This window comes from Capricornis sumatraensis, chromosome 1, assembly GCF_032405125.1.
Source record: "Capricornis sumatraensis isolate serow.1 chromosome 1, serow.2, whole genome shotgun sequence".
Classification (NCBI taxonomy): Eukaryota; Metazoa; Chordata; class Mammalia; order Artiodactyla; family Bovidae; genus Capricornis; species Capricornis sumatraensis.
The window spans coordinates 35,802,456-35,872,239 of NC_091069.1; the positions used below are offsets into that span (position 1 = coordinate 35,802,456).

The following is a 69,784-nucleotide window of genomic DNA, read 5'->3' on the forward strand; positions in this document are numbered from 1 at the left end:
TACTTCCTTTCCAGCCCAGTGAGGATGCAGCTTCTCCACGGAGGGTCTCTGTGCCTAGTCAGATAGCACTGAGGCTCTCCCCATGTGCCCATCCCTACCCGGGACCAGGAAGGATTGGATTCTCCAGGTGTTGCAACAAGCATTGCCTGGGCAGTATAGAATCACCGTGAAAATAGCTGGAGACTCATCTAGTTTGAGCCTCTTACACGGTAGACGTGTCGTCTCTTCCTTGTGAGGGGTGCCTGTTTCACCTGGGTCTGTCTTGGAGTAATGGAGGGCTGGTCCTGGTAACTTTAAAGATAGCACGCATTTGCACGTTTGTGCGTGTGTGTTTACATGTAGGGTAGGGGAGGGAGAGAAAGAGCTAATACTCGACATTAGTGATTACCTATCGGCAATGGTACTAAATTATATTTATACATGACTTCACTGAATCCTAACAAAATCCTTTGTTAGAACACTTTTTCAGATGAAGAAATCAAAGCTCAGAGGAATTAAATAACTTGCCCAGATTCATTCAAGAGGGCCAGGGCAAGGTCCCAGCCTCCCTGTGTCAACCTCAAAGCAGAGTTCCAGGAATCCCAAGTGGGTGTTCAGGGCAGCCTGGGGTGGGGGTGGGTGGGAGGGCTGCTTACCCCCAAGGCCCCTCTCCAGTGGGTATTTCAGCGGGGACATACTTTGGGTTCAAACTCTAGGTTTGGTGATTCAGTCATCTTTCCCTTCTCCTCTCTCTTCTCTCCCTGACATGGCACCATCATTCCCATCAAACACATCTGAGCAGGTGAGCTCTCTGACTTTCTGGAACCCACGTCCCAGGCTTGGGGGCCAACCCCATCCCAGTCCCCCTGTGCTGACCCTTCCTCCCTCCTCAGAGCCTTGCCTTCCTGCCTGAGGACTGTTCATTTGAGGACCAGGCTCTGCCCAGCTCCCTCTGGAGCAAGGTGGACCCTGTGGGTTGTGCGAGGCACAGGACGCTGGGGACTTTGTCCTTGGGGCTGAAGACATTCTTTCCCGGGACAATACCTGTTTGTTCCCTTTCTACTTGAAACCTGAGTCCCCTTCAGTCACTTTTCTTCGTTCCTGTGACACTGGTCACCATGGAACCTCTTTAGCTATAGTTTTAGTGGAAGGAGTGGACACCGGTCAGTTACCTCAGGTCACTGCATTTCCTGAGTGGGGACTCTGAGACTGAGGGTGGAGGAGCCAGCCACCTTGGGGGATTCAGAGCATCAAGGGGTGAGGAGCGAACCCTGGTCCCCAGAACCCCTTCACTGTAGCCCTTTAGGTCAGAGACTGGTTTTCCCATCAGGGGACAGTCACTCCTTGATGCCCAGGACAGTGATGGGTCAAACGGGGGTTCAGTGGATTGTGCCTCAGAGGTCAGCACTAAGTACTGTCCATGCCAAACCCCAAAGCTTTGGTGTCATCTGCAGTGGAATATCTGACTGTGGTTTTTATAGTTTGGGCATAGATCTTTAAGTTTCCACCAGGCCTTGGGGAGGCGCCACCCACTGTCCTGACAGAAGACATGGTTGTCCGTACACAGGTGTAGACACCTCCCACTGGCAGGCACTGCGGAGGCCAGTAAGTAGACCCTGAGGGCCTGAGGGGTCAAGGGTGTGAATGTAGGAGAGGGGAGGCCTGAAAGGGACTCTGCTGAGTTGCCCGGGCAAGCCATGGAGTGTACTCCGCGTTCCCTTCCACACTGTTGGTGTCCCTCGGGGCGTGGAGGGACATGGGCCATCCTGGTCTGCCGGGGAGGTAGTGGGGAGAGGGATGGAGGCAGTCTTGCTCAGAAGGTGCCGTTGAACCTTACATGTCTGGATCCTCAGGAAGCTCTAAATCTTCTCTTTAGCTTCATAGACATGATTACTATGGGGAGACTGAGACAGCATATCCACTTTGATAGCCTAAGGTCAGAGTCAGGGCTGGGGTCTTCTTATACAGGGAGTCTGAACTACAGCCTGTGTGAACATCAGAATCACTCAGGAGTTAAGGGAAGAAAAAGACCAGACAAAGCCCAGTGGCCATTCCCTGGAAGAGTCTGCTTCTGTGGAGGGCTGGGTGCCGCCTTGAAATCTGTCGTTCTAATTGTTCCCAGGAGATTTTGATCTGCAGCAGAAACTGAGAACAAGGGCTATAGCTCATCACCACGTTTCCACATGTGATTCACACAGAAAGTCTGCACCCTGGTTAGACTCAGGTAGCAGGAGTCTGTGGCGTCCAAAGCCTGGACTCCAGCTTGTTTACTTTGATTCAGTCTGTCCTCCCAGGAACATTCCTTTTGGTTTTGCTGGAAGCAGCCATCTTGGCACATTCTTGAGTCTCTTGCTCAGAGAGGCGAGAGGTGGGGTGTTGGGACCCGTGGAATAAAATCTTCCTCCACGTTGCTCTGGAGAAGGGACACGTCTCTCAGCTATTCCAGGCTGCTTGTCACTACTGTGACAGGCAGTTGCCTTCTCCTCTGATTGTGAGGAAAATTCTCAGAAAACCGAGTGGCTGGAGGCTGCAATCAGCACGAACTCAGAGGCTGGGCCGGGACCTCTCTTCGACCAGGGGTTGCTAGGAGCTGCTCTGCCTGCTGGGGTCTGGGTGGGGACGTGGTGGGCCGGCTTCCAGACAGAAGGCAGGTGTTTTCAGTTCCTGGGTTAGGATTTGTTGCTCAGCAAAAAGAGTCTGGCATTGCCTCCTGCCCTGTCCCCGATGGTATCTCAAGGGACCGACTCTGGGGCAGGAACTGGGGTGTTTGGAAGGTTGTGGCCTTTGTCCTGATTTTCTCATTGATCATCTCTGGTCATTCACCTCCCTACCTGTCAGGGTGGAAACGGGTCACTATGATATCAGCAGAGAATTTATAAAACTGAGTAACTTGTAGAGTCTGCGGTGAGACCTTTATTACATGGGAAAAGAAAGAAGTCGGGTCAAGGGCAGGAATGGAAGACTGACCCCGGAGGGTTAAGGGAGGCTGGAAAGAGGCTTGGAGGGGTCGAGCGGTCAGCTCAGGACAATGAAATGGCTGGGAGTGTCTGAGGTTGGCTCGGTCAACAAAGTGAGAATGAGGGCTGGGAGCTTTGTGCAGAAGACCGGTGTGCCTGAGAGAACAGGGGAGTTAGTCTCTGCAGAGCCCCTGCTGCATCCTTGAGTGATCAGAGGTGTTGCTAAGCGTGGCTCAGCACGAGGTTCCAGGGCAGCTGCCAGAGTAATGAGGAAAGTAGAAACTGGTGGGGAAAGGAAGTGTCAGACTCCTCCTTGATAAGCTCCACCTTCCCCAAGACCCTGAGGTGACCGTGTCAACGCCGAAGCCACCAGCAAAGCTGGGTTCATGCGTTTCACTGGCACTCTTCATAATGGACTGTCTACAGTCATGCAGACTGTCTACATGGACTGTCTACACAATGGACTGTCTATAGTCATGCAGTCTTGAGAGTCCCTTGGACTGCAAGTAGATCAAACCAGTCAATCCTAAAGAAAATCAGTCCTGAATATTCACTGGAAGAACTGATGCTAAGGCTGAAACTCCAATGCTCTGGCTACCTGATGAGAAGAACTGACCCATTGGAAAAGACCCTGATGCTGGGAAAGATTGAAGGCAGGAGGAGAAGGGGATGACAAAGGATGAGATGGTTGGATGACATCACTGACTTGATAGACCTGAGTTTGAGCAAGCTCCGGGAGTTGGTGATGGACAGGGAAGCTTGGTATGCTGCAGTCCATGGGGTTGCAAAGAGTCGGACATGACTGAGCGACTGAACTGAACTGAACAGTTATGCAACCTGGGGACTTGGAAACTTTAAAGTGTCCAAGAGAGTCCGAATGTTAAAAGTGCCCTTCAGTCCTTGCCAAGTGCTAAGTCGCTTCAATCACGCCCAACTCTTTGCAACCCTATGGACCATAGCCCACAAGGCTCCTCTGTCCATGGGATTCTCCAAGCAAGAATACTGGACTGGGTTGCCATGCCCTCCTCCAGGGGATCTTCCTGACCCAGGGATCAAACCTGTTTCTCTTTACATCTGTTGCACTGGCAGGTGAGTTCTTTACCACTAGCACCACCTGGGAAGCCAGTGGCAGATTTCTTTACTATAAGAATGCTTTAGGGCTTCTCTGGTGGCTCAGTGGTAAGGGAATCACCTGTCAATGCAGGAGACACAGTTTCAGTCCCTGATCTGGGAAGATCCCGCATGTCTGGGAACAACTAAATCCCTGGGCCACAACTATTGAGTCTGTGCTCTAGCGTCCGGTAGCTGCAACTATAAAGTCCACGTGACATAACTACCGAAGCCCGAGTGCCTAGAGCCTGTGCTGAGACAAAAGAAGCCAAGGAATCAGAAGTCCATGCACCACAACTAGAGAAGAGTCTCTGCTTGCCGCAACTAGAGAAAACCCTGCACAACAACAAAGACGCAGCATAGTCAAAAATAAATAAAAATTTTAAAGCTCTTAAAAAAAAAGAAGAAGAAAGAATGTTTTCGCTCCTGGTGGGCTTCCCACAAAGTGGTTTACAAAGGGTTTGTGATTTGTACGGATCCTCTCTGCCTCTCTCCATCATACATCCCTGGATGTTATAGGTTGGGGTCCTCTGGATGCTTGAGGATTGTGCTCACAGCCCAGAAACTAGCTGCTGCCTCTGGACAACCCCCCAGGTGCCTCCTCCACCCAGGACATGGGCACCCGTGACGATGTGCCCCCAGGTAAGGGGCCCCAAGGAAGGTTGTCGGGGTGGGGATCTTCCTTGGATACTCCCGTGGGCTCTGCTTGGGAGATGTGGTCAGGCCGCCAAGCCTTTCCATCCGGGCGAGGCTCTCTGTGGGCTCTCCCTGCTCAGCCTTCTGTGGGGGGCTCCCTATCTGGCTCCAGATTCCTCAACCAGGGCTTTGCCTCCACTCTCTGAGCTGATGGGCTGACTGAGGGTAGTGTTCTGTAGTGGGAACATGAAGACGGGCCACGGATGCAGGAGTGGGTCCATGGGAGGGCTGAGTGGCCCCGTTTTCCTCAGCTGACAGGGCAGGAGACAGTGAGGCCAACTCTGTATCAGGAAACAGCATTCCAGGCCTGGCGCTGCCCCTGGAGCCGGCTGTGTGAGCCCGTTTCCCCTGGAGGGTGAGGGAGTCAGAGGTCCTGCCTGGAGCGAACGGGTGCTTGTGAGGTGGAGCTGCTGCTCCTGGCAGGGGCCTCTGAAGGGGCCTGGAGACCCCTTGGGAGGAATGTGGAGAACTGGGAACGCCTGAGCAGTTCTGGGAGCAAGCCACTGTGCTCAGGGCCGAGGACCGGGGAGCCCATGAAGGAGGCTGAGAAGCTGCAGTGTGGGGAGGGTTTGGAGCAAAGCTGGGAGAAGTCACGTGGAGTGGGCTGGGAAGGGGGGCTGTGGTGGGGAGCACGGTGCCCTGGCCGGCTGGGGTCGGGGTGGCAAGCCCCCACCTGAGGGCAAGGCTCTGATTTGGGGGATGGGCCACAGAGTTCCCGGGGCTGTCTGTCCCCTATCCCGGCCTTAGTGGACTCTAAGACATTGCTCTCCCTGCCTTTCTGTCCCCAGCCAAAGTTCCGGCTCCCGTGGCCGTGTACTGTGGCAGCATTCCCCAGAGCAGTGCTGGGCCCCTTGCACTCCCAGGTGGAACCAGTGACTCCAGCCTGAAGACATTTGGAGAAGGTGAGACGGGGGGACGGGCCTGGTGACTCCTTCACATGAAATGGCCTTCGAGTGTCCCAGCAGCCTCTCTGGGGCCTTGGGGCAGAGATGGGCCATTCCACCTGGCAGCCACGCAGACAGGGTCAGTGACCACAGAGCAGAGCTTGGACCTCATCCTGGAGGAAGGAGATGGGTGTGTTTAGACGCCCGACTGTGTCTTCAAGCCATGGGCAGGCGTTAATTTTACCCTGGTCCCTGCTAGACATGTCCTTTGGTTTTAGGTGGGTCCTTGGGCTTCCCTGGTAGCTCAGATGGTAAAGTGTCTGCCTGCAATGTGGGAGACCTGGGTTTGATCCCTGGGTCGAGAAGATCCCCTGGAGAAGGAAATGGCAACCCACTCTAGTACTCTTGCCTGGAAAATTCCATGGACAGAGGAGCCTTGTAGGCTATAGTCCATGGGGTCACAAAGAGTCGAGCATGACTGAGCAACTTCTCTTCACCTTACTTTTCAATTCTCTGCCTCAAAGGATGGAGGTGTACGGAGGGCTCCCGCCAGAACAGGGAATAATTGGGGCTCTCCTAGGAACTGCAGGAAGGCCCTGTGAGCCCCAGGGAGGCAGAGCTGAGGTCCTGGGGCCTGGGTGGTGTTAGCACCCAGGGAAGTTGGGGGAGTGGGCTCCTCTAGCATAGCAGTACTTGTCTCAGCCTCCCTCCAGCTAGCGCCCAGCGCCCTCCTGGAGAAACCGTCACAGCTCTTGAGTGGACGTGGGGACCCTGGCAGCCTCAAGCTGGATGCCCCCCTGAAGGGCTGGCAGGCCAGGAATGGCCACCCCAGGAGCCTCGTGGCCCTGTCTCTGGGTCCCCACCCGCTGGTGCCGCTCCCCTCGCTGGAGTCAGATGCCAACAGTGTGGCCCGGGACACCACCCAGATCAAGGACAAGCTCAAGAAAAGGAGACTCTCGGAGGGCTTGGCAGCATCTTCCCGTGGTGAGCCCTGGGCCCTGCCCAGACCCCACCCCTAAGGTCAGGGACCCCAGGCCGCCTGGACTGTGAGGGTCAGCAGGTGTGCAACTGGCAGCTGGGGTCAGAGGTGGTCAGGGGCACCCTCTCTACAGCCCCTGCCTCCTCCCTGGAATGCCATCTCCCACTGGGGCCTCTGCAGCGGCTCCCAACCAGACTCCCCATTCCCACCCTCGCCTCCTTCTAGTCTTCACTGCAGAGGAATTCTTTTCAAACACAGATCTGACCACCTCTTTCCTCCCACTTCTGCCAACTATGCTAAAGCCACCCAGTGGCTTTCAAGTGGATATAGGACTAGAGCCCGCTGCCTTCTCTCCTAATTCAGTACTGATTTTGTTCCCCTTTCTACCCAACCTGCTTCTGAATTTTAATTATTTAATTAATTTATTCTGAATTTTAAATAGGTGACTTTGACTGACACTTTCTACCAAATTTTACAGGAGTGGGGAAGGACACTCAGCACAGTCTAGGGCTGGGCTTGGGGCTGGGGGAACATCTGTCCCCTCCTCTCACCATCACAGCCTCCCTAGGACATAAGGCCCTGTTGCCAGCAACTGAATTAACTCCACTCCCCACACTCTGGGGACTCACTTACTCCCCATCCCCATCCCATACAGCCTCTTTGGATCCTGGTGGAGGCCCCAAAGGAATTCCCCTGAGGACTGTCATCCCCCGGGCCACCTCTCAGAGGCTGCTGAGGCTATCCAGGCCGATGCCCCCCATCCAGAGCATCCCTACCACCCCAGAAGCCAGCGGAGCCAAGGAGAAGGGACTGGACCCGCCCACAAGCAGTCAGGGTCCCCAGGAGCTGAGAGCCGGTGCCCAGGAGGTAAGGCAGTTGGACTGCTCTGAGTCTTGCCTCCCTGTGCTTCTGTTTTTCTCTAGGTCCTTTACCAATCCCTGTTCGTGGGCCCTGAGCATCTCTGAAGGTATCTTCTCCGGTAGTTGCCCCAGAGGTACTGAGCTGGCTCCTCCTAAGGAGATGCTGTGTGACTATCCATCTTACACATGATGGTTCTCAAGCCTTCTCTGATCTAAATGTTCCAGAATTTCCTATGGTTCTGACCCTCCTCATTTTGGCAAGGGACTATGGCAGAGGGGAAAGAATACTGGGTTAAGACTCAGGAGATTTAGGTTCTGGTTTCTACTCTGCCCTCATTGACTGTGTGACCTTGGGCAAGTCACTTCCCTCTCTGGGCCTCAGTTTGCACTAAGATAAGGGAATTGGACCTGACGTTTTTGAGGATCCCTTTCAGCTCTGATGTTGTAGGGTTTTCTGAGATGAGAACAGAAAAACAACTAATAATAATGGCTAAAGGGGTTGCAGTAGGAATGAGAGGACCCCCTTTTTGTTTAAATGGTAAAGAAACAATGAGCTCAGAGGTCCCAGGGTTGTGTTATTAGAGAAACAGGATACTTACCAGTGCTGTGGATAGAAGGGACCACTCTGCGCGAGGCACCTGGGAAGCGAGCATCCAAGTGAACTGTTTCATGGACCAGACCCCTCCCCGACCGCCGCTCCCAGGTGCAGATTTCCCAACAGTACCTGCACTGCAATGATGAGAAGATGCACGAGTCCCTGGGAGGCACTGTGATCCCGCCCATCCCCAAGGCCAAGGTACCCGCTGGGACCTCCCGCACACCTGGCTCCCTTCCCAGCCTCTTGCCTCCTGGCCAGGACATCCTCACGGGCCTCAGGCCCCCCACCACACGGTAAGCAGCCCTAAATCAAAACTACCTTGCGGTCCTCTCTCCTCTACCCTCCAAGATCTGCTTGGACTCCCTATGACTGAGTCTCCACACCAGGGCAGAGCTCTGGGGGCCAGATGCGTGGAGGGCAGGGTCCTCCACCATGAGCCTCTGACCTGGGGCAGTCACAGAGCTGGCCCTTGACTCCAGCAGGAGGGTGTATAGGCTTAATTAGCAATATCTTGACTTCTTTTAGCAGTGTCTTGATAGGTGTGGTTGCTGCCCTGATGAATAGAGTATGAATATTTTTAAAGCACTATTGGATTCATGATAGCTCTTTGTGATGGTGCATTTTCTTAATGAATGGACGTTAAAAATGCAAGCATTATTGTGTCTATGTATGGGGGGTAGTCTACAAAAATTTTGGACTAAAAAGGGAATTAAAAAACTGGGAATCAGTGAATAGGGAGAGTGAATAGAGAATCAGTGAATAGAGAGAGAGGGAGAGAAAGAGACAGGGAGAAGGAGAGGGAGCGCTCTCTTTGGGGTCTCCTGTACCTGTTTCTCTCAAGGGTCCTCTGTCTCCCACGTCGCCTCCCCTTCTGTCCCAAGACATGTCCACATCTTACTGTACCCTGGTGGAGTGTGGGAGCCCATCTGTGGACCTGCTCCTGGATTTAAGCTCTCTGCTCGATTTTTCCACCAACCTCTTCCCCCACCGGCCTCCGCCTCCTCACCATCGACACCGCCTCCTCGTTTTCTGCTCAGACACCCACCTCTTCCTCCCTCTGAGAGTTCTTGGTGGCTTTCATGACTCTCTGGCCCCCGATAAGTGACCCTTCCACCCATCCCACTGCTCTTGAGCTGTTGATGTCCTTGAATTCTTTGCCTTCCTCACCTTCCTGACTTCCAGGCAGTCTCCTGTGTGCCCCCTCTTTCCTTGTTTCTTAAATGTATTCCAGAACTCTTCACTTCCACCTCCTTGTTCTCCCCTGGGAGTCTTATCTGTGCAGGTGGCTTCCAGGGTCAAGTGGGATGGGAGTCTTCTGCATCCCCTGGGCTTCCCTCCTCCTGTTGAGCATTCCCAGGGCTCTCAAGGCTGATGCAGATCCAGCGTTGGAGGCAACCGCCACAATATGCCCCCACCACAGCATCGCGGATGGAACTCTTCGTGTTTCCCCTAGCTGTCTCTCCCCCATAACCTCCCAATTTCCACGGGGGTGCAGGAGTGCTCTTTGATCTTCCAATTTCAGCATCATTTTCAATGCTTGCCTCCTGTTCCTAACAGATTGCCACATCCCATGAGGGCTTTCTTAAACAACGAGAGACAATACGGAGGCTACCACCCCTGCTTGCCGCTGCCTTTGCTCTTAGTTTGTACTTGCTGGCTCCCTTTTGACCTCCCCCTGGAGTTTCTACCCCATCCCCTTGTGGCCCTGAGCTCTTCATCCTGATCTTTTGTTTTCATTCACCCCCCTCCCCAAATACACCCCTTCCACGCACCCTCACTTCCATGCACCTCACTGCTCTGTGGGAGCCTGAGTGGCAACCCGCCCCCGCCAATACCCCTGTGTCCAGCCCTGGACGGCACCTCCCTGCAGCCCCAAATGGGCCTCTTATCCTTGGCCTGCTGGTCAGTTCCTACATTCTTCAAGCCCCAGCTCCACGTCCACCCTCTCTGTCACGTCTTCCCTGGCCTCCTCGGGATGTGGGGAAGGGCTCTGTCCACACGGCATCCAGCCTGTGTGCTGTCCAGCCACCTCCCACCTACTTATTTGCCACCTTTTATTTCTATTCTTGAACTTGCAGCACTATAAGGCAGGGGCTATATCTGGACACTTCTGTGGCTCCCATGGTGTCAAGCTCCCATGTTAACTGCCATGGATTAATCACGCGTGGATTAGGCAGATAACTCTCTGAAGTATCGGCCTATTTGCTGTCAGACTGTGACGTGGATTTCTCTGCATTGACTCCGTGAGGCTAGCTAATGGCTGGGAGGGAGACTCCATTACCATTTCATCCATCCTTCCATCCGTCTGTCTGTCCATGTGTCCGTGCATCCATTGAGTCACTGTTAAGAACCACTCTGTGCCAGACACTGGGTCAGGTGCTATGAAAGCAAAGCCAAACAAGACATCCTCTGTGTTCTGGGAGCTCATAAGAGAAATTTACTAGCAGACCATTGACTAAAAGCCCCAGTGAGGTAAACGCTAAGGTAGAAGGCTGCCTCTCATTCTGAGGAGTGCTGTGGAAAATTATTTCAATCAGGCCAGGAAGACTTCTCAGAGGAGGTGAGGCCAGTTGGGTTTTGAAGGCTGAGGCAGAGTCTGTGAGATGGAGCAGAGGGAGAGTTGGGAAGGACGATTGACTGAGGCATTTAGGGCAGGGCTAATTTTCCAGCAGGACCGTATCTGTGTGTGACGGGGGGTGAGGTACGCAGGGCTGAAGGGCCCGTGTGCTAAACTGAGGAGTATGAGCTTTACCCTGAAGCAGTGAGGTGCCACTGGAGGCTTTTTGGTGTGGAAGTGATGTCAGACCTGATTTAGGAAGGTCACTCTGGCCACGGCAGTGTGGCGTGGGCTGTGCACACTGTTGGCCTCAGGGACCCAGGGGAGAAGCAGTGGGCACCTGAATGGGCAGAGGCTGTGGGCACCTGGTCTGCAGTGTTCAGTGTGCAGAGGGGCTCGGAAAGTGAAGAAGTGAGGGAGGGGCTTGGTGACTGGATGGCTGTGGGATGAACCAGGTAGGGAGCTGAGGCCCATGCCAGAGTTACTGGATAAACAGCCAGACAGATGGTGGTGGCTTCAGCAGGACAGGGAATTAGGAGGAGAGGCAGGCTTTGGGGCAGTGAGGTGGCAGCTTGTGAGTGGGTTCAACTTGTGCTGCTGGGGACACTGGTTGATGCTCAGATGTCTGGCCAGGTGCATGGAGAAGACTGTGGATGCAGGTAGAGCTTTGCTGCTCCATCATTTTCGTGTGGCCTGGTGGGACCACCTCAGGTCATGGTGGGGGTTCAGAAGAGGGAAGAGGGGCTGGAACGCTTTGCGGAGAAAAGTGAAGACTCTCTGGGTGTGGGTGACCTTGGCCTCTGTCTTTTCTGCTAATGGGTCTCTAGAGAAGGGAAAGAGAGGTTTGCCAAGGTCCACAGCTTGAAGGAGGCTGAGCCACGTGCTCTGAGGCCACATCGTCTGCTCAGAGGGGAAGGGAAAACAGCGTCCAGCTTGAGGTCAAAGGGGCGAGGCCGTGGGCCAGGAGTCGGTGGCGGTCGGGTCTGAGGGAGGAAAGCAGCGCCAGGATTACCAGTGCCCCGTGCCCACTCTGTGCCTAGCCAGAACCACCAAAGGGACTTCCCTGCTCACCTCTGCCCCCAGCCCTGTTGGCACAGCTGGGCAGTGGTGGGTTCCAATGGCAAAGACCTAGTGGTGGGTTCCAATGGGCAAAGACCTAGATCCCTAGCTGGGTGCCCTGGGGTGTTTACCTATGGTCTCCAAGCCACACAAGCCCTCCCTGGGGGTCCTGACCTAGGAGGCTGTGCCTGTCCCGGGGAGCAACTCTGAGTCTTGGTTGTCCCAGGCTCTGGCCCTTCCTGTAGCCTTCTGGTCCCCTGACCTCCACTGTCCCCTCAGTAGGAGCCCCTGTATCTGGGCAGGCACTCAGGTGGGCTCTCCTACAGCCTGTCCTCCGGCCATCCCAGCCTGGGTCACCCTGCTGAGTGAAAACTCTGAGGCCAGAGCACAGGATGCCGTGTCCCAGTTCTCGTGGCTTGTCACCCTGTCAGCCCCCAAGAGCCTTCTGCTGTCTATGCATTTCCCAGTGAGAAGAGACAAGTCCATGTTAGATAATGCATATCTGGTCTTTCTGGGAATGTAAGGCCCAAGAATGCATCACCACCTGTCTTAGTGATGCTGTATTCCCAGTGTCTACACACAGCACAGTACATCTTCAATAGGGTATGGTAACCCACTTGGGTATTATTGCCTGGAGAATCCCATAGACAGAGGAGCCTGGCAGGCTACAGTCCATGGGGCTGCAAAGAGCTGGACCTGGCTGAAGCAACAACATGCATACATGAATGAGTAAACAGTACTGTTTATTTTAAAAACTGCAATTAAAACCAGTGCCAGGAATGCCTCATCTTTCATTCCTGTGCTCAGTTTGAACTGAATGTCTCCTACAAAGCAGTGGTGATTGCCCATTAGCAGCAAAGGGGGTCATTCCCTCTAAACCCTGGAGGGGAAAAGGAGTGGGTCCCCGAGCTCTCATGGGTTGGGAGAGGACTTGAAGTCAGTCTGTCCTGAGCTGGGAGGAGATTCACCCCCATCTCCTGTGCACACAGCAGGGACAGGGCTTCCTGTTGGACTAAGTGGTTTACTCATGGAGGCTGGCTTCCTGGGGAATCAATGGTCTATGCAGCCAGAAAACAGGGCTCTGAGCTTTGTCTGGACCAAGCCTGCCAGTCACCCTCAGGTCCAGAAGGAGCTGCATCTCCTGCTGCCTTGAACACCTGGCCAAGAGCCTCTTTACAGGGGCACCCACAGCCTCCTCTGTCTCATCCCCCTCTCAGCTGTCACCCCATCCTGGAGCTAGCCTGGGAGCTAGCTCTTGCTTGCTAGATAGCGCAGCAGGAACTCTTGCTTCCCATCTCTCATGGTGCTTTTTTCTCCCCCATTCTTTTAAGATTGGTCCAGGAGCGTGGGCCTCGGGAGAAGACCCCTAGATCTCTGGGTATGTACTCGCCTTGCACCCTTCTGTTTGTTATTTGACTCTCTGGTTCCTGGGTTGGATCATGGGATCAGAATTAAGGCTAGAGGAGATCTGGGTACTCTTAGACTCATTGTCCTCATTTCATGGAGGGGGAAACAGAAGTCGCCCTGGTGGCAGGGAGGGTGGCCCCTGCTCTGTGCTACCCTCCACCAGCGTAGGTTGCTTCATGATCGCCCAGCTGAGAGAGACGGTGCTGTCCCATCTGATAGAGGAAGGGGTGCACTGAGGGTCACCAAGCTGGGCCTTTTTAGGCTCAGTGCACAGAAAGCGCGCAGGTCCTTGTGGCTCCAAAGGTGGGGTTTTGTCCCATCCTGTGGCTGTCCCTGGGCTTCCCAGGTGGTGCTAATGGTAAAGAACCTGCCTGCCAGTGCAGGAGATGCATGGATCTAAGCAAATAGAGGATTTCTTTCCAGACAGAGTGAGAAACTAAACTGCATCCCCTGAATCCCTTGGTCAGCCGATCCTGGGTGGTTTCAGCGTCAGGGGAAGAGAGCCAGCTGCGCTGGCAGTGAGGCAGGTGGTTGGGGCTCAGAGAGGCTCTCCAGCCTATGACCTAATTTGTGGGGAGGATTGAAGGTCGAGTGAGGGGACATGGGCAGAGTACCCTGGGCCGCAGGCCTAGGGGGGTTGGCGGCAGCTGCTGTGCTGACTGGCAGGAGCGGGTGGACTGTTGCCCAGCTTCCAGGCAGGTCACCCTGTAATCAGCTCAGCAGCGGGTCAGTTGGTCAGGGGGAGGCTGCTGCCCTCAAGGCCCCAGGGTTAGGATGCCCAGCTGGGCCTGAGAGGCAGGCCTGGCATGGAAACCTCTGCTGTGGCCAGTCTCCCCTCTCTGGCCAGGCTGCGGCAGGGTGCACTGGTGCAGTCCAGTGTGACACACACGGGCACCCAGTGTCCCTTGAGAGCTTCCTGAGAGCACTGGAAGGGGGTTTGGGGCCAGGGGACGCCAGCTTAGAGCTACTCCCCTGTCTTCCCCACCAGGTGTTGCTTGAGAACCGGGTCCTTGGGGCAGGGGCCAGGCTGCTTGGACAAGGCTTTCCAGGGTGTCTCTTGGTCTCTTGGAGGCATAGGCGAAAGGGGGCTACAAACTGGCAGAGTCCTCAAGAAGTTCTCTGACCTTCCAGCTGTGCCCCTCCCAATGTGGGCACCACGTCTGGCCTGTAGTTAGGGTTCACGTGGTAGTGTCTGAAGCTAAGGGCTTTCTCACAGTCCCTGCTCTGGTGAGCTGGCCCCTGGACACCCACGCCCTCGGCCCTGCTTTACTTCCCGGCAGACAGAGGCTTCGCCCCTCCTCCCTCTTGATTCTGAAGTCTCCTCCCAGGAGGGATCTTTGGTAGAAGGCAGGGGCCAGACAGAGATCTGGGGCTCCCCAGGAGCCCTGCCTGATCCCCAGACTCAATCCACCCTTTCCAGCCTCAGGCAGCCCCAGGTGGTGGCCCCCCTTCCCAGAGGAGCCCTGATTTGCAAGTTCTCTCAAGGCCAGTGAACTCCAAACTTTGTGAGCAGGAGAACCTGGTTAACATTGCCTTCATTAAAGAAAAACTAATGGACCTACCCCCACACCATCCCTAAAACAAGAAACATGCTCTTAAAGTCTATCAATTGGGAAAACACGGAATGACAAAGATATACTATGGATTTGATGCCATTTGGAAATGAATTTGAATATTATTAATCATAAGAGCATCTGAAGGTCACTGGGTCTCAACTTTCCCATCTGTAAAACGAGGGTATTGGGCTGGCATTAGTTCCCTGGCTCTTTCCTGCGGTGTTATAGTCTCAGATAGGAGCATGGTAGTGTATCATGATCAGTGGGCTCATTTTGTTTTTCCTCTTTCTGAAGTACATGCCTCCGGGTTAAGACAGACTTACATTCTCAGGAAATATCTTAAACCTCTTAGATAACAGGTCTGCCCCTATTTCCTGCCCACGCTCCTCTCCACCCCACCCCACCCCACCCCAGCCTAGTCTTAGAATAAAGTGTGCAGTAATTGTTGATAGATGGATGCACGGACGGATGCATGAAAGGGGGAGGGTGTTGGTCCTCAGGCAGCCTGTTCTGTTCCTGCCAGTGCTGCTGTGTGGAGTGAACTTAACCTGTGCCTTTCCTTTTAAGGCAGCACAGGGGAGAGGCACTGAGGGTGGAGGGCTTAGACAGTTGCATGTTCCACCAACCACAGGGCTGCAGAGCCTTAATCCCAGCGGCTGCTGCCCTCAGGTGCTGGGCGTCCTCAGTTTGACTCTTGTTCTCCACTCCTCAGAGCCAAAACCTCTGATCCCGCCTGTCAGAGACAGGTCTGCTGCCCCTGAGAAGCCTGCCCTGCCTTTATCTCAGTCTGCTCCGATGCTGACATCCTTCTCCTTCAGCCATGCCCAAGAAGCTCACCCCTTGTTAAAAGAAGAGGACCAGAAGGAGAGTGGGACCAAGGTACCTGGAAAGCGAGGGGAGAGGAAGCTGGGGTCAGAGCACACCACTGGCTGAAGGCACACGTGCTTCTGAAATACACAAGTGTGGGAGCGGCTTGAGGAAAGCAAGGAGGAACCCTGAGGCAGCTGCTCTAGTCCTTAAGGGTGGAACCTGTAGATGGGTTTGGGGTGAAGGCTATGGCAAAAAACAGAGGAAAGAAAGGAGGAGAAGGATAGAGGTGAGGGGGCCTAGGTGAAGGGGAGAGTATTGCAGGGAGCCGAGGGGTGGGGCTGAGGGAGGAGGCGAGGACAGAAGGAGGTCACACATGGTTCAGAAGGAAGCAGGATGTGGGGGAGATGGCAGAAGGGCTTAGGTGAACCAAACCAAGTAATCTGAACCAGCACCCAAGATAGCAACCTAGAGGCAGCTGACTCAGAGGCAGATCAGCCAAAGGCTGTGTTTCACAGGCTGACAAACACCTTGTACTTCTAAGGTGACCTTGATCCAGATGATTCATACAGATCCTAGTCTGGATGAATTTAGTGAAACTTGGGGAGTCATTGGGCTTCCCACATGGCTCAGTGGTAAAAGAATCCATCTGCCAAGGCAGGAGTTGCAGGAGACCCTGGTTTGATTCCTGGGTCTGGAAGATCCCTTGAAGAAGGCAATGGCAACCCACTTCAGTACTCTTGCCTGGAGAGTCTCATGGACAGAGGAGCCTGGTGGGCTACAGTCCATAGGGTCACAAAGAGTCAGACAGGACAGAGAGCATGCATGTGTTCAGTTCAGTTCAGTTGCTCAGTTGTGTCCAACTCTTTTCGCCCCCATGAGCCGCAGCACGCCAGGCCTCCCTGTCCATTACCAACTCCCAGAGTTTATCCAAACTCACGTCCATTGACTTCCCTAGTGGCTCAGATGGTAAAGCGTCTGCCTACAATATGGGAGACCTGGGTTCGATCGCTGGTTGGGGAAGATCCTCTGGAGAAGGAAATGGCAACACACTCCAGTATTCATTCTTGCCTGGAAAATTCCATGGGAGGAGCCTGGTAGGCTATAGTCCATGGAGTCGCAAAGAGTCAGAAAGAACTGAGCCACTTCATTTCACTTCACATGTCCATCGAGTCGGTGATGCCATCCAACCATTTCATCCTCTGTCATCCCCTTCTCCTACTGCCCTCAATCTTTCCCAGCATCAGCGTCTGTCCAATGAGTCAGTTCTTCACATCAGGTGGCCAAAGTGTTGGAGTTTCAGTTTCAACATCAGTCCTTTCAATGAACACCCAGGACTGATCTCCTTTAGGATGGACTGGTTGGATCTCCTTGCAGTCCAAGGGACTCTAAGAGTCTTCTCCAACACCACAGTTCAAAAGCATCAATTCTTCAGCACTCAGCTTTCTTTATAGTCCAACTCTCACATCCATACATGACTACTGGAAAAACCATAGCCTTGACTAGATGGACCTTTGTTGACAAAGTAATGTCTCTGCTTTTGAATATGCTGTCTAGGTTGGTCATAACTTTCCTTCCAAGGAATAAGTGTCTTTTAATTTCATGGCTGCAGTCACCATCTGCAGTGATTTTGGAGCCCAGAAAAATAAAGTCAGCCACTGTTTCCCCATCTACTTGCCATGAAGTGATGAGACCAGATGCCATGATCTTAGTTTTCTGAATATTGAGCTTGAAGCCAACTTTTTCACTCTCCTCTTTCACTTTTATTAAGAGGCTCTTTAGTTCTTTTCACTTCCTGCCATAAGGGTGGTGTCATCTGCATATCTGAGGTTATTGATATTTCTCCCAGCAATCTTGATTCCAGCTTGTGCTTCTTCCAGCCCAGCATTTCTCATGATATACTCTACATATAAGTTAAATAAGCAGGGTGACAATATACAGCCTTGACGTACTCCTTTTCCTATTTGGGACCAGTCTGTTGTTCCATGTCCAGTTCTAACTGGTGCTTCCTGACCTGCATACAGATTTCTCAAGAGGCAGGTCAGGTGGTCTGGTATTCCCATCTCTTTCAGAATTTTCCACAGTTTATTGTGACCCACACAGTCAAAGGCTTTGGCATAGTCAATAAAGCAGAAATAGATGTTTCTCTGGAACTCTCTTGCTTTATCGATGATCCAGCGGATGTTGGCAATTTGATCTCTGGTTCCTCTGCCTTTTCTAAAACCAGCTTGAACATCTGGAATTTCACAGTTCACGTATTGCTGAAGCCTGGCTTGGAGAATTTTGAGCATTACTTTACTAGCGTGTGAGATGAGTGCAATTGAGCAGTAGTTTGAGCATTCTTTTGCATTGCATTTCTTTGGGACTGGAATGAGAACTGACCTTTTCCAGTCCTGTGGCCACTGCTGAATTTTCCAAATTTGCTGGCATATTGAGTGCAGCACTTTCTCAGCATCGTCTTTCAGGATTTGAAATAGCTCAAGTGGAATTCCATTACCTCCACTAGCTTTGTTTGTAGTGATGCTTCCTAAGGCCCACTTGACTTCATATTCCAGGATGTCTGGCTCTAGGTGAGTGATCACGCCATCGTGACTATCTGGATGCATGTGTACATACATGCAGAGTCACTGTTATGGTCTTCCTTTGAAACAGAGATGTAAGAGTGCAATAAATGGATCTTGAAAGCCTGCTATGTGCAGGTGCTGTGGGATCCAGTGATGCTGATAAGGTCCAGGTACCACATCCTCCCTCTCCAGCAATGGAGACAGACCATGGGGCAAAGGAGGAATAATTCAGGGCCATGAAATGATCTCATCCTCTACCCACCTTAGCCACTCATTCCCATGGTCACACCGTAGACCTCGGCACTGCAAATAACATCTTCCCTGCCATCATCTCAACCTCAAGCAGCCCATTTGCTCACTTCCTTCTCCTAATGTTCTAGCTCAATCCATCTGACATCCCAACTCTAGCACTTGTCTTTCTCCTGCATCAACAATAATTTCCTTGAAACTGGATCATCCCCACGAGCATCTTAGCTCTCTCTCATCTTAAGGAAACCAAACCGAAGCAAAAACTCTGCCTTGTCTCTTTACCAGTCCTCTCCTGAGCGTGGGCCAGTAGGCTTAGTCCCTGCAGCCCCACTGAAATCACCCCATTGAGGCACTGGTGGATCCACCTTCCCACGTGCAGCAGTCACAGTGCTCTTTCAGCTTGACCCATTGCCCACTTTTGTGGCTCATCCTTCTTGAATTCCCCACCAAGGAATGGAAATGAGGGCTGCTTCTTTCTTGCTTCTCTGACTACATCAGTTACATCCTTCCTGGTCCTTCTTTGCTGGCTCCTCCTTGTCTTCCTGACCTCTATGTGATGGCACTCAGAACTCACACCTCTAGCATCTTGTCTATTTACACTGACCACTGTAACCTGAATCCTGACCTATGGCATTAGGTACCACCTCTATGCAGAGGGCTCCCAAATCTCCCTCTCCAGCCCAGACCTTCCCCTGAACTCCAGGAGCTGTTAAATTATATGCCTGCATTTATATAGCACTGATACTCAACATCTGCATTTAGGCCTCTAGTTATATTTCCAACGTATCTTATCCAAGATTTTAACTGTTGAGTTCTCACCCATCCCACCCCCGAACTTCCTTTTCCCAGTGTCTTCTCTCTGTGAATGGCAGTAAAAGGCAGCTCCAGACTTCCAGCTGCTCTGACCCCAAATCGCAGGCCCACCCCACCTCCTGTCTCTCTCTTATCCCACACCTCATGTATCAGCCAAAGCCGTGGGCTCTACTTTTGAACTTGTCCAGAATCTGGTCATTCTATCATTTTTCTGGCTATCCTAGTCCAAGTCCTGCCATGTGGAAATTCTTGGTTCTATTTTTGCAACTTCTTGTGAATCTTTAATTTTGTCAAAATAAAAAGTTATAAAGAATAATACTTAGAGAATCCCCCTACCCATCAAAAGAAAGAAAAGCCAGGGGGGAAGAGGGAATCAGATCATGTCATTCTTCTGTTCAGAACCTCCAGGGACTTGCTATGTCCTTCAGAGGAGAAGCCCAAGTCCCCACCATGGACCGCCAGGCCCAGTGTGCCGAGGCTCCTGCCCACGCCCACCACTCCTGACCTGTGTCCTGCCTCGCCTCTGACTCTGGGCACACCAACCAGCGTCCTCCTTGAGGCTCACAGCCACACCCAGCAGCCCCCAGACTCGGGGTCTGCTCCTTACTTTGTTTCTGTCCCTGCTTCAATGCCACCGCCTTGAGATCGCCCTACCTGAAACAAACCCCATCACCCCGTGTCCCTTACTTTCCTTCCCGTGCATGGTTGCCTGGCATCAGAGGCTGGTCTGTTTGCTGCCGTCTCACCACTCTACATAGTTCTTTGGGAGCAAGGCCTCTGAGTTTTTGACCATTTTCAGAACAGCTCTCGGCACCCAGGAGCCACTCATGTTCTGGATGACTGACTGCATGAAGAAGGTAGAGAAAGCGGTTAGGTCCACAGGGTGACGGAGTTTGCTCTGACCTTGTGCCGGATTCAGGTCACCATCGCCAGGTCTGCCCAGGAGAGGATGAGGCTGAAGCAGATGAAGGAGATCGAGTTATTCCGCGGGGCAAAGGAGCCGGAGAGGGATAGAGAGCTCACTTCCCAGAGCCTGGGCTCCCGGAGGACCTTGATGAAGGAAGGTACTGGGTATTTGGGGAAGGTGCCTTCAGGCTGGGGACACTTTTTCAGCAACATCTGGGCCAAAAAGAGAACATTTCCACACTCCGCATCCACACGGTCTCCATCCTGAGACTGTGCAGGGAGTCACATTTGCTCTCTCGTAGTTCACCGATGGGCCCATTTCCAAAGGGGGGCTCTGGGGCCAGGCAGGACCGGCTCTGTCCAAGGACTTTCTCTGCCTCCGCAGGCCTCCTTCCCCTCCGGGGCAGCGGGACCCTGTCTGTGCCCACCAGCCTGAGCAGCCCCCGCAGGAACAACCTTGGTGTCATTCTGAGGAAGCGGGCCAGCCGGGCCTCATTGCCCAGCATTCCCATCAGCAAGCAGGAACCCAGCTTTGCCCGCCATGCTTCAGGTGGGGCCCAGACCAACTGGTGGGGGGCACGTATCCGTCTCTCAGTATGCTGTCTTGGATGCTTAGGGGCGTGGCAAGGGTGACCTCTGCTGCTCTGCTTCTGCTTGTTGCCCTTGTTAGAACAAGGGGCAGCCTGGGGTTGCCAGAGAGAGGAACAGTAGTGTGTCTATGGGCCAGCCCTGTTGTGAAGGGAATTGTGGGTGGCTGGACAGGTGTGCCCAACCTGTGTGGCATGTCTTAGAGGACCTGCCAGAGCACCAGGGTCACAGATGCTGACGACAGCCTCTGGAAATATCTGGAAACACCTGGAAGAGGAGAAAAGGGTTCTGGGAAAATCTTGGGTTCCTGCCTGTTGAGTCATAAAATGTCAGAGCTGGACAGGGCTGGTTACAGACTGGGATGCAAGGAGCTGAAGGTTCTGTGGGACACTCAGGAAGGTCCCAAGGGACAAGGAGAGGCCCTGTCCCCATTCTACCAAGGGAGGGTCTATTTTGCCTCCCCTTTTGGCATATTAGGGCTCTATGAGGGATTTCATTTGAAAAGATTTTGCTACAAAAGAACATTTGAAAACAACCAACTTGGTTCAGAGTTTCTTTAAGTATAGGATATTGTAAGACATTGATGGGAGAATAGAGCATCATTTGGGTGCTAGAAATAACACCGGCTCACCTTTCTACTTCATTCTCTTTCTATTCTTTTGATACCATCAAGTAGAAAGTCTTAATCTGGTGCTAATTTTTAATGCCTTACTAAGACTTTCGAGTTTCTTCTCTAAACAAAGAGATCTTCTTCCTGGCTAGAAACATCAGAAGCTGACTGCCACTTTGTAGCAAGAGTTTATAATATTTGTTTACTCTGACTGTAAATATTTATCACACACTATGACAAATAATCATTTACCAATTATGGTAGTGATATAACTTTCCCTTAAATAAACTTATTTAGGGGTTTCCATTTCCTTCTCCAGCAGCAGCAGCAGGGTTTGAAAAGTGAGTTGAAGGAAAATGCCCAATAAATAAGGGTACAAGTACTTAAGAGATATGGCCAAAAAAACAAAACAAAACAAAAACCCCAAAACCCATGGAAGTGGTAACTGAATGGTTGGTACTTGGGAAACATTGATCTTCCTAATCTAAGCTACTTCTTTTATAGACAACAGACTGAGACCAGAGACTCAAAGTCACCCAAGGTCACCCAAGATCACTCAAGGTGATGGTGGCCCATAGGGACTTAGACTGTGGCTGATGACTCTCAATCCATTGGCAAAGCTGAGACGAGAATCCAGGAATGAATGAGGTCTTTGTGTCTTGGCTTTCAGGAGAGTACTAACCCTCAGCTCACTCTTGCCTTGGACCTCCTGGGTACGGCATTGTGAAAGCTGCGTAAAGATGAACCTCTGCAGAGAACTAGGCAGGAAGTGAGAGATCTGGATTCCAGTCCTGGCTCTGTTAATGAAGGAGCTGAGGGACTGTCGGGGGGACCCTGGCTTCACCAGAGGATGGAGAACTGGGGAGAAGGAGGAGGAGGAGAAGTTGTAACACAGGCTCCTGGGTGGAGACAAGGTTAGAGCCAGGGAGTCATTCCTTGATAGAATTGCTGGCCTCACCTCCAGCCACAGACAGGGCAGGATTGGGAATGAATTACCAGCTGGGTGGGTTTGGTCACATGACATCAAGCAGCCTGTCACAGGCCAGTGTGTTTATCATAATCAGGTTAGCAATGGTAGGGATAAAAACGGTCAACAAGAGGTTGGAGTTAGGTGGTCTCCATGGTTCCCCAGGGAGTGCAACTGAGGCCCTGGCTTCTACCCCTCGCAAGTCCATTCAGCCTGCAGACCCCTCAGCCCGTCTTCCCTTTCTCAGTAAGGTGGCTTCAGTGCCGTGCTGTGGCGGCCTCAGGTCTTCTGGGTGAGCCCCCTGCTCCTCTCCTTTTGTTACAGCTCAATCCTTACCTGCGGTTCTCACTTTGGGGTCTCCTGAGTGGGAAGAAGAGGAGGAAGAGACGGATCTTCGAGCTTTCAGGGAGTTGAGGCCTTTCTCAAACCCTGAGCTGGGGCTGGTGGATGCCCTGCAGTGCCTGGAGAGTAGTGACTGGTGAGGAAACAGCCCGTGTGCCCTGTGATGTGGTGGGGTGGGGCTGCATAGGAGCTCCTGCCCTATGCCTCACCCCCACTGCAGATCCTGGTCCTGTGGGGGGCGGGGGAGGTGGGGAGGAGCGGGGGTGTGCCTCTGAGTCCCACGGCCAGTGTCTGTCCCGGGCTGCCAACAGTCCTGTGTGCAGCTCTGTGGTGCCCCAGAGCCGGGCCTAGGAAGTACAATCTGACTCTGCAACGCTTCCATGGAGGCCTGAGGAAGGTCAGCGTCCTTCCTTTCTCTAAGTCAAGTTCATCCCGCTCCGGTGTTCCTCCCCCACACAGTCTTGTGTGCTGTGTGCTAAGTGGCTTCAGTCGTGTCTGACTCTGTGTGACCCTATGGACTGTAGCTCGCCAAGCTTCTCTGTGCATGGGATTCTCCAGGCAAGAATACTGGAGTGGATTGCCATACCCTTCTCTAAGGGACCTTCCCAACCCAGGGACTGAACCCGGATCTCTTATGTCTCCTGCATTGGCAGGCGGGTTCTTTACCACTAGAGCCACCAGTCTTGGTCGTGAGCAAAGTGATGACTTGCAGTCCCATTTGTGGAAGGCCTCCTTCAGTCCTCATGTTCAAGAGCCTTCTCTTGTAGGCGCAGGCTCTGTGGGTGGCCTAGGCCTGGGTTGTGGGGGTGAGCCTCCATCCTGGGTTGGGGTGGGTCATGGACCCCGTAAAATGGCCTGTATTGGACTGTTGGCCTTTCAGCCTGGCTGCGACACCAGGACACTGCTGCTGATGCCATCCAATCCCTCCCCGCTGTGGTGGGGGTGGTGGCAGTGTGGGTGCCCTGTGTAGAGTGCCCTCCCCCAGCCACCTATGACAGGGCCTGGACTTGCTTCTCAGGCAGATGAAGGAGAGGGGCCTGGTGAGCATCCAGCGCCTGGCAGCCTGTCACTCGGAGGTCCTCACTGGGAGGCTACATGATGTGTCCTTGGCCGTGACGGGGGAGGTAAGGGCTCCCGTGTCCTGTGTACTCTGCCTGACCCCCAGCCAGTCCCCCTTCCCTGGTGCTACTGCTAGTGCTGGTCACACAGCAGCTGCAGAGGGGCCCATGGCTCCCAGGGCATCCCTGTTTATTTCTCTGCTCTCAGCCTCGGAGGTGGCAGCTAGATACCCATTTCTTAGATTGGAAAATTGAGGCCTGGAGTTTCCTTATTTCTAATCTCTGGGTATTGAGATCTGTCACAGCCCTGTGTTGTCCTCTGTACTTAGAATACCTGAGGAGGGATGGAGTGTTCTGGGCTAGATCTCCAACTTGTGGGCAGTTGTAACATTTCCCAAATCCTTTCTCCTGTGAGGCTAGGGCTTGGCCTAGACCGGGCCCAGATGGGCAATAAGATGTATCTTATCACAAGCGGAGGCAATGCCCCCTGTCCTTGGGAGTAGACTGTCCCCATTGGGGGGCCTTGTGAAGATCAAATTAAACATTAATTGTAGAAGTGCTTACAAGACTAAGTGTTGTACAAATTCCAGATGGTAATGACAATAGTAGGATTGATAATTATGATGATAATAAAAGTAATGGTGTTTTTTAAAAAATGAGACTGTTTTGCCCAGAGCTACTGCAGAGTTTCCATTTCCAGTTTGGCGAGGCCTAGGCCTGGGTGAGGGTGGGGGCCACAGGAGGGCTGGTGCAAGGTTCCTCTTTCCTATGTGTTGGAGCCCTTGGCAGGGCCCAGCAGTCCTACAGGTCCCCCGCCTATCTCTCTCCAAGGTCACCAACCTCCGCTCCAAGGTGTCCCGCCTGGCCATCGGCACCCTGGGAGACCTCTTCAGGGCCTTGAAGAAGAACATGGACCAGGAGGCTGAGGAGATCACCCGCTGCCTGCTCCAGAAGATGGCAAACACCAGCGGGTTCATCCAAAGGGCGGCCAACCGGTCCCTGGGGGCCATGGTGGAGCACGTGACCCCCGCCCGCTCCCTGGTGGCCCTCACCTCCGTGGGCATCTAGTATGTGGGGACCTGACTGGGGGCAGCCTGGGGAGGTGAGGCAAAGGGGAGAGGCACTGGGTAGGGGCAGAGCTGGGAGATGGTGCAGGTACCTCAAGCATTTCCCTTGGGGAGAAAGACCCCTGCTCCCCGGTGGGCCTCTCTCCCGCCTCTCCTGGGCCAGGCTGGGGATAATGAGGGCAGGTTGTAGCTGTCCCAGGCCCCAGCTGGGAAGGGACGGGTGCTACTGTCTGCTCAACACTGGGGAGCTCGAAGTGGCCGTGGTACTGTCCCCAGAGATGGGGCGGCAGAGGCAGCCTTCGGCCCAGGTCTCACTCTACCCAGGGGAGGGATGCTTCTTTCTGATGAAATCTGGGCCGTGAGCAGAGCAAGGCACAAAATCTGCTCTAGCTGGCCTCTGGCGAGGAGGAGGGGACAGGCTGCTGTCGGAGCCCTTCTGCAGCCAGATCTGCTTTCTCTTTACAAAAACCAGCACCAACAGCAAAACCAGCATTCCCCCAAGCCCTTTCTCCCACAGGGTGACACAGCTCTCAGCCCCAACAAGACAGTCACTGACCGTTATGCCGGGCGGCCTACTGGGTAGAACCCAGGGTGAGCTGTCACAGCCAGAAGGCCTTTGCCCGCAGACTCCTGAACCACATTACCTAAGTTCACAGCCTGGGTTTCTGTTTCCTCATCTGTAAAAGGAGACCAGGGATAATAATAACATTGTTGGGAAGAGTACAGGGATTGATTCATGAAAGAGGGGTAGGGGAAGCGCCTGTCTCTACCTGACGTTGACTGAGTGCTGATTGTGGCTGTTTTTAACCAGGGAGAAATCAATTGTATTTTTTTTCTGGATTCCTCCCCATGCCTCTGCTTCCTCACCTGCACGATGAAGACAAAAGTAGCTTGTGGAGTTGAGGAGACCCTGGTTCAAAGGTGTCTAGTGCAGAGCCTGGCAGGGAGGGTGTGCTCATGGTAAACTGGGCCAATTGATTCTTGTCAGGAAGAACCATGGGAGCCTGGAACAGGGCTGTGCATTGGAGCTCCCTGGGATATTGCTAAAGCGCAGATTCTGACTTGTGTGCTAATGCGCTGGTCCCTGGACCACACTGAGTAGGGAAGCCTTCCTTGGTGTTCCAGTGGAATGGTGCCCAGTGGGGAGGAAGGGGCCAGTGTCACTGAATGCAATGGACTGTGGACACACTGAATTCACATTGAATGAAGTGAAAAAGAAAGAGGTGACATCCGATGGGTTCCTCCTGTAAGATTTCAGGTTCCCCTAGAAAACACCCATCAATCTCCCATCCCACCTCCTGTTTCAGTTCAGCTCAATGAACACGCAGTAAATGCCCACGAGGTGCTGAAGGGTCACCATGCCAGAGGGGAACAGGAGGTTCAACTGAGAGGGAGACTTGCTGTCTGCTCCCTGGGAACCGTGGGGTACCCCTGTATTTACCAGGGGACAAATGACAGTGCTCTTTCCCACTCCCCAGAAAGTACTAGTTTTGTCTGGGGGCTCAGAAGGCAGAGGTAGGGTATCCTAGGTAGAGAAAAGGTGAGAAGTGAATTTAGGCAAAGGCAGCACATGAGCTCAGGAAGGCACAGGGATGGCGGGCACACGGTGGGCCTGGGGACGTCACGTGGCTTCAGTTCCATTGTCAGGAAGGGACTGGTCTTCCTTGAAGATTCCCCTGAGCCCTGGAGGGACAAAATTGGGAGCCCACTGTGGCATGAAACGTGGAGGCACAACTGTAGGTCCCTGTGTGCCAGTCTGGGGATGCCCCCCACCCCCACCCAAACCCCATTCCTTGGCTGAGCCCTTGCCCGTGACTGTTTCCTTTCAGCCACCGAAACCCCTTAGTCCGGAAGTGCACTGCCGAGCACCTGTCGGTCGTCCTGGAGCAGATAGGTGCCGAGAAGCTCCTCTCAGGCACCAGAGACAGCACAGACATGCTGGTGCACAACCTGGTGAGACTGGCGCAGGACTCCAACCAGGACACCAGGTAATGCAGGGCCCAGGGGATGGCTGACCTGGCCAGCCCAGGCAGACAAGGCCGCCAGCCACCCCTGAGGGTCTTGCCCACGCAGCTCAGCTTCCCCAGGGCCACGCGGAGGGACAGCGATGGACAAAGTTGTGTTCTTTCCTTACAGCTGTCATCCTAACTCTCCACACCACCACAGCCAGAGCCAGGCCCACTCAGGGAATGGTCACTACCCTCATCTCCAATCTCTCTAGCCATTGCAACCCTACCATCTGCCTCCCATCCCTCACCTTTCACTCCCCCTCTAGCCACTGCAGTCTTGCTCTAGTTTCTGTCCCGGTCCAGCTCCATTCCCTATAAAGCTATCCATTCATTCATTTTTTTTCAAGAGATATGTGATGTGTATTCTGTTCATTACTATGAGCACAGGTGTGAACAGGAAAAATTAGACCCCTGTTGTCTTGGATCTTACCTCCTAGTTGCATAATAAACAAGTAAATAATTAGGACAATTTTAGACACAAATAAGGGGCAAAACAAAAACGTAATGGAGAACAAGGTAGGGACAACTTTAGGCTGAGAGTCAAGGGAGATCTCGCTAAAGATTGACATTTGAGTTGAGAACTGATTGGCTAGTAGGGCCCAGCTCTTTGAGGATTTGGGGTGCAAGAGTCCCAGCAAAGGCAAGTGGTACATCTCCTGGGATGGGCTAATTTGGGTGTTGAATGATGAGAAGGCGAGGCTTCGTGGAGCATGGTGAATGAGGGGAGTGGTGGGCAGTGATGGGGAGGAGGCAAGGCCAGGCCGGGGGGCAGGGGCGGCTCATGGGTCGGGGGTTGGAGTTTTGGTAGGAGTCTTTAAAAGCTGGGTTTGGGCTCATTTATCGTACTTCTCAGTTTGTGACATGTTATGTCTGGAGCCCCCACCACTCCTGGTTCAGCTCCAAAGGACACGTCCACTGTGTTCTGTGTTGTGTCCCAGGTGGTGCGTTCACAGAGGCTATCCCAGGGTGCATCCGGGAAGGTGGCGTCACACGCATGCACCCTCCCCATGCACTCCCACAGGACTGCACCTCAGGATTGCAACCCCATGGACTGCAGCCTTCTAGGCTCCTCTGTCCATGGATTTCTCCAGGCAAGAATACTGGAGTGGGTTGCCCTTTCCTTCTCCAAGGAATCTTCCTAACCCAGGGATTGAACCCGGGTCTCCTACATTGCAGACAAATTCTTTACTGTCTGAGCTACCAGGGAGGCCCCCCCTACCCTGCCCCTGAGGTGCCTATATCCTCACAACCTTGCAGTTTCTGGATTTCACATTTTTAACCATCTAGTGGATGGAAGTGCTAGCTCACTGCTGCTTCTTTCCTCCCTCCCTGATTGCTAATGCATTTGGGTGCTTTTTGATATCTTTGCCTGTCTTTTAATTTTTTTTGAAAAAAAAAGTCTCTCTGACCACTGGAGGATTGATAGTTGGGGAGAGGAGCCAGGATGCAGGTGGGATGCTAGGTGGATGGCTCCCCCAGAATCTGGGCAAGTCATGTTGGAGGCTGCAGAAGTGGGAGGGGGTGGATTGGGTGTATTTTGAAGGCAGAGCTGATTGCACATTGGTGGTGAGGATTTCAAAGAGGAATCAGAGATGACACTTAGGTTTTCAGATGAACTGTGGGGTGAGTGAAAGGGCCATTTACTGAAGGGAGGAATATTGTCAGGGAAGTACTGCATAGAAGGTTTGATTGGTTTGCTCTTCATCATGGGTGGGGGAAGGGAGGTTAAGATCTAATACCTCTCCAGATCTAAACCCCTCGCCGACCTCTCTCTCACACTGGATGGCATTGATGGCACTTCATTTTCTTTCTTGGAACCTTATGCTTCTGGTTTCCATGGCACCACACTCCCTGGTTCTCCTCCTTCCTCTGTGTCTTTCTCCCCCATCTCCCCCCTCACCCGGATGCCCATGGCTTCAGGAGTGTCTTCAGTCCTCATCCCCGCCTTGCAGCTTTCTTTCAGTGGCACCGTTACTTCCTGTGGCTCCAGTCACAGCGAAACTCTGATGCTCCCCTGTGTCTCCCTCTGGGCGGCTCCTTCTCTGAGCATCCATCCATCCATCTCTCTGATGCCTCCCCAGGACCCATCATTGGGATGTCCCACTGTCATCCTAAATGAATTCACTGCCTTCTCCTGAAGGCTGCTTCTCTGGCTGTGTTCCCTCTCTTATTAAAAGTCACTATTATTTACTGAGTCATCTAAGATTAAAAATGGGGAAGTTATACTTCATTTTTCCCTCCACATTTTAATATCTTAGAATCCTAGGCATCTCACAGTTGTTGGCCAGGCAGCAATTAAGACTTTGGTTTTACTATCTACACAACTGCAAACGTGATCCTCATTTCTCATCATATAAACCTTTGAATTACTGTTTGTGTTGTAGGAACTACATTATGAGACTTTGTTTGCTGGTTAGCCTTTTATATTTATTTTAAGAAGTCACTGTGGAGACTTGTTGGGTTTAATTGTTTAAAATGTCTTTAGAAATATGACACTGTTTTTGGCATTGAAGTGAGGAGTTATTGTGTATGAGGAAAGGCATGGGAATAGAGTGTTGGGGCATAAATTCGATATTAGTGCAAACATTCATCATTGAAGGAGAGACCCAGATTCCACAGTTTCCTCCAAAGCAACCATTAGGTATTTTACCTGACCTAAGGAAGGCAGGCAGTCCCCACAAGAAGTGTTACTTCTGTTTCTGAGAGAGCATGAAGCAGGATGGATGGCTTTCACATGTGGGGCCATGTCACTGAAGGCAGTGGAAATTGGCCACGCCTTCTTTTTCTGTTTTTCTTTCAGAAATAAATTAATGGTGCATCTTTATAATTAATGAAGTTTTAGATGGAGTGAATATGATAATTCTGGATGCTTCAGGCTCCACCTCCAATCAGCTGCCAAACCCTTCAATTTCATCTTCTTTAGCAGCTCTTGAATCTGATTATCCTTACTTAACCCAACCCTCCTGCCTATGTCAGACCTTAGCATCTCTTGCCTGGATTATTATAGTGGCCTCCTAACAGGTCTCCTGGACCCAGCCTGGTCCCCAAAGATCCATCTTCCACACTGCTGCCTGAGACATTAAAAAAAAATTGTTTATGGATTTATTTTTGGCTGTGCTGGGTCTTCGTTACTTTGTGCGGGCTTTCCCCAGTTGCAGCGAGTGAGGCTTCCTCTTCGTTGTGCTGTGCAGGTTTCTCACTGCAGCGGCTTCTCTTGTTGCGGAGCACAGGCTCTAGGCACCGGGCTTCAGCAGTGGCAGCAGGCACATGCGCTTAGCAGTTGCAGCTCTCAGGCTGTGGTGCCGGCTCGGGAGTTGTGGCGCACCGGCTCAGTTGCCCTCGGCCTGTGGGATCTTCCTGGACCAGAGATCGAACCTGTATCCCCTGCATTGGCAGGTGATTTCCTTTCCACCCCACCACAAGGAAGTCCTGAGACATTTCGATTTTAGTGCAAATCTCGTCATTCCTCAGCTTCAAGCCCAGTTCCTTCACATCTCCCTAAACTGGGTCTTACCTTCCTTCTTCTCTATCCTGTTCTCTTCCTGGGTCCGGTCCCTGCCTGCTATTCTCCAACCGCACGCTTGCAGATCCAGCAGACCGTCTTATGCAGCGTCCTCTCTCCTCCACCTCCTTCTTAATCTCATCCCATTTGTGAACTCCTACTCATTTTTTGTGGCTTCCCACGTGGCGCAGGGGTAAAGAACCTGCCTGCCAATGCAGGAGACACTGAAGATGTGGGTTCAACACCTAGGTTGGGAAAATTCCCTAGAGTAGGAAGTGGCAACCTACTCCAGTATTCTTGCTTGGAAAATTCCATGGACAGAGGAGCCCGGTAGGCTACAGTCCATGGGGTTGCAAAGAGTTGGACATGATTGAGTGACTGAGCAACTGAGTGCACACACACTCATCTTTTGAGTCCCAACCCAAGGTGCCCCCCTACCACCACGATTTATCAGGTAGCATTGACCCCTCCCTCCTAGATTGCCCCACCACACCCTTTCTCAGACTTCTAAATGTCTCTTGCTAGAAAAAAAGTTAATACACTTTGGTATAGCCACCCAACAGAATATTATTTAGCCATTAAAAAGGATGACATGGGGAGATGATCAATGATAAAGTGAATAAAGCTGGGTAAAAGTTATATATACATTCTGATATCAATTAAAAATATATATGTGTAGAAAAATGACAATAGTAAAATAATATAAAAATTTAATAGTGGTTTTCTCCTGGTAGTGGGATTATGGTCAGTGTTTATTCTGAGTTGGGATTACTGTCACAATTAGAAAAAGTACTAAAAATTCTCTTACTATAATTGGAAAAATTATGCAAAGCTGTAAAGCAAATTTATATTGCATTCCTGTGGCTGTTGTTTCATCCTGCTCTTTCTCCAATGGCAGGTTTTATGGCCGGAAGATGGTGAATATCTTGATGTCAAACACTAAGTTTGATGCATTTCTGAAGCAGTCCCTCCCATCCCATGACTTGCAGAAGGTCATGACAGCTATTAAACAGCGGGTGAGTTGGCAGGTGGCGAGGTGTGAGCTGGTCTAGGGTGGGGATCAGGCCTGAGCCTGGCAGCCTGCAACCCTCAGTCGGGTCAAGGGAAGGGGTCATGCACTCTAGAGGTTTTTATTTCATCCATGATGCCTGATGGGCAGAATTTCCTTCTCGGTGCTCAGACCTGGTTCTGCCTCTCTCTGCCTGTGTCCCTTGTGCCTGCCTAGGTTTTCTTGCCTTCATCTTCTAAGTGGGGATCTTGACCCCTGGAAGGCTCCCCAAGGCCCTTCCAAGCTCTCCTGGGTGGAAGGGGTTATTCCTCTTGTTTCTATCTAGACTGGAGCATCTGGCAGTTCCCCAGAGAGCTGTCCCTTTCAGCTCATGTTGTGTGTGTATTTCTCAAGGGAATAGAAGATGGTGATGAACTTCCATCAGCCAAAGACCGCAAGGTGTCAAGAAGTCTGGTGGTGTATGAGAATGGGCTGCCTGGCCAGGACGGGTACAGTAGCTCTTGTCTCCCTAGGGCTCTCCAGAATGAATGGAGGCTTGGCCTGGGGCCTGCAGTGGCCCTGGGTGTGGGGAGGGGTATTCATTTGGGCTGCAGCTGAGCCCTACTTGGTCAGCAGGACTCATGGGTGAGTTTATGGTGAGGGTTCCCTCATCCACATCTCGGGGAGGGTTCCCTCATCCACATCTCAGGGAGGGCAAATCATGGGCTAGGAAGCATCTGCCAGTAAAGATGGGCTCCTGAAGTCTCAGCCGTGCAGCTGCTGTTTAAGGGGGATGGGGTCAGGCTACATGTGAACCCAGGGTTCATCCACTTAGAGCACCTTTTGCCACCAAAGTGGCCCTCCTGGGACTAATTTAGAGGCGGAGGTAGAGTCAGGCAGGTGAGAAGGAATAGGCCCAGGGGTGAGAGAGTGGGCATCAGGAGGAGTTAGACATCCAGCAGGAATCTGACAGTCACTCCTGCGCCTGAAACTAAACTCCTGTGGGAGACGATCTGGACTCCTCAGCTGCACCCCCAGGGGAAGCCCCTCCACCTCTTCTAGGTTAACCTCCTGCTCTCAGCCAGACCTCAGCTCCCCAGCCCTCCGAGTTCTCTTTCCTGTGCCTCTGCCTATGTGTGTTGTCTACACCTGGAACACGCCTGTTTATTCTATAAGATGTGACCCCCCCCTGCCCACCATGACCTTCCCCCAGAAGCTCTCTCTGCCCCTCTGCCCCCATGTCCCCTAGGTGGACAGGTTGCCCTGGCCTTCAGTCCTTTACCTCCCAATGGTCCATGAGCTCCTTGGGCAAAGACCACGCCTCTCATCTCATCACTCGCAGTGTCCAGCAGAGCTCTTGGCACACAGTTAGGCAAGGAGCCTGGGGTATAGGGATGACTGTCAGAATGGATGAGGCTGGGCTCTGCTGGGTGGGACCCAGGTGTAGGGCAGAACTCAGAGACCCAGGTGAGCACTGGGGGTGGGGATAGGAGCTCTGTGTGAAGCAGCTCTCCTGTTGGCTGGAACGGACCAGGGGAATATGATGGGCCTCTGATGTTAAGACAAACGTTAAGACAACAGGGCTTCTTAACATTTCCCTCTTCCCAGAGGATATGAGCAGAGCCTAGACGACCAGGGATTAGGATGCAGGCTCCTGGCGAGACCTTCCCCAACTCTTAGATTAAAGTGTGTCTGTTATCCTTCCATGGATTTCCACCCTCACTCCAAGCTCCCTCACCCCATTTCTAACTTACCTTCTGAAAAGAGGAAGGGAAAAAAAAAAAGCAAGAAGAAAGAGCCCTGCCCACTGATAAGGGGACAGAACCCTAGGCACCCAATTGGCACCCTCTTGAGGAAAAGGCACTTCGAGAGTTTCCGAGGCCTGTGACCCCAAGCAGTGGGTGGAGGGGAGGCTCGAGTGGACTAAGCTGCAGGTCAAACTCTGGTTTCAGCCCCATCTGACTTTGGGGGCTGTGCATGGGACAAGATGTATGTTCATTCCCTGGGGCTGCCCAGGTCAGACGCTTGTTCCACGCAGGCTCAGCTCCAATGGCCCATGGCTGGTGGGGCTGCGCTCCTCTATGCGGGGCAGCTTGGAGATGGTGCAACAGCTACGGGAGCTGACGCGGCTGCTGGAGGCCAAAGAGTACCAATCTCGGATGGAAGGTGTGGGGCGGCTCGTTGAGCACTGCAGGGCCAAGCCAGCGCTCATCACTGCCAACCTGGTCCAGGTGAGTGCCACCCCACACCTGTCCTGTCTCTCCCCCCAGTGGGTGCAACTTCAATCTGGAAAACTCAGGAAAGAGTTGGACATTGTGCCAGACCCTCCAGGGTAAAGGGAGCCTGAAAATACTTGCTTTCCAGTTTCCATGGCAATGACATAAGATTATCTGGAAGTGGCCAAGATGACAAGGGCATTGCTTCTTGTTGGGCACCTTGGGACCACTCAGAGTTGTCCTGGGCATTTTTCATCCTCCTAGCAGATATATAGGGAGGAGGGTGGAGATGGAGGTTGCCATGGCTAAGGGCTGCCCCCAACCCTGCTATGCACATGAGGTTTGGGGGTAGAACAACATGTGCTTGACCAGGCAACTGGGCCAGGATGGGTGGATGGGTGGGTTCAGAGAAAGCACAGGTTTTATAGTCTAGAAATGAGGGCAGATGCCTGCTTCTTCTAGGAGTGAGGCTGCTGACACTCAAGCCACATGGCAGAGTAGTTAAGACACAAGCTTGAAGTTTCTTACTAGCTGTGTGATCTGGGCAAATCATTTAACCTCTCTCAGCCTCAGTTTCTGTTTTGTATTTTAATGGTAAACTGAGGATGAGAACCTGTGCTTCATGGGTCATTAAGATTACTCTATGAGCGAGTTGAGAGTACCTAACAAGATGCTCTATGCCCTTTGCTCCCAACGAGTATTCAGTATACAGTTCTTCCCCTCTTGTCACCTCCCCCTTTGAGAGGTGAGCTCTTCATCACTGGGAATGCTCTGACATAGGCTGGATGGTCCCCATCAGGAAGGAGAAATCCCTGCCAAAGGCAGCTGGCTGGGCTGTAGGACTCCTGCCCAGCCTGGGTTCCCATGGGCTCTTGGTTTCTGTTCCCTCAATAGGTCTTTGATGCTTTCACCCCAAGGCTTCAGGATTCCAACAAGAAGGTGAATCAGTGGGCTCTGGAGTCCCTCACCAAGATGATCCCCCTCCTGAGAGAAAGCTTACAGCCCATGCTGCTTTCCATCATTATCGCTGTAGCAGACAACCTCAACTCCAAGAACACAGGAATTTACACGGCTGCAGCGGCAGCGCTGGATGCAATGGTTGAGAGTCTAGGTGAGCCTACTCTGAGCCCCTGCTGGGCTCTGGTAGGTGGCTGGCTCCCTCCCTGGCCCCTCTGTTAAGCTTAGGATGGACATTTCCACCTTCCCTCCTCTGGAATCAGCAGAGCAGTGAAAGGCATTGATTGGCTCTCAGGCCAAACACTGAACTGCCTGAAAAGTGCATTTGGGATTTTCTGTAACGTCTTATGGAAAACCCCAAATTACCTTTATGGCCAAGCCAATATTTCCTGAGGCTGCATAGGGCATGGGTGGGGAGCCCAGGGCCTCCCAGGTTCTTGATTGGTAGGCTTTTCCATGTCATGTCAATCTGGTAGAAGTGGAGACAACCTAGTCTTGCCTTCTCATGGTGCACATGATGGAAATAACTCACCCTGGGTCACATAGTGCCAAGCACGTGAGGCATTGGGGCACTGATGGAAAAACAGATCAGGATCACTGAGAAGGAGTTAGAAGAGTTGTAGACTTTTTTTTTAGTTGTAGAGATAGTAGTAGGGGATGTGGTCTGTGTGGGAACCAGGCAGGATGCTGGTGAGACAGGAGGGCAAGCCTGCTGGAAAGGACAAAGGTGATCACCTTGACTGTCTGATATAGAAGTCGTGTTGGGATCCCTTTGACTTTTTGAGCATGGAATGAATGAGAATTGCCTTTGCAGTGATTTGGGGTGAGGAGTGGAGAGTGACAGTGGAGTGAGGGGTTGGGGAGGAATGAAAAGAACAAAAAGGCAGAGGCCGAGGGAGAGACATGAGGAAAGATGGCAGCTCCTTTGTCCCTTATGAGCTTTGCAGGATCACATCTTTGTTCTGGAATGTTAGGTGGAAATTTTGGTGCATCTATTTCTTTTTTTTCCCCAAACATTATACTGTTAAATTTTTTTTTTTGAGTAAAGCAAATTAACCAGGCTTCCCAGGTGGTGCTAGTGGTAAAGAACCTGCCTGCCAGTGCAAGAGACATGAGACATGGGTTCGATCCCTGGGTTGGGAAGATCCCCTGAAGGAGGGCATGGCAACCCACTCCAGTATTCTTGCCTGGAGAATCCATGGACAGAGGAGCCTGGCGGGCTACAGAGTCTGACATGACTGAAATGACAGCATGCACAGCTGATTAGCAAGGTTGTGGTGGTTTCAGGTGAGCAGTGAAAGGATTCAGCCATACATACACATGTATCCATTCTCCCTCAAACCTCCTTCCCATCCACACTGGCACATAACACTGAGTAGAGTTCCCTGTGGTTATCCACTTTGTCGTTGGATATCCATTTTGAATACAGCAGTGTGGATATGACCTTCTGTTATCCATTCCTTTGCTAGATGATTAGATGGTCATATCTGATGTATCTAGTACACAGACTGAAGTGCAAGTTCAAAACCTCAGGTATGTGAGAACGTAGTAAATGACAGACTCATGTCCAGACCAGTAGTCTTTCACAAACTAGTCTTGCCTTGATGTGAGGAAATGTTTGATCTGAGAACCACTGTTGGCTCTGTTGCCATATGTTCCGATGAACACAGAGCCATGTCCTTCCTCAGGAATGCACAGGAGCATCCACCCCCACGGTGCGGCTGGAAACACCCGCCTGGCACACCCACCCGTCCTCCCCATCCCGCACCCTGGCCTGAGCTCAGCTCCCTGGGGCTGGGACGCCAGCTGTCCTTGGCTGGAGCCTCCAGGAGAAGTTTCAGTTACAAATTAAAGGCCTGGTCAGGCCCTTCTCCGCCTCTCGAGATCATAAATATTGTCAATTTCCTCTCTTCATCTCAGAGGGAATTTATGATTTGCTGAGTTTGTTGCTGTAGAACAAACAAAATAAATCCAGCTCTAAATTACAGCTTGTTCTCTGCACTGCTCTGGGTAAGTGAGATTGCTGTTGCCAATAACCAAGGCTATTGGTAAATCACCGTGGGCCCTAGATTTATTAGGAAAACCAGCACCAAGCAAAATAGGCTTTAGCTATTTGAAGAGGCTGAGCACCCTTGTCTGGGGAGAGGAGCTTTTAACTCTTCCCCGTCCAGGGATTTTACTTTCCCTGTTTTTGCCATTGAGCTGGCCTCCATGAGCACACTGGAGCACCTGAACTTTGAGCTACAGAATCTGATGTCTCACACAGTCACAAGGCTCATGTCTCCTCTACTTTGGGCCCTGCTATACCTACCTGGGCTGGACACCCAGAAAAGGGAGCCTAGGGATGGCCTGCTTTCATGATCTGACCCACCTTGAGGCAGGTTGCAGCATCCAGGAAGATGTCAGTTCTCTTTTCCTCCTGGAACAGGGTCCCCTTGGGGGTGGCTGACAGTGCTTCCTCTGTCCATCAGCCGGAGGATTTGGTGCAAGGAGAATGGAGGGAGGGGAGGCAGCCCCGTCCTCCTCTCTAATCTTTAGGTCGGTGCTAGGCTGGAATGGAATGGAGTTGGCTTCAAAGGGATGGATGGAGCCCACTGACCCCCTGGCACAAGGCTCCTGTGGCCCTCAAAGTGTCAGGTCTAGGGTCTTGGCTCCTGGTCCTTTGAGCCACGCCCTTCCAGCCTAACCAGCCATGCTTGGTTTTGGAAGTGTTCTTAACTGTGAAGTAATGAGCCAACTTCACAATCCATGAAGGTCAGAATTGGTAGGATTCCGTTGCCAAGCTTTCCCAAAGAAAAGAAGCTTGCTCTTCTGCCTGGAATGGTCTAGGCCTGCCCTGCAGAGGAAATAATGAATGCAAGAAACAAAACTTCCCAGTGTCATGGGGGACTGGGTGGTGGATGTAGAGACTGAGGCAGGTGTGACAGGAGAGGAGGGGCGAACATCCTCTTTCCTGAATCACCCAGGCTGAGCCCGGCAGCGCTCGTTGACCCTTAGCCCCCAGAGACCCCTCCTGGTAGTGGCGTGGGGTCCTTTGAGCAGAAGGAGCTTTCTCCCAAGCTGGCCTCTTCATGCCCCATGAGGGACTCTGGGCTCCAGGCTGGAGAGAAGCTGTGAAATGCTATGAGACAATTGTGTGGAAAGTCACAGCACGTTACTGTTTGTTTCCCACTCAGTGGGGCTCAAGGGGGTCAAAAACACAGCCAGGGCAGGCTCTCTTCTGGCATAAAGTCCAGTTGACACAGCCAAACTGGGAGATTGGTCTTTTTAGGTGACCTCTTGTTTCTAGAATTGGGTGATATAGTCTGGGCATCAGATGCCACATCTCTTCCAGTCCCTCGCTTTTCCCCGGGGTGAGTGGGCCAGTGGTGTGCTGGCTGACCAAGCAGGTGGGATTTCTGCCCGTGTTCGCTTTGGTGGACAGTGAAAAAGGAGACATGTCGGGAGCCTTGCCCCCATCCTCTGCCCCTGGTCACTGCCTGCCTGAGGGCATCTCTGGGGCTGAGCCTGGGGTGTCATCTCCTCTACTCAGCACCAAGACCTTCTGATTTCAGGAGAGTTATTTTGGGGATCAAGGCGGTTCCTGAGCAAAGACTGGCTGGCTCTGTCTTTAGGCTCTGTTACTGGGATAGCTACAGAAGAAACTTCATTAATTAAAACATTAGGCTACTGACAGCTCACCTGGCTCCTGGTCAGAATGAGCGCCGAAGAAACTATTTAGTGCAGCCTCTGGCCATTGCTGCAGGGAGTAGATAAGCTCAGAAATGGGCAGCATCAGATCTACTTTTGCTCTTTTGCTCTGACTTTAAATTCATTACTTTATACAAATTATCTGACCAACATTGTATTGTTAATGAAACATAAAATTCATCCGGGGTGTCCCTCTGATATACCCACTGCTTAAAAATGTCTCTCTTATCTTCAGTTTTTTTGTCTGCATGTATACAAATTTCATAATATTAATAATAATGTAAATACAATTTTGACATTTCTCTTTTCACTTAACACCACTCAATTTCCCACTCTGTTAAGTAGTCTTTCTAGTCAACTTTATTAAAAATATAAAGTTTACTTTCCATCTCTGTAAAAGTCATACTTATTAATTACTGAGCAAAAGAAAAATGGAAGCATTTGGAAGGAAAAAACTTACAGTCTGGACTCCTTAAAGAAACCATTGCTGAGAGTCATTTTTCATGTTAGGTATTTTTTTCTGTGTATATTTGTGTATAGTGTCATGATAATATTACACATTGAAATTTGCATCCTGTTTTTAAAAAGCAGAGCATAAGTATTTACACATAATTATGCACTTGAGTCACTTTCAACAGCTCCATCATGTGCTATGTCATAACTTGTATTTTTCTGTTTTGGTGGCTCATTCCCAGTTTTCTTGCAACGAACAGACCTAGATCTGGTGGCCACAGAGAATTCAGTTGTGTGACATAACTTACAGGTGGTGGTGGTGATTTAATCACTAAATTGTGTCTGACTCTGCAAGTCCATGGACTGTAGCCCTCCAAGCTCCTCTGTCCATGGAATTCTCCAGGCAAGAATGCTGGAGAGGATTGTCACTTCCTTCTCCAGGGGATCTTCTCAACCCAGGGACTGAACCTGCATCTCCTGTTTGGCAGGCAGATCCTTTACCACTGAGCCACCTGGGAGTCATAACTTACTGAGTCTTGTGCTTATTGTTGCGAGCCCAGTTTGACTCCAGTGTCTTTGCTGCCACTGTTTATGATACCATGTTTTTCTTTTTAATGCTTTCTTTTTTTTAATTGGAGGTTAATTACTTTACAATATTGTGTTGGTTTGCCATACATCAACATGAATCCACCACAGGTATACACGTGTTCCCCATCCTGAACCCCCCTCCCTCCTCCCTCCCCATACCATCCCTCTGGTTTGTCCCAGTGCACCAGCCCCAAGCATCCAGCATCATGCATCGAGCCTGGACTGGCGATTCATTTCATATATGATATTATACATGTTTCGGTGCCATTCTCCCAAATCATCCCACCCTCTCCCTTTCCCACAGAGTCCAAAAGAATGTTCTATATATCTGTGTCTCTTCTGCTGTCTCGCATACAGGGTTATCATTACCATCTTTCTAAATTCCATATATATGTGTTAGTATACTGTATTGGTGTTTTTCTTTCTGGCTTACTTCACTCTGTATAATCAGCTCCAGTTTCATCCACCTCATCAGAACTGATTCAAATGTATTCTTTTTAATGGCTGAGTAATACTCCATTGTGTATATGTACCACTGCTTTCTTATCCATTCATCTGCTGATGGATATCTAGGTTGCTTCCATGTCCTGGCTATTATAAACAGTGATGCGATGAACATTGGGGTACACGTGTCTCTTTCAATTCTGGTTTCCTCGGTGTGTATGCCCAGCAGTGGGATTGCTGGGTCATAAGGCAGTTCTATTTCCAGTTTCTTAAGGAATCTCCGCACTGTTTTCCATAGTGGCTGTACTAGTTTGCATTCCCACCAACAGTGTAAGAGGGTTCCCTTTCCTCCACACCCTCTCCAGCATTTATTGCTTGTAGACTTTTGGATCGCAGCCATTCTGACTGGCATGAAATGGTACCTCATTGTGGTTTTGATTTGCGTTTCTCTGATAATGAGTGATGTTGAGCATCTTTTCATGTGTTTGTTAGCCATCTGTATGTCTTCTTTGGAGAAATGTCTGTTTAGTTCTTTGGCCCACTTTTTGATTGGGTCGTTTATTTTTCTGGAATTGAGCTGCATAAGTTGCTTGTATATTTTTGAGATTAATTCTTTGTCCATTGCTTCATTTGCTATTATTTTCTTCCATTCTGAAGGCTGTCTTTTCACCTTGCTTATAGTTTCCTTTGTTATGCAGAAGCTTTTAAGTTTAATTAGGTCCCATTTGTTTATTTTTGCTTTTATTTCCAATATTCTGGGAGGTGGGTCATAGAGGATCCTGCTGTGATGTATGTCGGAGAGTGTTTTGCCTATGTTTTCCTCTAGGAGTTTTACAGTTTCTGGTCTTATGTTTAGATCTTTAATCCATTTTGAGTTTATTTTTGTGTATAGTGTTAGAAAGTGTTCTAGTTTCTTTCCTTTACAAGTGGTTGATCAGTTTTCCCAGCACCACTTGTTAAAGAGATTGTCTTTATTCCATTGTATATTCTTGCCTCCTTTGTCAAAGATAAGGTCCATGGATTTATCTCTGGGCTTTCTATTTTCTTCCATTCATCTGTATTTCTGTCTTTGTGCCAGTACCATACTGTCTTGATGACTGTGGCTTGGTAGTAGAGCCTGAAGTCAGGCAGGTTGATTCCTCCAGTTCCATTCTTCTTTCTCAAGATTCCTTTGGCTATTTGAGGGTTTTTTGTATTTCTATACAAATTGTGAAATGATTTGTTCTAGCTCTGTGAAAAATACCATTGGTAGCTTGATAGGGATTGCATTGAATCTACAGATTGCTTTGAGTATTATAGTCATTTTCACTATATTGATTCTTTCAATCCATGAACACGGTATATTTCTCCACCTATTAGTGTCCTCTTTGATTTCTTTCACCAGGGTTTTATAGTTTTCTATATATAGGTCTTTAGTTTCTTTAGGTAGATATATTCCTAAGTATTTTATTCTTTTCGTTGCAATGGTGAATGGAATTGTTTCCTTAATTTCTCTTTCTATTTTCTCATTATTAGTGTATAGGAATGCAAGGGATTTCTGTGTGTTGATTTTTTTTTGCTTTCTTAAAAGCTCTTCTCTGGCTTCCCAGTAGCCTGGGGAAGACATGGCCTGGTAGCCTTGGAATCACATTGAATTGGACAGGTGTGAGGCCTGCTAGACCTCAGCCCATTGTAGAGAGGGGAGGCTCATTGTAGGCTCAGGGAGGCAAAGATGACTGGCTCGCCAGCCCATAGCTAATTTCTCTATACTGAAGGCTTTTCTTGCCCTTTTGTGTGTGCAGCACCAAGGCCAGTGTGGCTTCTTGTGGTATGTAAAAGGAGCCTATAAAAACTCTGGGTTAGGCTAATGGAGCATGGATTTTTAAGTTTTTGAAAGTTAGATTCCAGCCTCTTAATTGAAGAGGTTTCATTTAACATTGCTGAGTTTCATGAAGGTTGCTGGGCTTTCAGAATATTTTAGGGTAACCATAGTAGCAACAATAACTTATATTTGCATAGTAACTGTCTTCTCAAGGCAGTATCTTAAGCAGCTCTATGTGGAAAGTACTAATATTATCCCCATTTTATAGATGGGTAAACTGAGGTTTAGAGAGGGTGACTTGTCCAACATCTCACAGTGAAACATGGAAGGGCCAGGGTTCAGATCTAGGCGATCTGGACCCAGTCTACCCCCTTAGCCACTGTCCTTTACTGACTCCCAGTAAACCTAGGAGTGACACAAACAGTGAGCTGTCACTTTGGAAGTAGTCAGGGGCAGAAAGGCAACTACTTGGGGTGGTATCTGGGGTGCACAGACCAGTTTAGGCCAACTTAGTGTGTCTGCTTTAGCATTGCCTTGCTGTCTATAAGCATTTATTGGGCATCTGTTGTGTGTCTGGCACCATGGGAGCATGGACTGGCACAGATGTCCACTGGGTGTGCATTTTCAAGTATTCCTCAAGATCTCCACTTCTCTTGGGCTCTGGGAGGTCATATCAGTGGCCAGGGGTGGGGAGGTCTAGCGGCACCCAGAGAATGTTCTGGACTGAGTGTTGATGGGGGAGAGCAAGGGGAAGAAGTCCTTGTTCACAGAGGTGAGCTCATGGCTATCATTAGCCATGGGTGGGGTGACAACCAGAAGCACCTGAAAACGATAATGCAGGTGATGTTGATAAAAATCTATTCTTACACATTTATAGCTTTACCAGGACACCCTGAGACCACTTCTTGCTAACTGAAATATTCTAGAACCTGGCATCTCTTATCTCCCCGAACAAATTATTTTAGACTCTGGAACTTTTGCAAGTTGCAGAGATGCACAGGATGTACATGTGTATATTTTCCCCTCTGTGTTTCTTACAGGTCTCAGCAGGGAAGCAAGGGAAGCATAAGTTAGCTCTTAGCTAGAGTGGCTGCCTGAAGGGAAAAACAAAGCTTTGATTGCCCATCTCTGGGGATGCTGAGGCTTGGTGCCGAGGCATGAACTCAGAGAAGGTGGACTATGCCTGGAAAAACTTCCTTAGGCAGGTTGCTAATCTCTGTCTCCTGCAGAGAAGTCTGGCCTTGAGATGGTCAGCTCCTGAAACAGGACACCCTTGCTGGGTGCACCTCACCTCCCAGAGTCACATCCCTGAAGAATGCACTTTGGCCCTTGCTTGCCTCCCATGGAATTCTGCTGTGTCTGCAGTGATTGCAGATATTGGGAGCTATGTGTGCTGGGCACCTCCTCAGATCTTGAAGGGGCAATCCAGGAGTAAAAGGAGCTCCTTTTACTGCCTTGTGTATTGTCTGGGTTAGCACCCCCTTTCTCAGGTAAAGGGCCACTTGCTTCATCTTGCAGATCTTTGGTGAAGGATACAGGACTTCAAATGTAGTAGTTTGGGAAACCAGGAGGTGTCAGCCAGAATGGGGAAGAGGGAGCAGCTTCTGAAATCAGTAGCTGTGGGATCTGGCTGGAGTTGACTTTAGAAGTACAATCAAAGAAGGTCAGCGAGTCTCTTTATCCCCAGAACATCCCCCAGCCCATTTGCTGGGGCTTTATCATTAGTGGTCCATTTCTAATAAACACTTCTTTAAAAGTGAGAAGAGCTCCAACCCCACGCTTCATCCATGGGTAAGACTGGAGTGCTGAGTATAGGGGCACAGGACGGTTATAAATAAACTACCAAGAGATCATTTGTGCCCCCCACCAACCCACCACCATCCCCAACCTGCACATTCCCTCCTCTCATCCTACCAGAACCAGCCAGGGCTTCTGCTCCGGATAGGGTGACCAACCATCATGGTTTCCCAGGGATGCAGGGCTATCAGTGCTAAAATGGGGAAGATCCTGGGCAGATGGAGACATGTTGGTCACAGTAGCTCCAGAAGCCCCAGGATCTTGCTTACATGAGCATGGAGCCTCCCACTCTCTGTAAGAGTTCATGATCGAGTGTCCATCTCTTTGTCAAAGGAGTCTCTTGAAGGAAAAGAGGAGCAGAAGGAGGACCAGGTTTCATTTAGTTCTTAGCTCCATGCCTGTTATGTAGTGGATATCAGTAAATGTTCAGTGTGGAAATAACTGACCAGCCGGCTGTGGGTACGTTCTATTGGTTAGAGCCCAAGTTCGGGCTTTGAGGAGATACATGATTTCTGAATTCTGATCCTAGTTATGATTATGGCTCAATGCCTCAGTTTCCCCTAAAACTATATCTATATATCCACATCTGTATCCGTTCATCCATCTCTCTCTCTATATCATTCATCTATCTGTTATCTATTAATATCATCTATATCTATCATATGTTTTGTCTGTCATCTACCTATTATCTATATCTATCATCTATAATACTGATCCGTCTATCTCCCTCTCAATTATTTAGCCATGTTGCTCTCTCTCTCATTTTCCAATCATGCATCTATCATCAGTCATCTATATCTATCTATCTACCTACCTATTTTGCTCTAAAGCTCATCGCAGTTTTGAAGAAATATAGACAATATGAACCAGATCTTCGGGAGTAAATGGGGCCTATGTGGGCACCTGTCTAGCTGTCATAGGCCACTCACTGTTCCTCAAACACTCCATGTGCATTCACTATTTTTCCAGGCACCATTGTAACCTTGGAAAATTAATCCAGCTTCCCAAAGGGGCTCTTCCCTATGAAGGTGCGGCAGGTACCTTGCCCTGAGCAACTGGTGCCTCTGCTCAGGCCACGGCATCATGACTGTTGACACTCTTCTTCTCTTCCAGACAACCTTGGCCTTCTACAAGTGTTTGCTGGGCGGGTGCGCTTTCTGAGTGGCCGTGCCATGCTTGATGTCACAGAACGTCTGTCCGGTGAGCCCCAGCCTTCCAGCCCATCTCTCTTCTCTCCTGGCATGTAGTTGAGCCACCCACTTATCTTAGACCAAAAAAAAAAAAAAAATCAAATAATCCTACAGACCATTTAAAAAATATGATAAGCTGCTTGTTTAAAAAAATGTATTATTTATTTGGCTATGCTAGGTCAGCTGTGGCATGAAGGATCTTCGATCTTCCTGTGACAGGCAGGATCTTTTCTGTTTTCAGTTGCAGCATGTGGGAGCTATAGTTGTGGCATGTGGGATCTAGTTCCCTGACCAGAGATTGAACCTGGGCCCACTGCCTTGGGAGCATGGAGTCTTAGTCCCTGGACCACCAGGGGAGTTCCAATAATCTGCTCTTAAAAAATAATTCCAGGGTGCTCCGTGTGTGTTGCCTGCCTGAGGGCATCATTCCCACTCCTCTGCCCACCCTCATCTCTTGCTCCAGGTCTTACCTCTGCAACCTGGTTCAATCCTCCCAGGGCCCCTGGAGTTGCCCCTTACTTCTGTACAGGTGCCAGGCCTGCTCCGAACAGATGGCCTGAGTGAGATCAGGCTGGGGGCTACAATGCAGCTCCAGGGCCAGGTTGGGGTGCCCTGAAGTGAGAATGAGGTCAAGTAGCACCTTGGGTATCAGACAATGAACCCTTTCCTGTTACTCAAAACCAGCATTCTCTGATTGTATAGGTACTTTGTGGGCCCCAGAAATGAGTGGGTATCCATTTACTGTGAATATTATCCATCTATTTCCCCTGAAAAACAAGAGTTTCTACATAGTTCTTCTATTAACTCTGTGTCAGCCAGGAAAAGGGAAGAAAATTTCAATTGTCACAAGGCATGGACTAATAATAGCACAGCTTAACACGGGAGTAAATCTTCTGCTAATTACTTCAGCTGCCTTTTAAGCTCGACTTTAATGGCATTTTCCTCATGATGCTGGGACTGTCAGCTGGGGGGGACACCCAGCTCCCCTCAGGCAGGTGAATGTGAACTGAGAGTGGAAGTGAGCTTTCTGGGGCCAGGGTGTAGACGTCTCACTGCCAGAGGAGAGAGTCCAGGGGAGAGGCGTCACGGGGGGGAGGAGTGGGTGAGGTGTGAAAGATTAGGGGGAGGTAAGCCCTTTACCCTTTGGTGGGGTCAGGGAGCCTGGGCTCAGCTGCCTGGGATAGTTTTCACCTCTGTGTTCACAGGAGAGATTCAGTGGAGATTTAGGGAACCTTTGAGGTATTTGTTGTTGTTCAGCAGCTCAGTCGGGTCTGACTCTTTGCGACCCCGTGGACTGCAGCATGCCAAGCTTCCCTGTCCTTCACCATCTCCTGGAGTTTGCTCATGTTCATTGAGCCAGTGATGCCATCCGACCCTCTTGTCCTCTGTCACTCCCTTCTCCTTCTGCCTTCAATCTTTCCCAGTATCAGGGTCTTCTCCAGTGAGTCAGTTCTTCACATCAGGGGGCCAAAGTATTGGAGCTTCAGCTTTAGCACTAGTCCTTCCAATGAATATTCAGGGTTGATTGCCTTTAGGCTTGACTGGTTTGACCTTCTTGCTGTCCAAGTGACTCTCAAGAGCCTTCTCCAGCATGACACTTCAAAAGCATCAATTCTTCAGCACTCAGCCTTCTTTATGGTCCAACTCTCACATCCATACATGACTACTGGAAAAACCATAGCTTTGACTATATGGACCTCTGTTGGCAAAGTAATGTCTCTGCTGTTTAGTATGCTGTCTAGTATGGTGGGTTAATCAGATGATTCGTTTTCTTTCCCTTCCCTCTGACTCCCCCTGACTCTTCCCCCTTGCTCCCCCACCACCCCGTCCCTTACCCCTTTCCCTCCCCGTGCCCCTCCCCTCCCTTGTTCCTCCCCTACCACTTGCATTCCTCCCACCTCCCCTTGCTCCGCCCATCTCCCTTTGCTCCTCCTACCCTCCCACCACCCTTGGACCTGACCAGGTGGCTTCATGGTTAACTGTGCCCTCCCTTCTCATCCTGTTTCCAGCACAGGTAACATAACTCTCACTTCTTGTTTCCTATGTTATGACGTCAATGTGGCTGAGTTGGCTCCTTGGGTGCAGTACTACCTTCCCAGGAATGAGGACCTCCTTGACTTTGGAATTTTCCAAAGTCAGTTTTCGTTCCAATCCCTAAGAAAGGCAGTGCCAAAGAATGCTCAAACTACCACACAATTGCACTCATCTCGCACGGTAGTAAAGTAATGCTCAAAATTCTCCAAGCCAGGCTTCAATAATGAACCATGAACTTCCAGATGTTCAAGTTGGTTTTAAAAAGGCAGAGGAACCAGAGATTAAATTGCCAACATCTGCTGGATCATGGATAAAGGAAGAAAGTTCCAGAAAAACATCTATTTCTGCTGCATTGACTATGCCAAAGCCTTTGACTGTGTGGGTCACAATAAACTGTGGGAGATTCTTCAAGAGATGGGAATACCAGACCACCTGACCTGCCTCTTGAGAAACCTGTATGCAGGTCAGGAAGCAACAGTTAGAACTGGACATGGAACAACAGACTGGTTCCAAATAGAAAAGGAATACATCAAGGCTGTATATTGTCACAGTGCTTATTTAACTTATATGCAGAGTACATCATGAGAAACTCTGGGCTGGATGAAACACAAGCTGGAGTCAAGATTGCTGGGAGAAATATCAATAAACTCAGATATGCAGATGACACCACTCTTATGGCAGAAAGCAAAGGAGAACTAAGGAGCCTCTTGATGAAAGTGAAAGAGGAGAGTGAAAAAGCTGGCTTCAAGCTCAATATTCAGAAAACTAAGATCATGGCATCCAGTCCCATCACTTCATGGCAAATAGATGGAGAAACAGTGGAAACAGTGTCAGACTTTATTTTTGGGGGCTCCAGAATCACTGCAGATGGTGATTGCAGCCATGAAATAAAAAGATGTTTCCTCCTTGGAAGAAAAGTTATGACCAACCTAGACAGCATATTCAAAAGCAGAGACATTACTTTACCAACGAGGTCCATCTAGTCAAGGCTATGGTTTTTTCAGTAGTCATGTATGGAAGTGAGAGTTGGACTATAAAGAAAGCTGAGTGCCGAAGAATTGGTGCTTTTGAACTGTGGTGTTGGAGAAGACTCTTGAGAGTCCCTTGGACTGCAAGAAGATCCAACCAGTGAATCTTAAAGAAAATCAGTCCTGAATATTCATTGGAAGGACTGATGTTGAAGCTGAAACTCCAATACTTTGGCCACCTGATGTGAGGAGTTGACTCATTGGAAAAGACCCTGATGCTGGGAAAGATTGAAGGCAGGAGGAGGAGGGGATGACAGAGAATGAGATGGTTGGATGGTATCACCGACTCAATGGACATGAGTTTGAGTAAACTCCAGGAGTTGGTGATGGACAGGGAGGCCTGGCATGATGCAGTCCATGGGGTCACAAAGAGTTGAACACGACTGAGCGACTGAACTGAACTGTGTTACTGGGCGTGCCCCAAGAGGCCCCCTGTGTGCGGTGCAGGAATCCTGAGGGTATGGCCAGAAAGTCAAGGTACATGTTCCACGGGAGATGGCACAGGGAAAGCCTCAGGCTGAGCTGAGGCGGGCCAGGCCATTCTTGCTGGTTCACCACTGTCCCAGGCTGGTTCTTAAATCACAGGGGCACATGCTGCAAAGTATCCTGGGGGCTTGGATGAAGTTGAGTTGATGAAGGAAGGACAAATTGGGGGTCTCTCTAAAAAATAAAACAAAACTCTAGACCAGCCCCTGAAACGTGGTACTCCTAGAGATCTGGGGCAGCTAGGAATGGGAAGAGGGTGGGCTTGGGAGTCAAGGTGGGCTTGGCTTCTGCCCTCTGCCCTTGTTAGCTGTGGGGTCTTGGGCCATCTCCTTGACCCCTGAGTGTTGGTTTCCTCCTCTGTGAAACAGATGACTGTCCTGTCTGTCAGGTGAGAGTGAAATGGAGTCACGGTAGAAACCTCTGAGCCCTGGGCTCAGGCTCAGGCAGTGCTAGTTTCCCGGGTGTGTCTCAGCTCAGGAAAGCTTCCAGTTTCTTTGCCCATAAATAAACCAAGTGCTTCTTTCAGCAGTGTTTGCCTTCACCAGCACTTATCCTTTGGCAGAATGACACGCAGAGTGTGCTAATTGTCAAGCAAGCATTGTTAGCATGAACGCACTTTGGTTGATGCTACCAAAGCTGAGGGCTCTAGCAACCCGTCTGAAGCAGCGTGGGGTACCCCTTGACATGGCCTTGACATTGGAGGCAGACCTGGCATTTTCTGTGTGATGGAGGGCTTGCTGGCAGGTTTTAGCCTGTCTCTGAGTTTTCCAGGGTTTAGAGAAGGTGGGGGGCCTGGGGTAACCAGATTTGGAGTGTTCATCATTGGAAAGAATGACTCTGAATGAGGATCCATGCAGAGCCTGATGGTTTATGAAGCATGTTTGTGCCTCCTGTTTCTACTGGGCTTGTCATGAGGTTTGGCATTGAGACGCCAGGGACGCCATGATGGTCTTATCTCCTGCTGGCAGTTTTATTTTCCAGAATGCTTCGTTTGAGAGAATCCTGATCTTTCTCCCTAGAACAAGTTTTCTCTGTGTGAGTTCTCCTAGGTGGTAATGCAGATTAAAGCACTTCTAGGGCTAGCTTCTCTGTCACGTGCATACCCGCACAGGCACTTCACCTGCATCTATTATCTAACAATCTCAAGACTTTGGTTCAGAATTCCTTTCCTCACTTTACAGGTTAGGGGATAGGCTCAGACAGGTTGGGTGGCTTTCTCAAGCTCACACAGCTAGTAAATAGCAGAGAGGATTGCAGTCCAGATGTGCCTGCCTCTTCCCTTTGCCCTGGGCTTCAGGGGCCTATTATTCTGTCACAGGCTCCGAGCACTTCTGCCTTTGCATACCCCTTCCTCCATAAACCAACAAACCAAAAGTTTAAAATTATATTTTATGATTGGTTGATATGACCTCAAATATAAAGCAGGTTAGACATCTTCATACTTTTTCTCCTTCTGATTTTAAAAGAATTTAAAATATTTCCATGGGTCCTGAAGCAAGTTGTGAGCCCTAGGTCATGTGTCTAATGACCCAGGCAGTTGGCCCCCTGGGTTGCCTTCCTTTTGGAGGACAGAGTTGGTGTCCCCTTCCAAGAGAAGGCGGTGAGAGAGGGAGAGAGTGCCTGACTCAAGGAACTGTCCCTCTTTTCTGTCTGACAGTGCTGGTGGCCTCGGTTTACCCCCGAAAGCCTCAGGCCGTGGAGCGCCACGTCCTTCCAGTCCTCTGGTACTTCCTGAACAGCATGATGGGGAACGGCGTCCTGCCCGGGCACAGCGGGAACGTCCGCACGGCCGTCTGCCAGCTGTGCAGGAGCCTCCAGGAGCAGATGGGCTCCCGGCTGCAGGACTTGGCTGCCGGCCAGCCAAAGCAAGTCCTCAGAACGCTCCAGGAGCTCTTAGACACAGAATCCCCGTGAGGCAGCCCCGAGGTCACCGACGGGGGAAGGCATCTGACAGCAGGACAACTGGCAGCTCAGGGCCCTTTCTTCTGGGTTAAAGGTGGATCTGGAATGGGCAGCTGTTATTTTTATCTTATTTTATTTTTTATGATGGAATAATCTCCTGGTCTATTTTCCCTTAGAGTTCCAGATGTATATAATATATTTTGAAGTAGAAATAAAAGAATTGCTTATTTTTCTAAGGTTTTATTATCTTGTATTTTTTTCTGACGTCAGAGAATTTTTCAATAGCTAAGTTTGTGCCAAAGGAAACAGAACGTGATATGGAAACACCCTAAGTGTCCAATTTTGGGTGAATGGATAAAGGTGATGTAGGACACGTGCTGCCCACACGTGTAACGTATGTGTGCACCTGCACACACACACACACACACACACACACACACACACACACAGTAATACTAAGCCATAAAAAAGATGAAATCCTGCAACAACATGGTGAAACCTGAAGGTATTATGACAAGTGAAATAAATCAAGTGGAGAAAGACAAATACCTTAAGATTTCACTCATCTGGGAATATGAAAGAACAAAAGCAAAAACAAAAAACAAAAAAACCAAACTAAACAGAAGCAAATAGATACGGAAAATGGAGTAGTAGTTACCATAGAAGAAGGGTCGTAGCGGGGATGGGCGAAAAGGGGAAAGAAGATTAATCGTAAGGTGATGAAAACCTTTGGTGGTAGATTCCTTGTAATGTATACAGAAGTCAAAATATAGTATGGTACAAGTAAAGGATGTGTACCTGATGCTGGGAAAGATTGGGGGCAGGAGGAGAAGGGGACAACAGAAGATGAGATGGTTGGATGGCATCACCGACTCGATGGACATGATTTTGAGCAAGCTCTGGGAGTTGGTGATGGACGGGGAAACCTGGCGTGCTTGCAGTCCATGGGGTCGCAAAGAGTTGAACATGACTGAGCAACTGAACTGACTGACTGACACACAGAGAATTCTAGAAAGAAAACAAAACGTGGCAACAGTAAAACCAGTTGCTGATGCTACTGAGACAAAGAACTAGGGAGAAAAAGTGTAGCACAGACCCCCCCCATGTTGCAGACCGTGTTGCAGCATAGCTCCTGTCTGTGAATACCTGGAGAAGCCCTGCTGCACCCAGAGACCCTGAGCTGCTCACTCAAATCCAGCCCATCTGTCATAAGCCTGATGTGGGGTGAACACAAGCATCTCTGGGAGCATCCTGCTTCTGCTTTACAATATCTTCAGTGCGGTATCTGCTGGTCCTGTGGGAACCTTCTAAAGAATCTAAAGGCAAGGAGAGTTTGATACTGACACTGGCATTACTAAAAGCCTTCTCTGCAAGGTGACTTTCTGGCTAGAGGACTAGATTATGTTTCACACTTGAAACTTCTTTCAAACTCTATTCACTTATTTATCTTTGGCTGTGCTTGGGGCTTTGTTGCCGCACAGGGTTTTCTCTAGTTTCGGCGAGCAGGGGCTACTCTCCAGTGTGGTGCTTGTCCTTCTCATTGCAGCGGCTTCTCCTGTTGTGGAGTACGGGCCCTAGGGCACGTGGACTTCAGTAGTTGTGGCACGTGGGTGCAGTAGTTGTGGCTCTTGGGCTGTAGAGCACAGGCTCAGTAGGTGGTACACAAACTTAGTTGTCATTCGATACGTGAGATCTTCCTGGATCAGGGATCAAACCCATGTCTCCTGCGTTGGCAGGTGGATTCTTTACCACTGAGCCACCAGAGGAGCCCTCAGCCTTGAAACTTAAAGGACCGGATAAGAATAAAGCTCCGGATGTGCAGATGTCTTGTGGGAGCTCTGATACCACACAGGTCACTCCGGCTGGGGCAGATCACGGAGTTGGAGAGGTGTGTTGGATGTGGGCTGGGCCAGAACACAAAGCTGGAGCCGCTGATGGAGCAGTGAGAGAATGGGAGATGGGGTTCCGGCAGTGAGAGGGGAACAATGTCCCAGGCTGGGGTTCTGGACACAGTGAGCGTGGCTCTGTCTTGCCAGGGTCAGTGGCAGGTTGACAACAGCATGACCAGGAAGAACTAGAGCTCAGATCATGACCTCTAATACATGCTAAGGTGCAGGCTGAAGGGGCAATATCCCAGTGCCAACCAAGGAGCCGTAGCACCTCTGGGGCAGATCTGAAGGCAAGTCCCCAAGGCCCAGCTTCAGACCAGCAAGTTCTCGGGCAGGCCCACCAGTGGACCCCTCTCCACTGTCACCTACCCCCAGATATAGCATCAGGTCTACTTCAGTGTTCTGAGCCCCTCCGGAGAGTATAACCCAGAACAGGCTGGGAAGCTTTGAACCAACTCGGTTGTTTCCAAACCCCTGGATGCCCCCAGCTGGGGAAGCCTCTTTTTCATTATGTGGTGTTGCCACCACATAACTAGGCTCTCCCCTCCCCTTGGCACAAATGCCCTGGGGTGAGGCTAGGCATGGGACAGTCATCCTGGGACTTGGGCTTTTAATAGGCGGCTTAAAGGTGTGGGTAATTCCAGTCCCAGCCTGAGCAGCTTCTCACCTCCTTATGACCTTTGCTGGGGCTTCCCCCTGCACCATCTCACCCTTTGTTGATTCTGACTGCTGCTGCTGCTGCTAAGTCGCTTCAGTTGGGTCTGACTCTGTGCGACCGCATAGACGGCAGCCCACCAGGCTCCCCCGTCCCTGGGATTCTCCAGGCAAGAACACTGGAGTGGGTTGCCATTTCCTTCTCCAATACACAAAAGTGAAAACTGAAAGTAAAGTCGCTCAGTCGTGTCTGACCCTTAGCAACCCCATGCACTGCAGCCTACCAGGCTCCTCTGTCCATGTGATTTTTCAGGCAAGAGTCCTGGAGTGGGGTACCATTGCCTTCTCCAGTTGATTCTGACTGGCTGAGGTTAAAGACCTGCTAGATGGTGAGCCCATCAAAGACACCCAAGAGGCTGATTTTATACAATTTAATTAATTGAGTTTGCTTGGACTCTAAGTAGGCTTTTTCAATTTGGTTTGAAGACTGACTTTTCCTGCTGGTCCAGATCCTAGAGACTTAGGGACTTCCTTGGCATCCAGTGGTTAAGACTTCACCTTCCCATGCACAGGGTGAGGATTCAATCCCTGGTTGAGGAGCTAAAAATTTTTTTAAGAAAAAAAAGTTCCTAGAGCCTGTCAGAATGTTTCAGAATTTTTTAGAACTGTAGATGTGCGTGCTAAGTTGCTTCAGTTGTGTCTGACTCTTTGTGACCCCATGAACTGGAGCCCTAGCCTACCAGTCTCCTCTGCTCATGGGATTTCCCAGGCAAGAATACTGGAGTAGGTTGCCCTGCCCTCCTTGAGAGGACCTTCCTGACCCAGGGATCGAATCTGAGCGTATCATGTCTCCAGCATTGGCAGGTGGGTTCCTTAGCACTAGCGCCACCTGGGAAGCTGGATAGGACTGTAGGAGCCGAGGGATTTTAAAGGCAGAAGTTAAACTCAAAGACATTGATTGCCCTGTCTTCCTGCACTTGGGTCCTGCCTTCTGTCTTCAAACCGGGAGTTTTCCATCTCCTGTACTTTGTACCCATCCTCAGAGTTGGGTGTTCAACTGAAAACATCTGAAAAGCAAAGAATAAATCTTTATGTGTTTTTTTTTTTTTTCCTTCACTATCTTAGGTTTTAATCTAGTCTCTAGGCAGCTGGGCTCTGCAGGTGACAGTCCTGGCACAAATCAGTGGGGAGGGGCTGGATGGTTCTGGGTGCCTCAGGAAATTATGTGGAACCTAGGAAAATGGTACAGATGATCCTACTTGCAGGGCAAGAATAGAGAGGCAGATGCAGGGAATGGATGCGTGGACACAGGGTAGGCCAGCGGGGTGGAAATAAGCCAGGAGATTGTGATTGGTGTGTGTGCACTGCCATGTGTAAAGCACGCAGCTAGTGGAAACCTGCTGGACAGCACAGGGAGCCCAGCTCTGTGCTGACCTGGAGAGATGGGATGGAGCAGGGTGGGAGGGAGATCCAAGAGGGAGGGGCCTATGTACACATACAGCTGACTCACTTCATTGCACAGCAGAGGCTGGTGAAACGTGGTAGAGCAACTATACTCCAACTGAAAAAAAAAGTTCTTGCATCATTAGTTTTAAAGCAAAGGAAAGACAGTTTATTAGTAACTTGGGCCTGTAAGGAGTGCCTGGAAGAACGAGGCTTATTGGGAATGAAGACTGTCCTGAAAACCATGGTGGGTTTGAGCAGAGCCCACTCCATTATTTGCTTGGTGGTATGCAGCCAGGAGCTCTAACTTACAAGATGCCCTTGGGGTGGGAATACAGCCTTGAGCTATGGAAGAGCTTTTCTCTCTCTCTCTCTCTCTCTCTCTCTCTCTCTCTCTCTCTCTCTCTCTCTCACTTTCTCTCTCTCCAGTGTCAGAATCAAGGAACAAAGGCTTGTCTGAAAACGTGTAACTGCTTAGGAATTCCTTGCTTGGGAATTTTTGACATTTTCTTACAGGCTCCACTTCTTCTCCTATTCTCTCTTCCCTGCTTCATTTCTTGTCTCCTGAGTGAAGAAATGTTTCTCCATTCTGATTGCACTTCAGAATCATCCAGTGAGATCTGAAAAAATGCTGAGGCTTGGGCCCGCCCCTGGGGGTTTTGATTCGATCCATAGGGGGTAGGGCCAAGGCAGCTGCCTTTTCTGTTTTTATAGGCATTTGTAGGATAAAGAAGTGAGAGGAGTGGGTGGGGGGGTGGAGTGGGGGTGATGGTCTGAGGCTTGGGGAGTGTGGGGAAAGGTGATTGGAGACTGGAGATACAAGATGGTCACTCTGTGCAGGTTCAACTAAGCTACATGCTTCTTCATGGGACACATGTTCAAAAGACGGTGACCTTAGCATGTTCTGAGAGTGGAGTTTTTGGCCCTGTGACATCAGGAGGTCATGATATTTACACATGCCCATTTGGAGGGTGGGTGGTCCCAACCAGTCTTAGCTGGCTTGAGCTGCGTAACAGCTGACTCCAAGTTCCTGAAAAACAACTTAGGCAAACAATAATATATAATGGTTGGAAGACACACAAGTTTTTGTAAAAACAATTGAAGTGAGCTTAGTCAGTGAAGCCAGGTTACAGTTATTATTTATTAAGCAAGTTACAATTTAATGGGTCTGATGACTAGCCTTGGTTTCACAATGTATTGTTTGATACATTTATATATTGCAAAATGATTACCACCATAGCAATAACTAAAACCTCCATCCGGTCACATAATCACTACTGTTTTTGTGTGTTGAGAACATTTAAGATTTACTCTCTTGGTAACAGTCATCTATATAACACAGAATAGTTAGCGATAAGAGCCATGTTGTATGTTAGATTCCCAGAATTTATTAACCTTATAACTAGAAATTTATACAATTTGATCAATATCTCCCCATAGCATGCCCCCCGCCCCTGCCCCTTACCTCCTCAGCCCCTGGTAACCACCATTCTACTGTCTGTTTTTTGAATTCACCTTTTTTGATTCCACATGTAAGTGAAATCATGCAGTATTATCTTTCTCTATCTGACATTTCACTTCGCATAATGCCCTTAAGTTTCATTCAAGTTGTTACAGATGGCAGGGTTTCCTTCTTTCTCATGACTAAATGGTATTCCGGTGTATGTGTGTATGTGTGTGTGTGTATGTGTGTGTGTGTGTGTGTGTGTGTATCTCACAGTTTCTTTTCTCATTTCTTCTCTGTCTTCTCTTTGTTTCTTTTCTCAAGTGATTCTAATGGGTGGCCAAATTCTGAAATCACAGTAAAATCAGAGGAGTAGAAAGCAGCAATGGCTTTGGCCCTGTGGGCATCTGGCCTGCCAGCTCTCCCCACCTGGCAGCCCTGGGGTGTCCTGGCTGGGGACAGAGACTGATGGAGGCCAGATACTGGAGTCAGAGAGGCTAGACTCAAGTTCAGGCACTGTTGCTTCTGGTGCGTGGCCTTGGAACCACTTGTCAATCTCTCTGATCTTTCCTTATCAATCTTGTGTGTGTGGGATAGGATTTGTGGAAATCAATGAAGATCAACCAAATGAGAAGTGCAAAGACTCTTTATTCAGAGCTTGCTATAGCCAGGGAGTGTTTTGGCAAGATCTCGTGCTTTGGCAGTGGTTCAAGGGCAGGCAGAAGATTGAGAAAATGGGAAGGTTTCAGGTATGCCATCATTATTGGAGGCTGTTGGCCTGGTGAAGGTGTAGATACCACGTGGACCATGGCCTACTGGCGACAGCAGTATCTCTAATGCTTGTTAAAGTGGGGACCCTTGGGTCACACTCCAGACCAACTGAATCAGAAACCTCAGTCATCCTTACACACTCTAAAGTGCCTGAGCCACAGCTTCAGTGCTCTGAGTGGGTCCCAGACTAGTCCACACTTGGGAATGAGCATCCTTAAGTCAGTATTTCTCAAATGCGGTTGATGAAAACTTTAGGAAGAGGCATGGAGACTGGAGAAGAGAGGGAGACAGGAAGCAAGGTGCTTGTTAAAAATCATATTTTTATTCTCAGCTATAGACCTGTTCCTGGAGTGAGGGACCTGGGAGTCTGATCTGCCCAGGATCAGACAGGTTGCAGAAGCAGCATCCTGATTGCCTGTTCTCAGCAGGATTTCAGGAGTCCCTGCACAGGCTGGCAGGACAGCATCACTATGCGTACAGATCGCTCATCAGGTGGGCATTTCTGAGTCAGGGACCCTTCAGGGGGCCCAGTTTGGTCCGTGTCGTCACTGGGGCTTACTCAGAGGGCATTATGGTTTCTCTGTATCCTACCACCTGGTGTTCCAGTGAAGAAGGTTATAACATTTGAAGGTTTTGTTTTGCTTTAATCACAGCTGTATAATTACCTCTCTGTGGGTTGATGGTTATTATTAGCGTCACCTTGGGTTCTCCTTGAGAATTTTTACATCCAGAGAGTGATCCAGCACCTCTGTGGGCTGTTGTCAGAAGCTGTTAACTGAACCAAAGCTTTAACATATCACCAGGTTTTGTAAACATAGCCAATCCTTTCCCCTTCCAAAGCAGGGGAAAAAAAAGCCAGATAAATAATTTCCATGAAGGCAATTTGTTTCCCAGGGGCTGTATCTCCTTTTTGTCTCATCCAGCAGTTTTTTACTGCTCTGGGACACTGACAATAAAGTAGAAGAGGTGTCTCCAGAGTAAGGCTTTGTCTGCTCCTGCCAGAAGGCTTCACCTGGAAGCCCACTCTGGGGGTCATGGCAATGAGCAACAAATATTTTTTGAAAAGACTTTTTTTCCCCTTAATGCCAGGGACAGTTTTATATGCGCATGGAGGAGAGGGATGGGGAAGTGGTTGAGGTGCATAGAGGGGATTATTATTTTTTAAAATTTTCTTGGAAATTCTGAGTTTCCATCTAAGTTAGTTTAATAGGAATGGCTATCGCTATAGCTAGACTTTGGCTGGATACGAAAAATAATTTCCTTTCTGTAAAAGTTGGAGAAAACAGAGAATTTCTTCCAGAGAAGTTTGTGGTTTTCCTAGACTGTTCCCCAGAATAATCTGAACATTGTTGCAATATATTTTAGAACCAAGGCTGGCCAGGGAATAGGGGACTTTCTTTGCTGCAGGCTGACAATGTGTCTTTGGAGGAAAACATCTGACATCTCTCAGCCTCTCTTTTACTCCATTTGTAAAAGGCAGTGAAAAAATACTTACTTTGTTCATCTTCTAGGATTTTTTTCCCCCAAAGATCTAATGAAACAATGTAGATAATTGTATTTTGAAAAAGTAGAGTGTTATACACAAAGAAATAATTATGATTAACTCTAGTCTTATCCCAGTAAAACCTGCTATTCTGAAGACATGCCAGTCATTCCTACCAGCTGACTGACAGATCACTTACAACTCAATGTGGAAATAAATGGGAAATTCAGAAGCTTAATTTGCTTTTCCCCTGTTTGGTATGTTTGACATATGTAGTTGCGATTGCCAGCAAAATGTTTTAAAGTCTTTTCACTTTGAAAGACATGGAATTCTTCAAAGAAGGAAGTCAATTCTAGCGGAGTTTGACAGCTGTTTTTATCTTTCTCTAAGGATCAAAGCACAGATCTAGGAGGGGGAAATGGTCTTGAGTTCTTTTCTTAATCAGAATCTTAGCATGCAGAGACGGCAAAACTGAACACTAAAAACAAAGATGACAGAGGGATTATGACTTCAGTCCCCCCAAATGGCTCCAAAAGATGGTTTAGAAAAGGCAGGTTTGCTCATGCCTTACAGATGGCAGGATTAGCTGATTAGCATTGTTATTACTGCCTGGTAGATGAAGAAATGAGCCTGTAAAGCCAGGTCACAGGGCGAGTCAATGGAGGTGTCAGGTCTCGAGCCCAACCAGGAGTGGGAGAGTCTGGCTCCCAGGGAAAGGGTCACATTCACCAGGTCCTCCCTCCTTTCTCCTTCTGCTTCCTTCACTTCCAGCCCATCTGGTCGGTCTAGGGGCATTACCTCAGTCCTTAGCATTGTTGCATGCCAGTCAGATTGCTGCCTTGGATGCCAGACTTCAAGGATGTCTGAAATTACAGCATTTGGAACCCAGATTACCAGGTTGGTCAACTTCTTCAGTCACCTGATGCAAGGCCCACAGACTATTGTAAAGTTACTTTCTGAAGTCCGTGAGTGTAATCAAGCCAGCAGCATCCAGGGTCCTCCATAAAACTGAATTAGAGTCCCGAGTGAATTAACTGTTTGCTCCTTCGCATGTGCAATGCATCTTTAATTACATTTCATAAAACTGTCTGAATGGATTGATGGAACTTTATTTAAACTTCTGGTAGTACAAGGAGGAAACCATAGTGCAGTATAACATGTTCTGTTAATATAGGCTTGAAACACATTTACTTTATGGCAGTTCAACAGACTTTGATGTGGGGCTACTTAAAAATATATTACCTTTGATAAGTTTGCTTTGGCAGATAAGAGTGGATGTTGGCAGCCTGTATACAGTCAACCAGATGATTAACTGACAAGCATGTTGACACTTAATAATTCATAGCACCAGCTCCCCTGATACATACACAAATACTGGGTTATTTTAGGAAAAAAGAATATATTTCTCAAAATCCCTTTCCTTCACCTTGTAGGGTTTATGAGGCTAGTCTTGTCAAACATAAGCTCTTCACAATGAAAGTAAAATCTCTTTGGTCTGTGTCTGCCCTGAATTTTCTATCAACATGGGTTATTTTAGGTTCTGGACTGGGTATATGATGCGAGGAAGGAATATAGATCATGCTTATAGCAAGGAGCCACACAGACCCAAGCTATGGAAGGAAGTTATATTTCATTCTGAAGATTCTTTTTAAGTTTGCAAAAAGCTACACTATTCCACTTGAATATTATATTTGCTTTTTTTACTCCATGAATCCTTTTGTCAGAACTAGAAAACTGTGGTTCTCCCTTGGTGCAGTACTGTTCGCTTCATCACTAACAAGCTGGATAAAGAGGGGGCTGAACACCTTCCTCTTCGCAGCTCTGGGGTTCCCATGGGCATGGAGGATGGCCGTCCCATCCTCCAAGAAGAAAAGGAGTTGGCCCCAAGAAGAATCTGGATATGATACGCACCTCTTAATTGAATCTCCTATGTGGGCTTGCTTTGTCTTTATACTCAATATTCCTTCTTGGTTTCTAACTATGAAGAAAAAGAACAGACTCATAAGTCTTTAACAGGTTGGGTTCATTGGCTTAATTAATTTAAAAAGACAAGACACAACAAAAAAATCTCTGCTCTCCCTTCCCCTAGAGCACAGGAAGTGGATTGGACCCAACACAGATGAGGGCTTAGGCACAGGGGGAAGGCAGGTAAGAGTGACCCATCTGAGAAGCTCTAGAGCTGGGCTTGCCCCACATGGCCACCAACAGTGATTTTTTTCCAAGGCAGACCCAAAGACACAGGTTTGAGGAAAGGCCTGGCCACAGGAAGGGTGAAACGATGGATTTTCACACAAGTGGTTCAATGGGGTGGATTTAATTTATTTTTACAGAGTTTAATTCAGAATGTAACTTGGGCTGAGTACAGTGGTTGGGATGAGTGAGTGGAAAGTGAGTGAAAGTTGCCCAGTTGTATCTGACTCTTGGTGACCCCATGGACTATACGGTCCATGGAATTCTCCAGGCCAGAATACTGGAGTGGGTAGCTGTTCCCTTCTCTAGGAGATCTTCCCAAACCAGGGGTTGAACCAGCGTCTCCCACATTGTAGGAGGATTCTTTACCAGGACTCTGAGCCACAAGGGAAACCCACAGTTGGGATAGTAGCCCCTGAAACACATCTTTGCCTCATCTGTTCCTGGGCCAGCTTGGCACTGCTTCATCTTAGACCTTTACTGCCTCTTAGCTCTCTGGCCTCAGCAACCCCTCCCCTTTGCCGCTCTCCTGGAAGATGACTTGGGAGTCTTGAAGCCTTTGGGTCCTTGGGCATCTTGATGGCTATACTAGCTCATTGCCCCTGCTGCCTGGGCCTAGAGGTTTCTGGGTCTCTCATTATATGACATATGAGAATATATGGTGGCAGCCTGGCCCTGTCCTGGCACAGCAGGTGCTCAGTGGAGGCAGGGGGAGGAAAACTCATCAGCCGGTTCACTGCTGATGGCAGGAATCCTGGGTGCCCTGGATCCCTCCACTGCTGCCAGCAGGACAGACAGGAGGGGTGGGTGCTGGCTGCTATTTTACCAGCCTAGCTTTCATGGGGGTGGGGTTCTCCTCTTACAGAACCACCTGCCAGGCACCCTCATGAAGGCAGCAATGGTTCATTCCAGACCCTTCCAGGGCATTCTCTCTGATACTGAGCCTCCTCCATCACATAATATGCTGCCTGGCTCCTAGCTGCCCGCTTTTCCCTCATATCACTGCAGCTAGGTACAATCAGCCCACCTCCCACCCCCCCCCCCCACTCAAACAAGCCCCAGACCTCTAAGATAAGGTCCTTTGGGGGAGGGTGGCAGGGCCCGGGCTGGAAATCAGCCTCACTTTCCATTCTTTCGGATCTGGCTCCCCGTTCTCATCCTATCACTAGACTTGTCATTGCTGAGGTTATGTCCCCACGTAGAATCAGTTTCATCAGCTGGGTCCCTGTCTCATCTCCTGGCAGCTGGGGTTCTGTGTTGTTTCTTCAGACCTCCGGAAGCTGGCCTCGAAACCTCACACAGGGCAGGACCCCTTCTGACCAGTTCTTACCTCTAGACTGGATGGCTCCGCACTGCTTGCTTCTTGAAAGCTTGCCTATGGGGCCCAGCCCTCGGCAGCATGCTGCCAGCCTAACCATGCAGGGAGATGGCCTGAACAAGTTTTATCCCTACCTCAAACAAGTTCCCTGCAGCTGGTTGCTCTCACACACTTACCCAGGTCCTGCCTGCTTGGGTGGCTTTAAACTGCCAGGGTTTCCTGCAGCCTGGGCAGTTCCCAGGATCCACCCTCCCGCCTGGGGAGTGACTCCGCCCCACCGTGGCCTGAGTTCTGCTCTGAGAATTAGAGCAGATACACAGAAACACGATCTCACGGTGGGCGTGCACAGACATTTCCCCACAGAGGGGCAAGTTGTGGCCCCTCGTGGTAGTCTAATCAACACTTCCCCAGATGCCTTGGAAGAGATGGTCCCTGTCACCTCTGTCTGAGTATCTGAACAGGTCAAGGAGGGACTCCCTTATTCAGAGCTTCAGCCTGTCCATGGGGGAGGTAGCTGAATTCTCAGGACCCAGTTTAACACGTTCTTGAGTCATGATCCACTTCAACAGGACAGGGCTTGAAGACTTTAATTTTTCCAAACTTCAAAAATCAGCTTTGCAGCAAATGTGAAGGATTGCCCCTTTGCTGTACCCTGTGGGTGAGAATTCTTGTCTTTTGACAACCCACTGTGCTGGCACTGAATCATCCAATTACTGCAAATTCTTTTCTAAACAGAAAGCACGCCACAGCCTCCAGTGGAAAAATTCCAAAAGCTGCCGCAAATATCTAGCTCAATTGACAGAAGCAGGGTTTTGGCATGAACGATGGCTCTTCACTTCAATTTCAACTCCAGCAGAAGGTCTGCAGATGACTGGGAATAAAGTTGGCTGAGAAACCCCTGTGGGAGTTTGGTTGTGTGTGTGTGGGGGGTGTGTGTGTGTGTGCGCATTTGCACCCCTTACCCACACGTCCTTCTGTGCTTCAGTCCTCGTAGGGCCCAGAGAAAAGCCTGCCTTGTTTGGGAGGCTTGCTTGTACCCACTCAGTCTGAGAGGCATGTGGGTGCGTAGGACAGAGTATCTGAGACATGCTTAGCTGGAAGGGCAACAGGACTGCACCAATGGGCTGGATGCTTTGCTTCTGGGGCTTTGGAGTTGAGCTTGGGAAGCAGAAGAAGGAGGGTAGGTGGAGCTGTGTGTCTTAATCTCACAGCAGGCTTCTTATCTCTGGAGCAATCAGCTTCTCAACAGAGCTCATAATGGGTACTTGAATGCCGTGCCACTTTTTAACCTTAAAAAAGCTTTCTGTTTGTACAAGTAGGTGCATGCTTTAGGCAAATGGAATGATGGGATAGTCAAGGGCAATGGAATGTTAAAAAAAAAAAAGTAATGAAAGATAATAGATTCTAGTGCCAGGCACACCTGTGCAATTTTTCCTGCTCTTCCTAGCTGGGTGAGCTCAGACAAGACACTTGGAGGGTGAGTAGGCGTGGGGGTACTTTGGTTTTCTTACTGCAAAACTAGGAGAATGCTGTCTGCTTCCTTCATTGATGAGAGAATTAGACAGTTTCATGAACACCTGGCTCATCAAGCATGCTGGAAATACATTTTCCTGCTAAATTAAGGCCAACACTTGAAGGATTAAAGAGTGTAATTGTGGAGTCCATGTTGATAGTTAATCTTCGACCCTCGAGGCAAACCAGGACCCAGGGCTGCACACAGTAGTTGTTCAGAATTTAGCAGACCCCTCAGGCAGTGCCCCTTCCAGGGCTTTCCTGCATTTCAGCAGGAGTCTGGTTGGCCTACTCTCTCTGGGGCTAACGCTTGGCTGTCACCGTTGCTTTCTGGGGTGACTGACATCAGTGTCACCCAGTTGGCAGCCCGTCAGGTCACTTCCTTCTGCTGGGACTTGTCCTGGGCATGGCCCACGCTGGCCTCTCGCTGCAGCCCATGGCCCAGCACACAGAGCTCTGGGGATGGCGCACCCCTGCCGCTGCCCTTCAGTTCTAGGCCACAGGGGCTGTTCCGTGGCTCTGTGTCCTTGGGGCTCTCCTCGCTGCCACTGCAGAGAGAAAGCATAGGTGCCAGTCAAACCCTCCTCGTTGCTTCTGGCCCCGCCCCTCTCCATTCTGTCTCTCTCTAGCCCTCCTGTCTGTGTCGCCCACAGACCTGGTGGGCCCTTGTGCCAGGCCTCTGCCTTTCCATACCAGCTTTGCCTGCTGGTGCTGCCCTTGTGGGTGTCTCCTCTGGTGGGGCACCATGGAAGCCACGCTCCTGGAGTTTCGGAGGACAGGCTGAGTCCTGGTTTTCCTGGGACAGTCAGATCCTGCAGCTCTGGACAAAACAGATCCCTCAAGAACTTGGGCTTTTATTTTGTTTTGTTTTAAAGTGTTAGTTGCTCAGTCATGTCTGACTCTTTGCAACCCCACGGACTGTAACCGGCCAGGCTCCTCTGTCCGTGGGATTCTCCAGTTTAGAATGCTGGAGTGGATTTCCATGCCCTCCTCTGGGGGATCTTCCTGACCCAGGAATCAAACCTGGATCTCCCACATCACAGGCAGATTCGCTACCATCTGAACCACCACTTCTTATTCCATAAGGAGCTAGGCTTATCTAGTCAAATTAAAAATAAAAGCAACACCAACGATAACAGCAAAACCCAAAATGAAACAAATGCAAAAACAACCCGGCTTTGCTCTGCTGCCACCCTTTTCGTGAACAGGATAAAATGAAAACAGCTTGGCCCAGACCTGGCCTTTGAATAAAACAGAGCTTCCCAGCTGCTGAGTGCACAATGAAGGGGCTCTGAACAAAGAGGTCCACCCAGTGTGCTCTGGTGGCACAGAATGGAAGGTGGTCCCAAGCATGGAGGAAGCCTAGGCCAGATGGGGAACCAGCTCAGAGAGCCACCCTGGCCATGGGCAGCCAGGCTAGTCCCGCAACAATGGTAGGTGGAGTCTGCTGTTTAGGTTCACGCCCTGGCCCTTCCACTTACTAGCTCTGTGACCTGAAGTGTGTTGATTAATCGCCTTGATTCTCAGTTTCCTTCTTCGTCAAAAGGAGGTAGTAATGATACCCATCTCACAGGACACTCAAAGGTTTCAATATTGGATGAAGCATGGAAAACTCTTCACACACTACCCAGCACACCACAGGCACTCAATGAGTAGTCAGCTGTCACTGGTGCTCTTTTGTAGCATGACCAGAAATTCACACCTGCAAGGGACCTGAAGGACCACTCTGTCATATGGCACCTGAGGTTCCAAGCCTCTCCATCAGCTACCCCAGGGCCAGGACGAGACCCACAATAGGACCTTCTTGACTATATTAGGAGTGTGCTCGGCTCTGCGTGCTTAGACTTACATGGGATATCCAACCAGCAGAGGACGAGTTTGAGTTTGGACCCTGACAAGATCAGGGTGGCAGGAATGGCGGTGAGCACTGGCATTGGCCGACATACATAATTTTCAGGTGGTGAAGAACCCACTCTGATCCTTAAAGCCAGTCTTATCTATGTCAGCCTCTGGCCCCATCATGAGTTCCTGCAGGACCCAGTGATGTGTGGGTAACAGCACCCACCTTACTGTTTGTTTTCCCTGCGCCCCTTTGGAGCAGGGAGAGGCATGACACTTTGCTGCCCATGGACAGGAGCGGCTACCAGGAACAGGAAGGGCAGGCCCAGGGGACAGGCTGTGGTGCCCAGCATCCATGGATGCTGACACTGTGGTCTGACACAGGACTTGGTTCTAGCATTGTGTCTTCTCCAACCCCAGCCAGGTCCTACATCTTCATGAGGTTCAGGCCAGGAGGTCGATTTTTTTCAGTTGCTGTATGGCTGTGGTTGCACCTGTTCCCAGACCTGATGGGGAAGCAGGCTGCCCGGGTCTCTGGATCCAGGAAACATGGCTGCTGAGAGCCCCTGCCTGGCTAGTCCTATCCTGGCAGAGAGTAAAACACTGCGTTTGCATTTAGGGGAGCAAGTCTGGACACACTGAAACCTGGAGAGAGACAGCTGCCTCCATCAGAGGATTCAATACGTAACAGTTGAGGCTCAGTAACTGAGCGTCCTGGGGAAGCCTCCAAGGACTGTGCCCAATCCCCGGGCCCTGAGATGGGGAAGGTATCAACACAATCATGTTTTCTGAAAAAGGGGCTCATGCCTAGCATGGGATAACAGATGGGAGATCAAAACCAGATGCAGGCCAGTGCATCCTGCAAGCCTGCCTTGGCTGCAAGATACTATGGGTGGGGCTGCTCCTGCAAGTCCCTGCTTGGGGAAACAGCCTGTTCTGAGCAGTTCCTGGCTTTCTGGCACTGACTTGTTGCATGATCTTGGGGAAATCAGGCTCAGTTCCCTGACATTGTTTCCCATACACGGGAGGGCAGAAAAAATGCTTGTCAGCTGCAGAGCTGCAAACGCCCTGCTCTTAGAGCTGGTTGGCTTTTGCTCCCAGATGCCAACTTTACAAGGGTTGGGCGGGGAGTGGGGGGGGGTGGGGGGGGGTGTCTGGGGAAGGAGTGTTTTCCCACTACTTCCATCACATGCTCACAGTTGCACAGTCTGGAAGAGCTTGGAGGTGTGGTCTGACCAGGAGACAGCAGCGGGTGTGAGTCACTCTGTGACCTTCCACGTGACCTTGGGAAGGCTCCTGTTTATGCATCTTCCTCTTCCTCACTCTTTCAAGCTACAATCACTCCTCACCCCACCCCATCTCTCCGCATATTGAAATTCAGGACATAAAACAACCTTTTAGGCTCCCTATTCCGAGGCGAAGCCTGAGAGAATGGCAGTATTTTCTCCTTGAACAATTTTATGTTACTTTATTATTGCTCCTGCTGTTTTAAAATGTTAGTGTTTTTAATTAATGCCATTTTATCATCCCTGTTCTCTCAAGCTCTTCTCCGGAAGGGCACAGTTTTAGAAATCTAATCACTGAGTAAGTAGCGAGTGTGAGGAATAATGCATTAACATTTATAGAGGTTCTCAGATGAAAGGTACTGTGTTGTAGGAAGCGCATTTTAGATTTAAGAAAAGAGCAACGTTACATTAAGATTCGTGCAAAAATAATCAATATTTCATTTCTTTCAAGTGGCTGGGGAAGTTTATATAACTATAATCACGCACAACTTTCCCGAGATAATATCTTTATTTAAAATTGACTGCCGAGTACTTTGTGAAAAATTACCATATACGCCTCAGCAGACTGTGAAGTCTGTAACACGTATCTCTCTGGCAGAAATTAACTTCTGATTTACACAACCATGGGCACTGAAAGATAGCAAGGACTGGTGCAGGCTGAGCTTTGTCTGATCTGATATCAAGACACATTGATAAAAGCTCCTCAGATGTACATGTTTCTCCCCATGCCACAATTCAAGAAAAGATACATGTCCCTGTATATCCTGTAAAATAACCACATCACCATATGAGTCCTTTCAATGGCCAGGCAGTGGCTATACTTTGAGTCATGTCCTCTCACAGCCGCCTGCCCAGGCCTGTCTGTGTGGCTGGGTCACAAACATGCCCATCAGCCGCCCTTCATGAAAAAGGCGTACTTGGAACTCAGCCGGCCCAGGGCAGGCAGGGGGGCCCTTCTGCCTGCGTTCTCGAGCTCAGTGCTCATGGAAAGTCTTGTTCTTCCTCTACGAACTCTGAAAGGGGAGATGGAGAAGGAGGCAGGATTGGGGGTCCTCAGGAGTAAGAGGAAGCCTAACTTTTATACTCAATACCTCCAGGATCAGCCGTTCTTAAAGTGTGTCTCCTGGCTGCCTCCTAGACCTTTTCGAGGAAGGTGTTGTGTCCAAGTTGTCAAAACTGTGTCCATAATAATATTAAGATGTTATGTGCCTTTCCCACTTATTCTTTCATGAATGCAGAGTGGAGTTTTCCAGACTACAGGATGTGTGACATCACAACAGATTGCCTGCAGACGAAGTTCTGAGAACCCAGCTGTCTTTCTGTGAAGCCCACGCACTAAAGAGGTTTGCAAAACTTCAGAGGTTTGCAAAACTAAAAGACAGTGTCACTCTGCTCCCTCAATTTTTTTTGTTGCAGAAAAAGTTGTTACTTTTTGTTATATTATTTATGTTAACAGAATGGGGCATTTTAAAAATTAATAAACACTCTAGACATCTCTCACCTTTACTTTGTAATGCAGTAAAAAGCGATAGATGCAATGCACAAAGGCCTCTTGAGGGTCTCAGTTTTAAAGAGTTTAAAGAAAGTCCTGGGACCCAAAGCACCTCCCGCTAAGATGCTGGTCTACTGATGTAAACCAGAAAGGACAGGAATCAAGCTGCTGGTTCCAGACAGGTAACCATGACTCAACTTTGGGGGCCAAGTCACTTCATCTCAGTCTCCCCACTTGTGAAATGAGGGGCATGTGTGGCTGGACCAACCTGGTTGTTTTAAACTTTATTTGTATTACAGCAGAGCCTCTTGCAATGAAATCTTTCATGGGAACCTGAAACGTGTAACAGATGAAAAGTTGTTGCTTCAGGTTGGGGCACTGGGAGACTGGATATCTTGATACCCCTTTTCCAACTTGTTCTTCTCTTGGAGCACAGTTTGAAAACTACTGACCCAGATGATCCTAAGGGCCCCTCAGCTCTGTCCCCCAAACCACAGGACTCTCCTTACCTGCTCTGGCCATGCTGGGATTCACAAGCACTGCTGGTGGCATCCGGGACAGGCAGGTGAAGGCGGACGCCCGGCCGGGGGTCAGAAGCTGACCTTCGGATGAAAGGTTGAGGGTTCAGGGCACACAGAGTTGTCCCTCGCTGTGAATCCGCCCTCGTTCGTGGCCCTGAGCTGCCCCTCCAGCCTCCTGTGGGGGTCTCAAGAGGACTCCCAGCTTCAGGGGGCAGCGATGATGGGGTGAGTGGATGTACTGTTGAGATTGGTAGTTTAGCTTCAAACAGAGAGGAGGTGGCTGGGCAGAAAATGGAACGTGTGTTTCCAGATGCCGTGGCTGCCCGACAGTCTTCAGAATCTTGTGTTTCCTTGGGCCCCTGACTGGGAGATGCTGGGGGAGAGGCGGAGGGGCCAGAGGCCAGGGAACCGGCTTCTGTGCACTGGGGAGGGGGACTGGAGATCTTGTGCTGAGCGAGCGGGCTTGCAGAGGGAGGGCTGGGCAGCTTGTGCTGGAGGGGAGGGGAAGCTCGTTTCTTCACTACTGGGGGGCTTAGCACCCTGGGACTCACTGGAGGGCTGAGGGGTGGGCTAGGGGACCCATGTACACAGGGTGCACTTGGCTGGGCAGATCTGTGAGTGGAGGGCAGGCCCGAGTGCCTCTTGTCCACTCTGGGCGTCCAGTGTGCCCTTGTGGGAGAGGCCTTCCTGACTAGCACAGGGCTTCGGCCTTGGGTCTGCCTTGGGGCCTCGGGAGAATGTGGTCCCCGCATCGGCCTGATCAGGCTGGATTCTGAGATCCTGTTCTGCCCGGATGTGTGGCTGGAATGGAGCCAGTGGATGACCTTCCGGGGAGGCTTGGAGAGGCCTGAGGCCCTGTCTGCCCGTACCTGACTCTGCGCCCTGCTGCCCTGCACCTCTGGGTTTCCGCTAGCTGCTGGTGGGTGGTTGAAGTCCAAGGCGAGCTTTCCGGTATTGCAGCCGCCCTTGCTGTTCCCTGGCTCTGCACTGCGGGCCCTGGTGAGGGTGGCGGTGCTCTTGCTGGGCAGCAAGTCAGTGGGGCTCATGGAGACTCTTAGCCTTGGGGAAGCCCACATTCTCCGGGCAGAGCCAGTCCCTCCCAGCCCTGGCACGTGGGTCCCTTCAAGGGGGCTCTCTGCCGCCTCGCCGCTCTCAGGGGGCTCCAGAGAAGTGAATGATTGGTCCATCAGAATTTCCAGAGGCGGCGGAGGGAGATCCTCTGGGTTCTCCTCTGTTTCCCAGTTAAGGTCCTCACTCTTGGCTGCTTCAGCTGTGAGCAGACGGGGAAAGGTAGGAACTAAGGGCCTCCAGCCTGGGCCCATCCTGAGAGATTCTCCACCCAATGCTGGAGAAATCCGAGGCTTTGGATACAATGGGGCCAGCCCTCTGTAAATAGGGAATCTGGGAGGCATGGTGGGGACCCCCCACTTCTTGGGGCAGGGGCTTGGCCCCGAGTCCCGGGAATCCCCTAGCGTCCTTAGACTCTCAGTGGGACTGAAGGTTTCAATGAGTTTCTTGACTGATGTTCTGGTGGGACAGCTCCTGATGGTCTGGTCCCTGACCCCTGGAGCCTCACCGGCCCTCTCACCCGGTGGGATGATGTTTGGGAGCCCCTCAGCTTTTCCCTGCCTGGGCTGTTCTCCCTCAGGGCGGGAGCAGCACTTCTGCAGGATGCTTTTGTCCTGACTTGGCAAAATGCTGAAGTTCTTGGTGAGGGATGACTTTAGCTTACTGATGGTGCTGCTTGGGACCACCTGGCAGCGGTTGTCTGGCCTCAGCCTTGCAGCTCTGGGCTGCGTGACTGGCTCTTGGCTCTGCCCCTGCCATCGGGAGCCCAGGCTGTAAAACGCCTCCAGCCTCTGGCTGAGGTCCCTCTGGACCCTCCGCAGCTCCTGGAGGGTGGGATCCTCTGTGTGGCTCTTCAGACACCCCTCGGACTGGGACCTCCTCTGCCTCGAGGGGGCCCTCCTGCTGCCGCTGGCCGTGCTGGGTCTCGGGGGCATCATGGTCCTCTCCTCTTCCTCCATCCAGTCCTGGTGCTCCGAGGGCACAGGAACAAACTTGATCCTTTCACTGATCGCTTCCTTCATCTTCAGAACCATCTCCCGGGCCTGGGGGCTCCTGAGTCTCCGGGGGTGTGGCTGAAATGGGCTTTCAGCACTGGCAGGTGAGGACCGCGGCCTTGGATGGGAAGCGTTTTCCTGCCAGGTGCGTGGGCTCGTGTGGCTCCCTTCGTCCTCCTCC

At 50.2% G+C, this 69,784-nt stretch overlaps 2 protein-coding genes across 4 annotated transcripts in view; one reads left to right on the forward strand and one right to left on the reverse strand.

Moving 5' to 3' along the window:
* The first annotated feature begins 4,660 nt into the window (after positions 1–4,660).
* TOGARAM2 (TOG array regulator of axonemal microtubules 2) lies at positions 4,661–49,710 on the forward strand. Of its 3 annotated transcripts, XM_068984759.1 has the most exons (20): positions 4,661–4,688; positions 5,531–5,644; positions 6,329–6,610; positions 7,261–7,472; positions 8,169–8,356; positions 13,011–13,057; positions 15,355–15,521; positions 18,178–18,183; positions 19,995–20,139; positions 20,367–20,531; positions 22,471–22,624; positions 23,507–23,612; positions 24,378–24,613; positions 26,443–26,601; positions 31,023–31,140; positions 31,527–31,621; positions 33,151–33,343; positions 34,223–34,439; positions 44,172–44,258; positions 49,454–49,710. In XM_068984759.1, the coding sequence occupies exons 1-20, from the start codon at positions 4,661–4,663 to the stop codon at positions 49,708–49,710; spliced, it is 2,976 nt and encodes a 991-aa protein (XP_068840860.1). The 3 variants fall into 3 exon arrangements, with proteins under 3 accessions (XP_068840860.1, XP_068840869.1, XP_068840877.1); XM_068984768.1 differs by lacking the exon at positions 20,367–20,531; XM_068984776.1 differs by lacking the exons at positions 18,178–18,183; positions 19,995–20,139; positions 20,367–20,531; positions 22,471–22,624; positions 23,507–23,612.
* A 13,062-nt stretch (positions 49,711–62,772) lies between these two features.
* The window catches only part of PCARE (photoreceptor cilium actin regulator), an 8,499-nt gene continuing 1,487 nt past the window's right edge, over positions 62,773–69,784 (reverse strand). Inside the window, exons 1-2 of the mRNA XM_068977631.1 lie at positions 67,529–69,784; positions 62,773–62,950 (exon numbers count right to left, since the gene is read on the reverse strand). The exon at positions 67,529–69,784 is cut by the window's right edge and continues 1,487 nt beyond it. Of these exons, the coding sequence (XP_068833732.1) occupies positions 62,773–62,950; positions 67,529–69,784 (2,434 nt within the window). The remainder of the gene's footprint in view (positions 62,951–67,528) is intronic.

What these genes read in the sequence shown, in the direction of transcription:
- TOGARAM2 (XM_068984759.1), top strand. Translation starts at nt 4,661, where the DNA reads ATGGGCACCCGTGACGATGTGCCCCCAG. An exon ending in CTCAGGCCCCCCACCACACG is followed by an intron (nt 8,357 to 13,010) that starts GTAAGCAGCCCT and finishes CATTCTTTTAAG; the next exon opens with ATTGGTCCAGGAGCGTGGGC. An exon ending in TCACTGCCAACCTGGTCCAG is followed by an intron (nt 33,344 to 34,222) that starts GTGAGTGCCACC and finishes TTCCCTCAATAG; the next exon opens with GTCTTTGATGCTTTCACCCC.